The sequence below is a fragment of the Bidens hawaiensis genome, unplaced genomic scaffold (genome assembly GCF_021521415.1).
Source record: "Bidens hawaiensis isolate Kalapana, Puna unplaced genomic scaffold, B.hawaiensis_p1.1 tig00017565_1, whole genome shotgun sequence".
Taxonomy (NCBI): domain Eukaryota; kingdom Viridiplantae; phylum Streptophyta; class Magnoliopsida; order Asterales; family Asteraceae; genus Bidens; species Bidens hawaiensis.
The window spans coordinates 127093-199181 of NW_027492654.1; the positions used below are offsets into that span (position 1 = coordinate 127093).

The 72089-nt window shown below is 36.2% G+C and overlaps 3 protein-coding genes, 1 non-coding gene and 2 pseudogenes across 6 annotated transcripts in view; 3 read left to right on the forward strand and 3 right to left on the reverse strand.

Annotated features, from left to right (window-relative positions):
* The first annotated feature begins 10695 nt into the window (after positions 1-10695).
* On the forward strand, positions 10696-11690 carry LOC143554181 (uncharacterized). Its single transcript, XM_077044011.1, has one exon. It carries the CDS (start codon positions 10727-10729, stop codon positions 11510-11512), a length of 786 nt encoding a protein of 261 aa, XP_076900126.1. The 5' UTR covers positions 10696-10726; the 3' UTR covers positions 11513-11690.
* Positions 11691-19576: 7886 nt separating this feature from the next.
* Positions 19577-19656, reverse strand: TRNAL-UAG (transfer RNA leucine (anticodon UAG)). Its single transcript has one exon. It is a non-coding gene; the product is annotated as a tRNA-Leu (tRNA).
* A 2989-nt stretch (positions 19657-22645) lies between these two features.
* On the reverse strand, positions 22646-29396 carry LOC143554205 (E3 ubiquitin-protein ligase SIS3-like; annotated as a pseudogene). The gene is made up of 10 exons (XR_013138958.1): positions 29205-29396; positions 29084-29122; positions 28841-28907; positions 27844-27917; positions 27622-27760; positions 27439-27531; positions 25543-25617; positions 25349-25462; positions 24411-24524; positions 22646-23612 (listed from the first exon to the last, which is right to left on the reverse strand). The product of XR_013138958.1 is annotated as an E3 ubiquitin-protein ligase SIS3-like (transcript).
* Positions 29397-33959: 4563 nt separating this feature from the next.
* LOC143554182 (serine/threonine-protein kinase 52-like) lies at positions 33960-38087 on the forward strand. Its single transcript, XM_077044012.1, has 6 exons — positions 33960-34429; positions 35018-35139; positions 35244-35440; positions 36394-36568; positions 36653-36787; positions 37552-38087. The coding sequence occupies exons 1-6, from the start codon at positions 34126-34128 to the stop codon at positions 37756-37758; spliced, it is 1140 nt and encodes a 379-aa protein (XP_076900127.1). The 5' UTR covers positions 33960-34125; the 3' UTR covers positions 37759-38087.
* A 28768-nt stretch (positions 38088-66855) lies between these two features.
* On the forward strand, positions 66856-69177 carry LOC143554183 (UDP-glycosyltransferase 90A1-like). The gene is made up of 2 exons (XM_077044013.1): positions 66856-67687; positions 68391-69177. Exons 1-2 carry the CDS (start codon positions 66905-66907, stop codon positions 69030-69032), a joined length of 1425 nt encoding a protein of 474 aa, XP_076900128.1. The 5' UTR covers positions 66856-66904; the 3' UTR covers positions 69033-69177.
* A 1909-nt stretch (positions 69178-71086) lies between these two features.
* The window catches only part of LOC143554198 (putative cyclic nucleotide-gated ion channel 16), a 5189-nt pseudogene continuing 4186 nt past the window's right edge, over positions 71087-72089 (reverse strand). The window contains exon 7 of the transcript XR_013138952.1: positions 71087-71497. The product of XR_013138952.1 is annotated as a putative cyclic nucleotide-gated ion channel 16 (transcript). The remainder of the gene's footprint in view (positions 71498-72089) is intronic.

The window sequence follows — 72089 nt, forward strand, 5'->3', positions numbered from 1 at the left end:
ACGATCCAAAGTAGACTCATTTCCACAAAACAAGTGTTTCACAAAATAATTTGATATATGCACGATAAATGCATTATATATGGCGAAAACTAAGTGTTTAAGTGTTATAAAACGTGCCAAGAAATGCAACTAACATTCACTAATCATAATTCCATAAAAAAATAATAGTTTTTACTTCTTTTATTATAATTTTTTTTTCAACTAATTAAATTATTAAAACAACTATATTTTTAAACACTAAACTTGGGCAAGTGTCGGTTTTACATATTTTATTTTTGGTTAAACGGTTTTCTTAAACTTTGCTTTCATATTTTTTATAGTTCGTCTTTACAATGACCGAAAAATTTTTCATGATTTAAAAATACCTCATCGTCGCATGGTTTATATCCGCGTTTCAACGTTTGATACCTAGCTCGCCTTTAAAATATTTTTTTGGATTACTAATTTATGTTTACGAATTTGTGTTGGTACCGCTGATATGAACCGAATTTGTGTTGGTTCGCAAAAGTAACATGCCGGTGTTTTTGTTTCCACAAATTAAAATTTGTTGTATTTTGGTATTGATGGGTTGATTTCTTTTGTTTAGTTTCGATGCCGTAACTTCATACAGACTGACTTCGCATTGACTTGCAACGAGTTTATGATTTAACGTTTTTTACTTATGTTTTCTGTTCGATTTAACGTTCCTGTCGCAAAGCGCGGGGTCCTAAATCCTAGTTATTATTATTTCAGAGCATAACTAAACTCATTATACTAAAATGCATTCCTGATAGCCCATGCTGACCCAATTATGTCATTGGGGCCTTTTGGGTCTAAATGACCACAAGTATAATGACCCAAGTAATTGCCAAAGAGATTTTATCCATACTTTTTAATTGAGAGGTCTTCCACCGACCACCGAATTCAAACCATTGACTAGGAGGCACCCCATTAGTCTTATTGGAGATTTAGTATCAATATTGGTATTTTCGACAAGGGTACCAAGCTCATCCATATTTTCTTTTCATAAAACAATGACATAAAGACAGTTAATTCAAAACGAATATAAGTTTTCTCTAGAGTTTCTAGGTCTTTCATATGCACAAAAGTTGTGGCAAACCACCCTTTAGGGATTTCGATTTCGACCTTATGTTCTTAAAAAAGATATCCTATTTATTATATCATTTTCTATTTTCTTATTTTGAAATTTGAGCTTTAAAGTGTCCCTTTGTTCATACTAAACTATACATTAGTTAATAAATTAAAAAAATCTCTCAAAAGGAGGAAGAAATTAAAAGGTGTGGCTAGTTGTGGAAATTAAGGAGTCTATAACTACACAAATTAGAAAGCTTTAAGAATTCATTTCGTTGATACTTGATAGTGAAGGAGTTGAGTTGGTAGTGTGAATGTGTGATGGATCACTTTGCTTCAACTAATCCGATATTGCTCAAATAGTTCAAACAATATGTTTTGAATCGGTAGATGTAATGTAAAAATAAAAGCTTTCAATTAGTGAGCCTTTAAACTGTATTCATATAGTTATAACCATCTTGGGGTTGGTAACCTAATAGCATAGACAAAGTCAAGTCTCTTAAACATCCAAGTGTGAGTGTAAAACGTTGAACTTATATGTCTGAAAACCGTGATTAACTTATGGTTTCACTTTACCAAAAGTTATAAATCATAATAGACTTTATTCGGACTTATAAGCATTCATATTGAATTCAAATCAATCAATAGTCAATGATTCAAACACTAGTGTTTGTACGCTTGAGGTTTAAAGTGTTTTTTCACTGTTCTATTGTTAGCTATAAGTCTATAGCATAAACCCTAATCAGTTAATAAGTGTTCACTATGATATGCAAAACAACCCTTAACCGAAATCAAAGACACAAGAATCAAGGAATAAGCTTTAAATTCATACAAACTGGATTTTAGAATTAAACAAAACTGACCATCACTATATTGAGAGTTGGATGTCTTATATGAACTCTTAAAATTTGTTACCCATGAATACAGTGGTAGTGAAACCGCTTGTCTTTATCTAGTTGCTTCAAATATGAGTCTTAATTCTTTGATCGGTCCATATCAAATCTCATGAATAGTGGTTTACATGTTTTGGAAGTTTTCTTAAATCCTATGAAACGACTGTGGTCTAATTTTTCACTGTCATATTTTACAATGTTTCTAGGAGAGGTATGCTTTCTCCCTATCAACATAAAAAGATTTTATGGTTTAGGGTTTACGGTATATATGAATTGCTCCTATGAAGAGATAATTCTTTTATCTTCTAAAACTTGGTATAATAATATTCCCACCAAAATAATTATAATATAAAATACACCTCATTTTCAAAACACGTTTTGGGTACTTCCATATACATGTTGGGTCTGGTTCACTTGGGAACTTTTTTGGTTCGTTTTTTATTTGCCACAAAAAGGTTACAATATAAAATACACCTCATTTTCAAAACATGTTTTTACTACGTCTAGACACATGTCGGGTCGGGTTGCCCTAAAAAAATTGTGTTTATTTTTTACCAAAAAATATGTTGTTACAATAATAATCGATTTTTTTTATAATTAAATGGTTTAGGAGCCTAAAAAGTTTAAAGATTTACTTTTGGTGGCCTACTGACCTTCAACTTCTTTTTTTTCATTTTTTTACCCATTTAACTAGTTTCCATCTGAATCATAACCCAAATCTGCACATTGATTGCCACTTCAGAACTTGGCTTCATTTTTAACTACCATTGGCTGTTAGTCAGTCATATATTCTAACCTAAACCAACCCATTCATAATCTAATGCCTTTTTGCACTTGGGTGATAAGCCGGGCTTTTGGAGAGCAATGGCATCCAATTTGTTACATCATAGTCATTTTGTTAGACATCATAGTTATTTTCGTGGTAATATTAAAACTAGAATTACCAATTAACCGATCTTCGTGTTCTTTAGGTATCATTGGACAACATCATTCTCTTCTCAATCATGACAATTATGTCTTTTTTTCTTGTTTACTCGTGTTGCATTAATGACAATCAGATACAGGCTTGTTATTTCTATTAGGGGTTGAACCAGGCGGCCGGGTCATTACTTAGTAGGGATTGAACCGAATTGGGCTGGGCCATGATGGGTTTAGCAGAAACCTTTTTATCTAAAACATTAGTAAATTTCTTGACAAAAAGTGGACACGAACCGAACAAACAGAATGATCCTTTTGACCCTAACAACTAACAAGGGTTGGTTACACGTATTGCTGGGGTGTTTTTGTACTCACAGGTAAAACACATTAAGCCCAAAACTACATGAAGTTGTTCTAACTTCTAACACGCGTTTATATAAAGTCTAACCGTTGTTTAAGTTTATTTGAACGTTATTTTAGCCATTTAACAGTTTTTGTATTAGACTTATATATATTCAACAATTCTGTTTTAAATAGCACACTCGGACACTCAGGTCTTAATTTTCCGAGACAAGATGGAGCACCTCATTCGGCTTGCTAAAATATATAATAGTTGATGTCTAATAATCGGTTTATATAATATTAAATAATTTTTTAACAATGTTTTAATTTAGTGACTCAAATGAAAACTAGACTAAATTATGCATAAGGTTCATGTGGTATATATGGTTCATGTTGTATGTCTATATTATAGACTGGATCATATTTATGAAATATTACGGATTTGATTTCAGTTGTTTGACATGTTATAACATGTTTGGTCTAACGTTAAAAAAAAATTGTTTTATTTCATGATTTTCACAAATTTTTACTTCAACTCTAAAATAAACGTCGCCATCACCACCATAAACTCCTGGTCGGTAGTGCTTTCCGGCAACTAAATTTTACCAAGGGTGATAATATACGATGACAATTTCGAATGGACAATTCTCTTGTGACTAAGGTGTGTTTCTAGTCTCTAGAGAATGACAAGTCTCACGAAATCTGGATGTTGGCACCGATCTATTGGTCACCCGGACCCGAGAGGAGGTGATTTGTGTAATGTATATTACCAATCTTGTCTACGGTTCGGGTGACCCGTCATTATTAAAGTATTACTGTATTAGCAAGTCTGACATTTGGTTTAGTGTAGTGGTGTGATGATCCTGGTGCGTTGTTCCTTCAGGACTAAACTAATATCAGTATTATACTGTGATTTAATTGCAAGTCGGCTATTTGGTCTAGTGGTATGATTCTCGCTTTGGGTGCGAGATGTCTCGAGTTCGATTCTCGGAATGCACCTTTTTGTCTAATATTGTTACAAAACTGTGGTCACTTTAATAAAAAACAAGCTTTTTAAAGTAAATCAGCATGCTATTTATGAAAAACAAGCTTTTGTTTATTAAATATATTTTGGATAAACATAACTTGACTTTTTCTAACACGTACAAAAAGTTACTCGTTTTATTCAGTAACTTATATATAAGCATAATAACTAGAATTAGAAACGAATTGCATAGTTGGTAATATTAGTGAGCCAGCTACTCGTAGTTGATCATCACATACATCATAAATAAAACAAATTATAACAAACTAGAGTAGATATTTATTATAAATAGATTAAATCAAAAGACTTGGGGTTAGAAATTCGTGTTTAACATATATCACTTGAAACATATTATGGGTCACTTCTAAGAGAACACATGTCTTCTATAGTACAATAACCGAAACAACGAAACCGTATGTACTCTTGAAGATAGAGTAACAATTGGTCAGGTATGAGATATATTGAACTAACCTTAAAAACCAAACAGAGATAGAAGCGAGTAGAGCTCGAGGTCAAGTTCAGTGCAAGTTAAACGAGCCGAGCTCGAGCTCAAGCTTTGTGTAAGTTAAACCAGTTGAGCTCGGGCTCAGGCTCGGCTCGGCTCGTTTACACCCCTAGTTGGAGAAGAAAAATAAACTTGGTTTATAATGAACATAAGGTTTTTTTACCCCATCAACTTGAAGAAATGAATATTTGCCCCAAATTAAACCGTGTTAGTCTATGTTAGAAAAATACTCGGTGGAGGTCAATACGATGAAAGTTAGAATTAATATAAAGAATTTCTTAATTTAGGATTAATGATGGTAAAAAAGTCAAAGTTATTAAAATTCACTCTCTTTTGTAATAAAAATGTTTTTTAGGATCTTTTAACACATGAAAATTATGATAACACACAATTTTTGTATATGATTTTTCTTAGAGGTATATATATGATATTAAAAAGGCACACAATCACACATCTAATGTATAAGTAGTGTTTGGTCGATATCACTATACCAAATGACCTTTTTTAATTTATATTTATCTATAACTAAAAAACTGGAGGTCCAAGACATCAATTTACTGTTTTACAATCAGGTAGTCTCTCATACATGAATTAAATAGAAAAATGACCACTTTTGTTTTATAACCTTTTTTTACTAAAATAGTTAAGTATTTTATTTAAATTCATTTCCTTTAAAAGGGAAAATATATAAAACTTATAGTACAAATTTTTTTTTCAATTTTTTTCTCTTTAAAGGTATACTATCAGTTTTTAATCACTCTCATTATTTTTAAACTTTCTATTATACAGATTTTATTTTTCTTAACAGTGTTTGGAACTTCCAATACTCGAAGGAGTTTTCTTAAGATGGGAACCTGAGTTTTCTTAAGACGGCATGTCAACCCCCAATACTCGAGTGAATCCTCTTGAGATAAGATGTTAACCGTCAATACTATTTTTGACAATCCAGGCCGGACTCACATAAGCCATCATCATGAGAAAACCCTCTTGAGTCAATTTTCAAATCTAATACCTTCAAATCTCAATCGTGATCGAATCATTAGCTCATGTCATTGCTATATTCTCATGATGGAAACTGTATCATAAAAAGTAACATGATAGAAAAATATTCTCATGAAATAAAAATATTCTAGAAACGTTAAATCCATTGTAACCCCAAAAAGAGGAGCCAGCTATTGCTATATCAAATACTAAAATAGAGTGAACTTTATTAAAAGTTCGTAAATATATTCGACCACATTCAACATAAATTCTATTTAATCACAAATTTGAGAAGAAATGATTTTAAATTCAATTTTAACTACCCACATGCAATGACATCATCCAAGTAAATGGACAAAACGTTACAAACCGCTTCAAGCCTTCAAATGGCCAATAGGCTTGAGAGTTGAGAGTAGGATGAGCAAGAGTTACTACTATTTATTCAGTATCGAATCAATACCGGTGTTGGTATCGAATCGGTATCGATCTGGTATTGTCAGGTAGCGAATCGGTATAAATGTCCAAGTTTTCGGTACCGGTATCAGGATGTGCCAGGTACTGGCATTTTCTGAATTTTTCCTTTAATACCGGTTACGTATCATACCAAATTGAACTTTCAATACTAATACCAGTACCGATACCAAAATTTGAAAAAACAATACCGGTAGCCGCTCATTTTTAGTTGAGAGTATACGTTTTCTATTACCCATTTTAATTGTTTCAAGTTATTTAATATTCTATGTTTGATATTGATTTTTTTAATGACAATCACATGCTATCTAATTTTACTATTAAACTATATATATTTTTTTACCGTTAGGGGACCTGAACCATCTCTCATAACGATAAAATTTATTAAACACTTTGATACCGCTATGACAAATGACATTTTGTAATTTTGATATTAAGCTATACTATATTATAAGATACATATGAGAAGGAAAAAATTAAAATTTACATTAAATTTAAGAGCTTAAGTAATTAGAAGTGTTAACATATATATATGTGTGTATGTATATATATATATGACTTGTATGATTCTAAAAACAATAACTAACTAAATAATAATAAAATTTCTCAAATATTTCATTTTATAATATGACAGTCAGATACATAACTGAATCTCCCTTTTAAAATATGAAAAACAAAGACATGACTAAATGTTGATGATGTTTCCCACTTCGTCTCGTGTAGTTGTTGAAATTACATTTTTGTTTCACATTGATGAAGAAACAAAATGATGGGATCACCAATACCTCATAAAAGGAAGGTAAGTAATATTCAAGAATTAATAAATTGTGTAACTTAATAATACATTAATAGAAAATTAATAAACTTGTTTGTGTGTTTATTAAAATTTTAGTCATCGGTTATTAAAATGACCGTTCAAAAAAAATTAAGGATGTAATCTAAGTTAGAGGCAAGTTCATCTAAGCAAAAAACTTGACTCGTACAGTTTGACAAATTTTGAGGTCGGCATGTGAAAAATACTTAAAACCTTAGCTATGACTCCTCTTATTTTTTACTTAATTATTACATTATTTATATACGTATCTTATTAATTTTAAATATATCTGTGAACATAATTTTATATATTAAACATAATATATATATATATACATCTAGTTATTTTATTTTGGCATGTGAAATATCATGTTGTGGCTTAAACCTCATTCAGTATATAAATGTAGTCGTTTTAAAAAAATATAACCATGTATTAATTATGTTTATATAAATAATATGCTCGTTTAAATTTATGAGTGTAGTTGTGTTTAACTTATGAAAGTCGGGCCAGAGCTCATATAGTAACAACATATGTTTAATCTTATTTTCGGGCTTGAGAAACTTGGCTTTATTTATATAAAATACCGCATTTTCAAAAAAAAAACTTGGCTTTATTTAAACCTTTAATAAACTGGTCCGAGTAGATAAAAAAATAATTTGCTCATTTTCAACATTACTTAAGTTCTAACTAAAAAAAAGGGTGAATACAACGGCGGGCAAAACAAAATTTTTTTTTTCTGAAAGGCGGTGAACAAAAGAAATTAACAAAAACAATAAATATCTATTATAGTATCTACTGTACTTTTAGTAACGGAAAGAACCAAACAAGAAGGACAATTAGTTGGTTTCGATAATTACTTTAATTCTATCTTAAAAGGAATTAGCTGTTTTAAAAATATATGTCATTATTTTAATATAATAGAGATAATTCAATTACATCAAGTAAGCTGGAATTTGTGGAGTATATAGCAAACACCACATCTGGTATTCCGGCGTGTCATTTCCTATCTTCTAGAAGCACCAGCCTGTATTTTTCTTTATAATTTCTTACTTGAGAAATCTGTATTTTGTCTCCCTGGTTTATATCGTCGCGAGATGGGTTAGCCCCTGAAAAAGATTTTGCGAACTTTACGCCACTATGTTTCTCCGGCGGGTTCTTCTGACTCCTGCCGTCAGTTGACTGTTGGTATTTTAGTAATAATACCAACATATTAAGGGCATTTTAGTAATCTTCTTTTAATAAATAATAAATATAATAATAATAATAATATAAGCCGTAGCACAGCAACAGCAGGACCTTGTTTATTATTATTATTATTAATAACATATACTATTTATTATATTATCATTATCATACAATATCATAATCTTCACAACAACAGTAGCAACATATTAACAACAACATCAGCAGTGCATCCTCATCATCTATTCTTCATCATCATCAGCCTCAAATCCTCAAATCCATCACCAAGCAATCCCTCTTAATATCATCATATTCATCATCATTTTCATAACAAGTAATCAAATCTCTCAAATCCTCAAACCCTATATTTTATCACTCAAACCCTCAAATCTCTCAAATCTCACCACCAATCGCTTCAATAATTCAACCACCGCACCCATAAACCATTCCGATCAAAATCCCTAACCTCCGGCACCACGCCGCCTCCACGGCAACTGCCACCGCCATGGACTCCAGCCATCAAGCTTTTCCGATCATCTCGTTTTTCCGGCCATCACGCCGCGGCCATGGATTCCGGCCGTCACGTTTTTCCGATCATCCCGTTTTTCCGAACATATCCAATATATTCATTGAGTTTAAACCTTTATATTATTGTTAGTATAATCAATGATGTTCGATTCAGCCTTAATTTTAACATATGATGTGGCTGTAGTGGTTGTATGCTTTGATTTTTTGGGTTAGATAATTGGTGAAGATAGGTTGGTTTGGATGAATTGGTGAAGATAAAAATGAAGATGAAGATGGATGAATTATGGGTTAGATTTTAGGGTTCTTCATCTCATAAATGCGATGATGAAGATGAAGATGGATGGGTAAACGGGTCACGGATAAAACATTAGGAACCCTGATTATAATTGGGGAAGATGAAGTGATAAAAGTGATAATTTAACGAATCTATGAGAATTAGAAAAACATGATTAACAGTAGCTATCATGGGCTGATCTGTGGATTGCTTAACTATTCATAATTCATTTGTAATGTTAACTTATACACATTCTAAATTAACTTTTAACTTTTTAATTCACCACTTCTAAACCTATATAAAAGAACATAATTTAAGTAAAACCAATTTTAATTGAGGTAATTATCTTTTTGTGCAGTAAAATTAAAAACCACATTATCAATATATAATTAATTACTTGTTCAAAAAGAAACGCATATAATAAGTTTGGCAATTTTGAGGTTACAATCACCTAACTTTCATTTCACATTAATCATATAACTTCAAATGCCAATTAGTATATTCACATTTTTTTCATTTCTCCTATTCTTATTACAATAAATTATTATATAACCATCCAGTTAACATGCATGTAAGTAGGATTGTCCAAACTGTTTGTCATTTGTTCGTTGCTCGCTCGAAAAATGCTCGTTTGATTTCGGCTCGGTCCAGTTTAAAAACAAACCAAGCACGAGCGAAGCCTCGTTCGGTTCGGTTCGTTTTTGCTTGAATTATATTTTATTATTTATATATATATTTTATGTGTGTGTATATATATAAAAATAAAATAGTTTTTAAAGTTTTTGAAAATTTACTCTTTTGTATTGGCTTTAAAGTTCAATTTTAAACTCCATCTGCTTATTTTATATACCATTGTTTTGTTAACTTTGAGTGTTAAACATTTTAGGGTTAGAAGTCTAGACGATTTTAAGTTGAAAGTGTCGAATTAATTATATTTTTTTTTACTTTTAGAAATTTAAAATTAAAAACTTTGTAGCAAACCAAGCCAAACCAAGGCGCTCGGTTTCAAACCAAAGCAAGTTCCAGCATAAAAACATTGCTCGTTTATTAAAATTCAATCCACTCGGTTCGGTTCGGTTTCAAATAAAACCAAGTATGAGCAAGCCCACGTTCAGTTCGGCTCGATTCGTGAACATCCATACATTTAAGTCGTGTTGTAATTCAGCTTGAGAAAACATATGAATTGAGTTCGAGCTAAATACAACTTGTGTGTTAACACGCTTGAATATATTTTTTAACATGCAACTAGTTTGAATTGGCGGATACAATATTTTCTTATAGTGGTCTTAACTTTTTCAGTTGATTAAAGCTATATTTTCATAAAGATCAGTCAGTTTTTATACTATAACAAGTACTTAAAAAAAGGGTACTAAAAGTTTTTTCACATGAAACGGCTGATCCGTACAAGGCACGTCGGCCCGTTTAATTTAAAAGTAATGATAATCTTGTATCTACTTGTAGTGGCGTCACACTGTCACTCAAGGTTACATCTTTTCTTTTTTTTTTTCTTTTTCTAGAATAATGATAACCTTTTTTATAACCAACTTTAAAATCAGTTTCTAGAAGAAACCGACGTGTTACAGGTTACAAGTTACAATCCACTTTAAAACCACCACCATATATATATATATATATATATATATTCACAATCGTTAATCACTACACCCGCAAATTGCAACTTCAACAAATAAACCAAAACCCTAAAACTAATCGGAATTTAATCATGGCGTCATGTACTTCAACAATCTACACATGTCCAAGTTTCAACACGCATTCTTCTAACAACATAGCAGATATCGCCGATCGAGTCGTCCACGAGCTTCTTTCAGAGAACAGACTCCACAACGGCGATGACTTCACCTTCATCGAGCCGGAAACAGAGGATCACGAGTTCGAGTTTCCGGTTGTTTGTACGGACTCCAATTCGTGTCAAATAGTAACGAAATCACTCTCCGACGAGAAGATCTCGCCGCGATATCCGCTTTTCGACCGGAGTTTATTAACCGACGGCGATTCTAAACCTAAACCGTCTCCGGCACCGGCGACACGGCCGTCGCTAATGAAGCTATTTAGCGAAGATCGTGATACTGTAACCACATCGGTTTCGAATTCGACGTCGGAATCGGACGAGTTGGACGGAATATCGCCGGAAACGTACTGCGTGTGGACGCCGAAAGCGGATCAGCATCCGCCACGTGGCAAGCATAAGAAGAGCAATTCGATTTCTATTGGCAATACGTCGAACAGGTGGAAGGTTCGAGATCTACTGAAACGGAGTTATAGTGACGATAATTATACCGTCGGAAAGGATTCGCCGGTGTTTCTTTTTGTGCCTCCGGTTTCGCCGGAAAAGGTGAATAATAATAATAATAAGAATGAAAAGAAGAAAGTTCCGGCGTATAAATCGAAGGTTGGCAATATTCATCTTCCGCCGTTTCTTCCGTACCGGCAAGATCAGCTTAATTTCAACGGATTGAATAAAAATAGGGAAAATATGTACCGCTACTAAAGTTATGATTATGCATTATTTTCAATTTTTCATTTGAATGTATCAAATTTTGAGTGTAAAATTGTTATTTAGGTTATGTTGTTTAATTAAAGCACCTGAAGTTCTTTAACACGGTGAAATCAGTGACCGTGTTTAACTAAGTGATACAACCCACGTGGTGAGGGTTCAGGAGTGTTTTACGTCATTGTGTAGATAGTTTCTGGTTCGGTCTGGTTTCATGTAATAATTACCAAATTATCATTGTTGTTAGGGTTATTTGGATACTTATCGTTTTTGTACAATGTATCATATAGTGCCGATGAGGATATGTACTTCTAGAAAACGTTCTACTTAACTTGTAAACAAGTGTTTAGCTCTAACTCATGCTCGCTACATACCATGAGTGTTTATTTATTGTAGTGTAAGAAAGATGTGCTTGTATTTTTAAAATTGAGGTAATAAGCTCGACGTTATGAAGATATTTCTATACCTACTTGTTGTGAGCTCTTGTATCTTTTGGCTCAAGGTTTTAACAAATACTATCAAAACTGATATTGTGTTTTTATTATTGTTTTTTAGCTCTGTCCCGCTATTCCATCTGTGTCCACTTCACAGGCATCCTTATCATTTAATAATAGGTCGATTTAGTTGTTGTTAAAGAAATGGATGGATAAGATTATATGGCTCAAAAACCTTAATCACATGTCCGGCTACTTAAATGCAAAATATGATACTGGTCGATGTTAATTAACTATAGCTTGAGACAAAGTTTATGATATAATGAAACAATAGTGTTTGGTCGTTAGGTTTTGTACATGTTAACAATGTCAAAATCGTGTATTTTTATATTCTAGTTTAATGCTAAATATCCATTTAAATTAATGCTATTTCATGTCACATAGTTGTTGAAGATATATTACATCAATTCTCATAATCTTCATGATGCGAGAAGTTTAGTTATGCTAATTAATTGCATAAAGATATTGTTTTAGATCTTTCGTGTTCTTATTCAGGATATAGAACGAAGTCTCTAATGTTGTGTATTGTACGATATATTTTGGGGCGATATTATCATTTTCTAAAAATGACATAATTAAATAATTACTGACTTTAGGAAAAAATGAAAACCGACAGATTATAAAGTAAGTCGATTATTTGTTCTTTTACTTGGTTTTAATGAATTATACTTTGTCACTCTGGCCAATAAAAGATTACTTACGTAGGTATCTTTAAAATAACAAAATATTTATTTATTTCACATTTTTATTATATTATTATAAATAAGACCGGCCGGTTTGTGTAATTGTGGCATTAGACGACGTACTAAAGTTAAACCATTTTTTTTCTTTCTTTGAATATTATATGTCAACCAGTATTTTTCATTTTAGTTATTCGGAGTTTAATGGTCTATTTGGTATGAGGTAATAAATTGATGAATAAATGGAATGAGCGTGGTAATGAAATGGATAAAATAATTGAATGGTTTATTAGAGCATCCGCAACAAGGGATTCTTGAGGTGTTTTTGAGGAAAAAGTGATTATGTTGATGAGTAAGAATATGATGTCGAGAAGAGAGGGTAATGTAACATTCTACTTTTGGTTATAATAATAAAATAAATTTCGTCTATTTTATAGTGGGTCGTTATCGGTTTAGATAAATAGAAAATGAGTTGGGCTAGCGTTGGGTAAATGGGTATGAGTTATGGACTTGGGTTATGAAAGAAAGAAGTAGAGTCCATGGGCTTGAGCCCATGACCCCTAAATATATAAATCTTTAATCACCCATTAATCATTCATTTCACATATTCCATACACCATCCAAAACACATACTTAACCTTTCTCTCTAGTTCTTCCTTTTCTCTAGCCGAAACTAAGAAAGAATCCGAGCACCGACCCGAGGTAATGATAGTATAATATTGTATGAGCTTAACCCGTTAGATATAGCCACGAAACGACGAGCTGACACCGTTAAACCGTTTAAGTCACGATATCCTGGTGGAATCGGGTATAACTCGAACCTATGATGAGCTTAGGGGTCACCCTAGCTCAGATCTGGATCGAACGGGACGAAAAAAGGTGAAAAACGAGTTAAAACTCGTTTTTCCGACGAGTTCGCGGTTTTCCGGCGGCTTTCCGGCCATGGCGGCGCCGGAAAAGTTAATACGAGGTTAGGGGTGTCAGGGAATGTTCTGACATTCCCTGACCTAACCCTAGTTCGCTAAGGGGTAACTAATGAATTAGAAGTAATTCGCTAGCTGATTCGTCTAAGGGATTATAACGAACTAGCTTCAGTTCGTTAAGGAGAAAAGATAGCGAACTACCCTTGATTCGCTATAGTTAAAAGACAACGAATTGGAAGGTCCAATTCGTTGCATAGACTGGTTCGCTATGGACTGATTCGTTAAGGGTCCAGTTCGTTAGAGGGTTCAATTCGTTACAAAGAACCAGTTCGTCATGACAAGTCAATTCGTTAAGGATAAGTAACGAACTGGAAGTTTAACAGAATTACAGAATGGTCCCTGGACTTATAAAAGAATGGTTTAATTACAAATAAGCCCTTGAACTTTTAAGTTAACAAATTTAATAATGATTCAAAATTCTAATGGAAAATGTGTTAAGACGGTTAATGGAAATAAAATTTTTCCAAGCTGACCTGGCAGCTCGACCCCAGCCAGGGGCTCTGCCCCTTGGACCCTGCTAGGGGCTGCCGCCCCTAGACCCCGCTGCCAGGGGCGCTGCCCCCGGACCCCCGTTCGTTGTGGGTTATAAAAAGATAGAAATACGATATGAGATAGAATAGTTAATTGATGCATGTAAATATTATACAGTTAGCCGTGCACAACTCAAGAAAGGAATTACCATTAACGGTGAACGTAACCGACTTCAGGTGAGTTTCTAGCCCCATTCCTTGTTATGTTTTCGGGGCTGTGTGCATACTCGATGTGATTAGTTAATACACTTATCCTAAGTGATAAGTGTATGCCATATATGTATTATGTGAAATGTATGAATGGTTTCTTGCCGGTACATGAACGATCTTCGGAATTGCATGTACTGTCAGGAAATGGTGTTATATGTATGTTGTAAGATGAAGAGTGAATGAGGTATGTATGTGCGAAACTTACGATTATGTATATAGAAAGTATGTTAATGAGGCATGGAAGAAAGGGTACCGGACCCTAATAATATCCGATGATGAAGGGTGACCGGACCCTAATAATATCCGAGGATGAAGGGTGACCGGACCCTAATAATATCCGAGGATGGAGGGTACCGGACCCTAATAATATCCGAGGTATGTAGGGCGAATGCTCTTTATAACGTAAGGCTAGTTATGAATGTATATGAAAGAACGATGGACAGGTTAAGTATGTAATGCGTACCTACGGGCACGCATATGTGTATGTAAAGTAAGTTATGTGATTAACTAGAACTCACTCAGCGTAGCTGACTTTTAGTATGCACGCAGGCAAATAGGTTGAGGCAGCTCGCGTGATTGAAGATACATGGCATGGAATCGAAGATACTGGCATCTCGAAAAAACGTTGTGATGTTTTAAAGACTATGTTTTGTTTTAAATGACTATGAATGTTTTATAAGACAAGATTTGAAGGTTATGTATTATATTATGGTTGAAGTTTTATATTCCGCGTAAAGTTTTAATTAACTCTGATTTGTAGAACTGTGTTCATAAGTAAATTCAACACCAAGTAGGACTGCCTGTAACGGGGCCTTACAGGTAACGTAAGATTCTTTGTGAAGAATGCATTAAGAATGCATATGTGAGGTAAGTGGGATGAGAGATGGGAGAGAATAGAGGATAAATGAGATATTTCGTGGGGCCTACTGTCATTTGGCACTCAAATACACCATCTATTGGAGATTGTCTTACTGTTTCAATAAGATATTTGGTTATCATATTGGAATGGAATAAATCATTACTTTTCGTGAGCGATAGTGGTTGTGGAAAGTAATTGGTGGTCATAACGAATAACTAGGTATAATTAAAAAACCGAGCCAACTGAAAAATCAATGGTTTTGTTATGATTAAATTAAATACCGGTTTTTATGTTTGGGTTATGGTTATATGCATACATGTTAGTTAATATGAGTAGATTAGGATTAGAAGCCGATCGATTAAAAAAATGTGATATATATATATGTGTGTGTGTGTGTGTGAAGAAACATGAAATCTCACCCCTCCTGGGTCAGATGGATGTTCTCTTCGGTTTAGGACACTAACGAACCTGCATATAAGTTTACTCTATGTCTCTACTCTCTATACCTTGATATCCTTAATATCGGTAAAGCTACAAGCCTTTGATTGATAATTTCACTTATCTGTTAAAGATCACCTACGGAGATTTTAAGTTCCCCAAGCTATAACAAAACTTTAAGATAAATGATAAGATAATAGAAGTTTCTAATAGACTTCCATGCTTGTGTTGATAATTTACGTCCCAGTCTACCTTCTGGAGCACCATTTGTGTCCCATAGGCTTGAAAATCAACAATGAACTATTAGCACATCAAATCATCCTTTCTTTCTTTGAACATGCAACAAAAAAATCTTCTAAGAATATTAACTCTAAAATTTTTATGTTAACTTATCAATTTATATAATACTTTAATCTTACTGAATATGCTTATATAAAGAGTAAATTGCACTTCCGTTCATTAAATTTGTAGCATTGTTTATTAATCGTTCTTAAACTAAAAATAATATCAAGAAACACTATTTATGTTTTAAAAACTTCACACGATTCATCCTTTTTCATTAACGAGTAAATTTATGTAAACGAAAACATAAGCTATTTAAAATAGAAACTTGCAAATTCATCAAAGAAAAATAAAATTTCAGAAGCTATTTATAACCAAAACTTACAAATTTATAATTTAGTATTTTTTTATATGACAATAATTATTTAGCAATATTATACTCAGGATTAAAGTTTGATGTCTAACCAAATTACGAGGCATAAATCCTCTTTTGGGTCTATGTTGCGTCCGGCTGGAGTAGCCCAATTTATTTATTAGTGGATACAAATTCACTAATACAATGCGAAAATCTAAAATCTAGTATCATAAAGTTTGACGAGACGGTTTCAATGACGCTAGTTTGAATTCAATCTAAGTCCATTTAACACCCTTCCTATAACTTCCTATTTGTCGAAAACTTTGTATTTAACCACTACAAATCTTTTATATTATTTAACTATCTACAATACTGATGTAGCATGGTGATAAAATTGGAAGTCAAACACGTTGATTCTAAGAATACCCGTGAAGAACTTCCAAAAACTCTCAAAAAAGACGTAAATCGTAAATAAGATAAATAATTGAACCTGTTGATTCACACGAATACCATGATCAATTCTTCCAACTATCGTTGATTCACAAAGAATGCCGATAATTAGGTCATTCACACACTAACACACACTGTGATAGAGAGGAAATGATTTTTTTTATATATTTCAAACCTGATTTATTTACATTACAAAATCTCAAGTATTTAAAAGAAACAGAAAACAATTGGGCTTCTAATAATTAAACCAAAAGACATATAATATTAATTATAAACTCTTGTAATTTCATAACTCATGTCGTCATTATTTGGTAAACGTTTGATCTCCCCACATCATTCTCTCCACCTTTGAAAAAACTCGCCCTCGAGTTTTGTCTTTGCACGGTAGCCACCTGGGTCAAAGGGACCATCAATCCGATTCATGTTAAATACTATCACAACCCACATAATCAGTTGACTAAAGCTACCTGAATTAATGAAAACCTCCATTATCGGTTTGACCAGCTTAAAATGATCAGCTCCAACTAGACATAAATCAAGTTGCAAACCACTCATGTCATTGCGTTTTCTAATATTAAATAACAAAAGCTTTTCTTTATCTTGAGTACTTTGAGGTGAATAACGTACCAACTTGCATAATATTTCTTTCGGTGATGCTGGAGGAGTTTTGTATACCTTAAAAGCAAGTGGTATGGAACAACACTGTTTAAGGGCTTTAGATGTCGAACCAAAATTATTTTCTTGAATGGATTCCATAGACCCATTAATTAGTAGATTATCATTCAAATCAAATTGGCCATCAAACTTCATGATTCTCACATGAACGGAAGCATTTGATTCAACTAATATCACCACACCTTCACTTTTAGGAGTTACGTGTATGGGCCCATCACAAGTAATTACCACATCATGCAATTCTTTTATATTCATGTAATCATCATTCACTTTGGGGCCCACCATATCAAGCTCAAACATAAAATATTTTTCTTTGACCTTCTAATGTGGTAAATAGTTGATAATTACGGTAGACAATTTCTTAAAATTTGCATCTTCATTTAACTTATTAATATGAAGTTTCAAAATAGTGGGAGATACCATGTATATGGAAGACAAATTCGAATCACCATTAACCACAATATCACCACCATTTTCTACCGTACCATCCCTTAAAATTTCATCAAAAATACCTGAATAAATTGTAGACCACTCATGTCTTCTTTTTAAACTTTCAAGAACATCACCGATTGCCCAAATATACCATTCCTCGTCCTCGTATTCATCAAACACGGATCAGGAATCATAGATATTGTCCCCCTCACAAGCCATATTGAGCCATAAATTTGGCTTTGATACCACCTGATGTAGCGTGATGATAAAATTGGATGTCAAACACGTTGATTCTAAGAATATCCGTGAAGAACTTCCCAAAACTCTAAAAAAGACATAGATCATAAATAAAATAAATAATTGAACCTGTTGATTCACACGAATACCATGATCAATTCTTTCAACTATCATTGATTCACAAAGAATACCGATAATTAGGTTCTTCACACACTAACACACACTGTGATAGAGAGGAAATGTTTTTTTTATATATTCCAAACCTGATTTCTTTACATTAAAAAATCTCAAGTATTTAAAAGAAACAGAAAATAATTGGGCTTCTAATGATTAAACCAAAAGAAATAAAATATTAATTATAAACTTTTGTAATTCCATAACTCATGTCATCATTATTTGGTAAACGTTTGATCTCCCCCCATCAAATACCTTATTCTTTTAATGTTTATTTCTAACATCTTACTATCTAACAATAAAATACTGAATAGAAACTAATTATAATAGTAATAATTATTATTATTGTTATCATTATCATTATCGTTATTGTTATTGATGCTATGACAATTGTTGTTATTAAGGCTAGCGCAAGTTATACATGAGATTAATCTATCAATTGAAAAAAAATACGGTACAATAGATTATTAAACTTAAACAATTGTATATTTCCTCAAAACATGGTTGAAGAGCATTATACATTATGCATTAAAAACTATTATTATGAGAAAATATGCTAACTGTTTAAGCTTATAGGGGGGTATATGCAATTGTTCTTTACAATGCATGAATAGGGTATCATATAAAATGTGTCAAAATTAATTACACGTATGACGTAACTCATGACATTTATAAAAGGCCTAGAATTCTTTGTAAATGCATAAATTGTGCGAACATGTACCAGCTTTTTCTTGAGTGACGAATCTACATTCATGTTTTGAAGTGAAATGTGTAATGACATAAGACACGCTATTAGACAATTATTGTCACATATAATACACATTTTTTTGTGTGTAATTATGGCTTTTGATTTGATTGGCTTGCCTTCTTGTAACACTTAAAAGGTTTTTCTTTTTGTTTCTTTTTTTTCAAAAGCATGGATGGTATGGTATTCGGGTATGTATAAGGTTAGTTTTGAAAATTTAATGAGTGTGGGACAGGTAGGGTATTAAGTGATACCTGACCTGATTATCTAAAACAAGCATACCGTTAAGCTGAACCATACACGTAAACATCTTTCTTAACATCTTTCTTTTTGTCCATTGGTAGTAAAATAATCTATCAATTCACTAATTGTTATGTGTTAGATAGGGTTTAAGACATCAGTTACTATTAACTTTTTAGTGAAAAAGGATGGACTTGTAATTTCCGGTAAGTCTATTTGTTTAACTTAAACTTTAACACGAACTTATTTGTTAAGTGAATAGAAAATTAAAAATTGATGACAGCTGTGGGATTTGAACCCACGCCCTTTCGGACCAGAGCCTAAATCTGGCGCCTTAGACCACTCGGCCAAACTGTCCTTCTTGTTTATTAGGTCCAAGTTATATTAATTTTCCGAATCTGTTAGTTTGTTTTCGATACAAACATGTGAGGCTGGCAAGGTTTAATATAAAGAATATAAATCCTTGTTTTGTAATAATGATCTATACGGGTTTGAGACAACTGGATAGCAGGGTTTGAACCCATAAATGAATTATCGTGTTTTCTCAACTTCTTCATTGCGATAATATGCATGCATATATAGATTGGATTGTTTTAGTTTGTAGATTAAATAAACGTGTATGCCCAAAACGAACCACTATAAATAGTTGTTAAAAGAACCATTATCTAACCAATTTAGATGAGTCAATAATTTGGTTTGATTTATTTTTGATCAAATAGGTTATCATTCGGTTATTTGATTTTTCTATCCATCCTTGATAAAATACACGTATATACTCGTTAATGCATTCCAAAGCCACCATTGACGTTGGAAATAGGTTGTCGAATGCTAACACCAATACACCATTAACATCACTCGCCATTCTCCTCTCCCTCTCTGAGTCTCTTCTATTTAAAAGCAGAAATGAAGTTTAAAATTTATATATATTCACTAAGTTTCCTATAGTCTATAATAATAAGGATGTGACTTGGTGTTTCTATGATTGTATCAACAAAATACCAACCTTATATATATAAAGAAAACTGCAATGTATAAATTAAAAGCATTTGGTAAGAAAATGAATGGAAACTACTGTTTTTTCTACATCTATTTAATAAGTTTACACAAAGTAATCCGACTTTTAAACCTATCTGATATGGTCTAGTAAGATATTAAGGTAGGCGGTTTTGTTAAGTAAACTTTGCTTCTTTTTAAATTGCATTAATTACTTAACTAAAATCTAATTCTTTTTTTTTTTTTATCGAAATAGAAGGTAAACAAACGTTTGCTTCTTAGCTAAAAAGTAGCTAACCTTTTGCTTTGTGAATTGTGAGTAATGACTTAGACATGGTGTTATATTTTATTTTATAATTATGTATAATGAAGGTGAAAATATTCAAGCCATCCCCTCATATTCAAGAAAATGTTTTTTAAATTTTATTTTTAAAAAGTTTTAGAGTATTTGTCAAATTGGTACCATTTTAAATGTTAAGGGCTCCACATATTTTCTTTATAAACACCTAACTCTCTTTGCCCATAGTATCTATCTACCTGCAAGTGTGGTGAGCAAAAGCAAGATAAAAAATGTTGCAACGTGTGAATATGATGGTGATGATGGCATGGATGAAGTTCCAAAGCTCTCCATCTTCATGGCCTCTGAAAGTTTCTCAGCAAATTTGGGTGCGATTTGTCCTCATGCTTCTCAAGTATGAGATGGAAACAATTGATCCAACCTATGTTATTCCCTTTGAGTATTACAAGGTTCAATCCTTGATTTGATATGTTGTAAACTATAAATCAATCGTTCTCTCTATTTATATTTGCTTGCTTTAATTCGTTACTCCATATTTTGTATAAACTAATAATTTGTAACACACACACATATACATGTATGAGATCTGGTAAAAATAAAAATAATTAAACGTACAATAACTAGAGTAATTTTTATTACTTCACAGTTTTGAACTTTAGAAATATTTATTACGCTAATTCAAATTATTCTAACGTTAGCATAATGCATTCTAGTTTTTTTTTGTACGTATTATGTGTGTACCCGGTATATATATATATATATATATATATATATATATATATATATATATATATTATGTAGTCAGCAGGCAAGTATGTTGACCAATTAAGAATGTGTTGCAAAAGACGTTCATGGTGATTTGTTGTTCATGGTAAACTATTACTTGAACTTTTTTCAAGCTATTTGCTTTTCCCTAAACTTTAATTCATTTTCATGAAAACTTCTTGACAAATTTAATAAAAGGTAGCCTAAAGCGTGTTGTACAAATCAAAGAGCCATCATGTCCAAAATAAAAGGAAGCGTTTGAAAAGTTATATAAATTTATGTATACTTTATATGCATGCTTTGATATTATATTTTTATGATTTTTTTTCCTGTTTTTCTTTTAATGTGAGCTAAATATTTAAGAGTACTATAACTACCAAGAAAAACGTGTGTACCATAAAAAACCGTTTATTTCACCTATTTCATGCAATACAATAATTGAGTACGACAACAAAACCTTTGGCACCTTCTCCGGTTGAAAACTACCCCGTACCATACATATTTTAGAAATTATAACTGTTTTATACGCATAGAGACTGGTCCCCCTCTATGTTTTCGGCTAAGCTTCGATACTGACTACGTCATATCTTAACTATTGGTTTGATCTACGACCCAAATTGCTTTCTATACTTTTCATGAATTTCAAACTTGATAGAGCGCCTTCAAAAATTATTTTAAATAGAAAATCACGAGAACTGCATAAAGATTTGTACGTGACACCAGCCAATATACACTAGGAGATAGAAAGAAAGTGGTTGAACATAACCACCACATGTATTAAAGTTAAACACAACACATGCAAGTACTATGTTGTTCTATATATGGTTATCAGCGGACAGCGGCATTCTCAAATGGTTAAATAGTGCGAGAAAACTTTGTTTAGGGACAATATAGAGGAGACCACAGTCTGCCCCTTTAACATATTTGTTCAATGCCCTGTTGGCTGTATGTAATGTTAAGAATTAGCAAAATGGGCAACGAGTCAAAACATGTCACTTTTAGCAAAGGTTGGAACAAACTACATGACCCATTCACCTTTTAGCTTATTTCATGATTTTACCCGTTTGAGATGAAACATAACCATGAGTCCGTGATCAACTCATTCATAAATTAATGGGTTGAAATTGTAAGCTCGATTATATTTGTAAAAGTTCAGCGTAAACCCATTTTGGATTTTTGAAACCAAATTCTGCAGTCCAGTCATCACATTTGTAACCAGCAACATTACAAAACATGTCATAAACAAGATAATATGATATCATTCTGTTTTACCTATTTATTTTAGGTAACCCATTTTAACTCTTTAGAAATAAGACATACTGTGAGTTGGCCCCTTAATAAGTAGATAGGTTGAAGTTGTGATCTAAAACCACTTGAATATACCCATCGGACCAATGCATCCAAAATGCTTGTTAACGATCATATGTTATTAGTAGTTTGAAGATACTCCAAACTTAACCCAAAAACCATTCACGTTACATCATTGAACGAAATGATTTAACAACATTTAAATATAGGAGCACGACAAAACTCGAGCACATTCCAAAACCCATGAAACTCGAGCATATTCCAAGTCTTTTAAGCTCGACTTATCATATTTCAACCTATAAAAACAAAACAAGTAACACATCTACAACTTTAAGGCCGGGATGACTACCAAAAACGGTCATTGTACACGCTCTCCACTTGTGTGTTGACCATGACTCTCTGCCGGTTGACCTCCATGCTCTCCACTTGTATGTTGACCATGACTCTCTAATGGTTGACCTCCATGCTCTCCACTCGTATTTTGGCCATGACTCTCGGATGGTTGACCTCCATGCTCTCCACTCGTATTTTGGCCATGACTCTCGGATGGTTGACTTCCATGATCTACACTCGTGTGTTGACCATGGCTCTCGAATGGTTGACCTCCATTTTCAGCCATTTCCAAAGTCACATCTGAATCATTATTATTATTATTCGTAGAGTTTGAGTCAGGGTTGGAGTTGGAACTGGAATCAGAATTGGAATTAGAAGATGCAACATTTCCTGTGCGAAGTGGCATGAGAAAACTTTGCATTCTCGAGAGGTAGCTTTGACTTTGGGCAGGATGAGATGCTGATGAAAGGTTGGGATCGGGTGGGATATTAGGTAGATCGTTTAACTCAAGGCTAGGAAATACAGAACATCGACATCAAGGGCATTTTATGTTTAATCTAAGCCATTTATCGATGCAAGCCAAGTGGAAGTTATGAGCACATGGAAGGCCACGAACCTGAAATTTCATTTTAGAGTTGAAGGTGAATTTTAATACGGGTCAAGACATATTGGACCGGGTCAGGCCAGTTTATACACATTTTTGCCTTTCTATTTTCTCGAACTTTATTTTTATGTGTAAATGTGATTTAAAAAAACTATCTTGCCAGGGTTGTGCATGAAACCAAAATAAACGACTCACAACTGAAATAATCGAACCCAACCAAAACCAATGGCTTGGTTTTATGTTTACTCAAAAATCAAATTCTGGTTTGATTTCAGTTTGACATGTACCAAAAAGTAAACCGAATTTTATAATCCCATAAAAACCAAAAAACCCAACTTTTGTTATTAAAATTATGAATTTTATTTTTTCTTTTTGGATGTTAATGTGTAGCCCCAAAATCTAAGGCCCAAACGTGATTTAATCACTAATTAACATAAAAAAACTTTAGAAGCAATGTTTCAGGCCCAAAATTATTTTTTTGAGCCATTTTTTTCGGCCCAAGAATTTCCAACCCAAATGACAACCCTGACCGATCCTATCGTGCAAACCTAAAATGAATGGTTTTCAAAAACCCAAAAACCAAATTCTTGGGTTTTTGGTTCGGTTTGAACGAAACCAACCCAAATCGACCCATGCACACTCTTATTCAACCATTTGAGGTTTTAAAATTTTCAATAACTTTGTTTTTGACCCATTCGACCCGTTCCCATTTGGTTTAATTTTGCAAGTTATATCCATTTAGCTGGATATAACCCGTTTTGCCTTTTGTTTTCTTGATATTTATAAAAAAAATGTTGTCTTAAATGTTACCTCGTCACCAACATGAAACTCCTCCAAACAAATTGGACAATCACTACAGTCGCTTGGAACGGCTTTCAGTGAAAACAATGGAAGTTCATGAATTAATGCCTCCACTGCTTGCCTCTACATTCCAAAATTAGAAACTACTCATCAAGAGATATAGAGTTAATAAGATATGACAATTTTGACCCGTTTAAAGGTAAACGGATGGATTTGGATTATAATACTTTGCCTTACAGCTGAAATGGAAATTGGGTAAATAGGTCAGTGGTTGAAAGTTACCCAACACTATCGATGAAAACCTCCTAAACAAGCTCAAGTAGGCCCGCGAAGGCGCAAAGTTAAACAAACGCAAGCCCGAAGGCTTTTCAATAAACGAGCCCAAGCACGAGCTTCACTTAATGAGCCAGTTATATATATATATATACATACATATATAATTTTCGTTTCATATTTCGTGGTATTAAAGAACTATATATTAAAAACCATGTTGAATATAAAAAAGATATAAATGTATATAAAAAATTATCAATGTATATAAAAATTAATAAAAGAAGTAATTAATAATAAATGAGTAAAGCCGCGCCGAGCTCAAGCATGAATAACAACTCATGAGCTGAGCTCGAGCTTTAGAAATAAAGCTGGAAACTAGCCTAGCTCAAGCTTGAGCCCTAATAACTTTAAACGAGCCAGTGTCGAGCTTAAGCTGGCTCAAGCTCGCTCGGCTCGTTTACACTCCTAGCCAGGACCGACTGGTTAGGCCCATACCAAAAATTGCCCATTCGGACCTGAATGCATTCCACATGTCCATTTATTCACCTCTATTATAATAAATAAATAAATGAGACCCTTCAGAAGACAAAACAAATGCAAATTTTGTACATATACCTAGCTCGAACTTATAACTTATTTGCCAAATAACTGCAGGCAAAACAAGATGTTAATACCTGATTTTCAGATAAGTAAAGTCCCGGATGATGTGTCACTGCATCATGTTCCATGACTCTCATCTCTTCAGCAGCAAATACCCGATCTGGCAGACGGATCATGTCAACCAACACCTGCAACATCTTTAATCGTGTTAAATATATGGATAACACGTAGAAACAAAAATTAATAAATAAAACAAAGTAGAGGTTACCCGGTATTCTGAAACCCTGGACACAGTGATCCCCAATTGAGCCCGTTCCAGATGAACTTTCCTTCTTGTTAACCACTACATTAGAGGTACATCAATTTAAGAAATTGTAAAAACTTACATTTTAATCTTGGTTTTAAAAGGAGGTTGATATATAAAAACAACCAAAGGGATGAAGAATTTAGAAAGGTTTACTTGATAAAAAGACTGATATGTAAAAGAGATGAGAGTGTAAAGGACCCATGAGAGCTACTCGAGATTGACTCGCTAAAGACTCAAAACGAGACAAGCTTAAAAGATCTGGAGCCTAAAACAAGCTTGTTTAATAAACTGGCTTGATCTTCACTTATCGGGCTCTAGCTGGCTCGCAAGACTAAACTAGCCTATTATTTATATAACTTTTATTTAACATATTAAATATATATTTATATAATAACAAGTACTGTATATAAACCTATGATGAAAAAAGCTAAATAGTATAATGTTAAGAAGTATATTTTTATATATGCATAACAATTATAAATGTATATAAATTAATTAATTAATTAATAATAAATGAGCCGAGCCTTAACCAAGCTCGAGCTTGAAAAACTACTCATGAGCGAGCTTGAGCTTTAGAAATAGAACGCGAAACAAACAGAGCTCAATGTCACGGACCAAATATTTGAAGATCGAGATGCTTAATTTGTGTTGTAACGCTTGGGTTTGTTGGCTCGTCCCGGACTTCATCGGGCACGGCCTCAGCGGGAAAGAAGGCGTACATGCCTAGTCGTACTTGCACGACGAACGCATCGCTGGTTGCGAGCTGTTGCCGCTCGCCTGATGAGTCCAAGGCAGGACGAAACCAGCAAGCCCTGATCATGAGCGGACCGATTGGCTGGCCTTCGGGCGCCACACGAAGTCAAAGGGATAGCTCCGTGACAAGTGGTATCAGAGCAGGTCGAACCTCGGATACGTTGGAACGTGCACACTCAACCAAAAAGAGCTTAAAAATGTCGAGGATGAGTTATGCAATGGTGGTGGGAGAAGATCGAATGGTCTTTGTAAACCGCGAGTATGAGATCGTGAGCTCCGCCCTAGTCTAGTGAAGTGAAGGCCACCGTGCTCGTGTTAAAAGTTTTACGGTGTGGCAGAGCCGTAATCTGGGTTGAAGTCTGCTAACTTGGCGAATGTCGGCGTCATATAATCCGGCGACACAATTAACCGACACGGCTAACTCACATTTTGGCTGAACTATCGGGCGTCCCATTTATCATAGTGGATCATTCTCAAAACGCATGGCTTCGGCTTGTGAGCTGGTATGGGACAGCGAACTTGCCCTTCAGACATGCATGGCATAGGGGAAGACCAACGTCTAAGTCTTGCACATCGGTATGGGACGACAAGTGCATGCACGAGGACGTGCATCGTTATGGTAGTGGGAGAGTGTCACGGACCAAATATTTGAAGATCGAGATGCTTAATTTGTGTTGTAACGCTTGGGTTTGTTGGCTCGTCCCGGACTTCATCGGGCACGGCCTCAGCGGGAAAGAAGGCGTACATGCCTAGTCGTACTTGCACGACGAACGCATCGCTGGTTGCGAGCTGTTGCCGCTCGCCTGATGAGTCCAAGGCAGGACGAAACCATCAAGCCCTGATCATGAGCGGACCGATTGGCTGGCCTTTGGGCGCCACACGGAGTCAAAGGGATAGCTCCGTGACATCAAGCTCTCGTAAGTTACACGAGCCGATCGCGGGCTCGACTCAGCTCGTTTACAACCCTTTTGGTTGTAAATAAGTTATTTGATTGTTCTCGGCTTTTGGGGCCTAAATGCATCAGAGCACCTCACATTTTTTAAGCCAAGATTTCAATGAAAGCAACATAAACAAAAAGTATGAGATGATACTACAATATCCCACCTTATTTACTAAATATATGGCAAGGCATATGAGTCCACCATAGCTGAATATCAGCCATACAAGAAATCCCCACTTCTGATTCTTTTCAGGCAACTGCAGCAACTTAAACACAATCATTAAACATCAATTAACAACAAAACAGTTCTATTAATTAATCACAAGTAACCAAACTAGCACACATACACAAGTGTGTGCACTGGTGAACCATATTGATCCTGTAATACTCCATGCCCATAAAAACGGGTAGAGAACGACATAAAGAATTGATAGAACCACCAATCTCCCAAGAAAATAAGCATCTCTTTGCTGCCGACCATAATCCCTATCACGTGTTTGAATAAAATACAATGTAATTAGTTTTTAATTATGAGATGATGGTATCTGATTAAGGCAATGAGAACGTACAATCCCAATTTATCTGCAAGACCACTGTCTACAAACATCAAGATCCGGAAAACAAAGACAACAGCATAATCAATCTAATAAAAGAACATGCAAAAATCAAGATCTAGAAATGCAGTAAAACAAGTGAACATATGTAGGATTTAACATAATAATTAGGCTTGCAAACAAACTGAATTTTTAGGGAACAGTGGGAAGCTCGTTTATTTAATAAACGAACGAATATGAAAAAAAGTTTTTTTTCATTTAGCTAAACGAACAAACATTAACACATGTCTTGTTCGTTAATTTATGTTCAGTTTATGTTCATCTATGTTTGTTTAACTTCATTTATTTATATATCCATTCAAATTTTTTAGGGCCATTACAACTTAGTCTAGTTTTATGATATTAAAACATCACTGGTTACAGTCTAGGCTAGTTTTATTAGCTTTTCCTGTCCAGTAGATTAATTTTCATGTTTACTAATCTCGTGAAAATAACATTAAAAGTGGCGGAAGGTTAATCAGGCATCGTGTGGTGGCGTTGATAGCCGAAAGACAAGGGTACATGCACCAATCAGTCGGTGTCCAGCTGATTGAGTGCTATGTGCCTTATGTCCAAGGCTTGATGCAAAACTACTATTGAGCCGGGGGTCTCACCGGAAGCAGCATCTCTATCCCTATGAGGTAGAGGTAAGGCTACCCTCCTCAGACCCTACCATAGATGATGATGATGATGACTTTTAATCGATATTCACATAGTTATGCAGCTTATGCTTGTATATGTACAGTTACATTCGTTTGTTTATGTTCCTTTGTGTTTGTTTACGTACGTGAACACTTTGCTTATACTACTAACGAACGAACACGAACAACTAAACAGTGTTCGTGTTCGATCGTTTGTTTGTTTAAAGTGAAACAAACGAACACGAACATGCCTTATATATGCTCATTCAGTTCGTTTACATGCCTACGAATAAGAATAACAAAAACAATATCAAGTATAGTAGTATACTGACCACTATCCACATATGCAATGGGAATTTACAAACATTGTAACGCTTCCAGCTCAAAAGAACCATAACTCTGTATTTACAATCTCAAAGAAAACAAAATAATAATAACAATAATAAACTCTTTGAAAATTTTAAACAATAATCAATAACTTTAACCTACATCACTACAGTAATTGAATCAATTTTGTAAATTACTGCTTCAAAACAATAATAATGGAAAACCTAATATGGAATTGAAAAGGATACATACTAAAGGCAAGCATTGAAAGGAAAAATCCATCGTACCTGAAACAGATTGAAAAAAGAAATCAAACATATTGTTGATATCGTGTAATTAGATTTAGATGAGATGAAGAAACAAGCCTACTACTTGAAGTGTACGCCTCTGATCGCCATGGATTGGAGGATGATAATAATAATAATTAATAACCTAGAGTGAAGAAGAAGTGAATAATCGATCGAAAATACTCATCAGTGAAGAAGAAGAATTGAATCTGAGATTAAAATGGAGCGTGAAAACAGATAATAGTCGCGACTGAAATTCCCAAGAGGTGAGATGAGGTGATGGTGATCAAAGCTTAGTAAGTGAGAGTATGCGGTTTTGTCCTTTTGGGTTACGTTTAAATGCAATACTTGTATTATGTTTTTGTTGGAAGCATCGCAAAGTAGTACTCGCGGATTGCCCAAAGCTCGAATGTAAAAATACCGGTTCAAAAAAAATCTTGAATCTAAACGTGTGGCTCGGATTGATTTCTAAACAAGCCGAGCTCGACCAAGATTTGACTCGCTTTGTGGCTCGGTCTTCATTCGGCTCGTTGTCTCGTTTAGATTAAACCCTAAATTTTAATACACACATGTCATACGAAATAAGAAATAATTTAAAAAAGTACATGTATTATGCCACTTCGACCTTTAAAAGTTTATAAAAACAAAAATAAAACATATAATATTATAAATTCTCTAGTTATAAATTTATAAAAAAAAATATATGTTAAAAATTATATATTTTTTTCCTTTATATATCAATATATGTAAAAAAATTAAAAATAATAAATATAAATTTATAATATATTAACGAACTCGGCTCAAGCTTTAAACGAGCTGAGCTCAAGATTGATTTTTTAGCTTGGTAAAGTAAATGAGCCGAGTTTGAGCCAACTCGTTTAAGTTCGAGCTCGAGCCCAAGCTCGGCTCAATTACAGCCCTATCACAAACACTAATGTACATGTAGCTTCAAAAATGTAAAAAAAAAAAAAATTTGTCTATTTCCCTCTCTACTGTATACTTGACTAAAAAAAGTTAAAAAAATATGATGTCCATATAAAAATATGATCTCCATATAGTGAAACCTAATATATATCCAGGCAAAATATTAGAAATATGACACTAAAAAGTAAATCATAAAACACATTGAGAATCTACATGCATTATAGTAATTTATATGATAAATGGTTCTTTCAGTTTTTTATCATATAGTTGGTTCTGTTCAGTTTTAATGATGTATAAAATAATATGTAAAATGTGTAAGTGGATTAGTTTGTATAGGAAAATTTTATGTTTTCTTACCCGTAATGCTCGTACAACAAGTGGTAATATTGAATCTTGAAACCCCGGTGTTGCGTAGAGATTTTTGGAAACTTAAAGATCAAATAATGGATTCACCTTTTTTGGATCACAAATTAAACTATGATACATGGAGAAGTTGTATGGGACACATAAAAGCTTTAGAGTGCTTATCCTACTTATATCAAATGGAATCATACTGATAGAATGGTGAAATTGTAGATCTAAAGTATCATTATCAAACTCGTGATTTGTTGATGTTATTGTGAAAAACTTGGTAACATAAATAATGAAATGGCTCACATGTTAATTTGATCAAATGTAAGGAATTATATTATTCAAAATTCGCCACCTTTGGTAAAACTTGGTAGCATAAAAACAAAGAAGATCATTGGAAGAGACGTCAAGGATATTTACATTGTTGACCAGTAAAAAGACAAATAAGGGTAAATGATGGTAAGTACCAAATACGTGTAAAAATGCAAAACATCTAACTATACTAATAAAAGAAAATAATGAAGATGATGTGGCAATCCCACATTCATTCTTGGCCTAATCTCTCTTCTCATTCATTTGACTTATCCATGGGTTATTGAGCAAAACCATATTGGTAAATGGGTTATAATTTCCTTTCTAATTCTCTAATATCTCATTTAATTCTACCTAACAATCCATGGATCATTGGTTAAGATAATTTTGGCAAATGGGTTATAATTTCATTTATAATTATCTAATTCCTCATCTTATTTATTCTAACAATCCATAGGTCATGGGGCAAAACAATTTTGAGAAATGAGTTATAATTTTCATACTAATTTTCTAATTTTTCATTCCATTCATCATAGCTATCCACGGGTAAATGGTCAAAACAATTTATGCAAATATTGTATATAAAAAATCGATTTTGTAAATTTGAGATTCTAGACTTCTTATTGTTTATATATTTTATTTTTACCTTTAATTTTGTTCATTTCTTTCAAATAATGAATATTTATTTTTATTATTTGACAAATCCGTGTAATACACGGGTTAAAAGCTAGTGAACTAAAATATCATAATGTTTTGTCGGTGCTAATTGACACAAAGGAGAAAAATAATAATAATTAGTGTAATGTAACCATCATTCCTATTATAGCATTATGGTCAGTCGTTCAAACTTGCTTTTACCATGAACGATATGGGGTCCGTTTCTCAATCACAAGCATAAATAAATATATACTGATTGATATATACATTGAATACAACATAATGACTAATTATTTGAATAACCCTGTAATCAATTACCAGGATAAAACCCGCATATTATATTAAACGGGATAGAATTTATAAGTTAGATATAATATAAATGAAAAATTGTAAACAAAAATCAATATATATACATACACGCATATTAATTATAGTATTACGTTATTATAAATGAACAAACGCTAAAGAGTATTATATTCTTATATACTATTAAATGACAATTATGACACTAGGCAAATAAAGTTCGTAACACTCAAAGCTAACCTTATTACATTTGTTGACAAAGAGTAAATAATAATACATTATTTGAATTCTGACAAATAAAGGATTATCGTCCTTGAATGGTTAAAAAATCAATCATCTCTTGCTCTACAAAATCACCTAACATGTGACCTATAGAATGGACGTAAATGATTTTGTGCTCACTCTATTCCAACTGTTTTGTTCCACATATCATACACCGATAATATTGAGTTACAATATAAACATTTAATCCCACACCATTTTTGTGTAACAAACTCGCACATCCAAAACACGTGATCCAAATGCTCCCAATCTTATAGCACACGAACCACACATCACAGTTTATGTTCTAATCCCTATAGATAACATATTACACCTTAACAAAATTCGATATTGATTTAAACACAACATAAGATACGCTACCTTTAATGGAATCACCATGGCGTAAAGGACATCATAACCCTCCATGATATGGCTTTATTCCACCAACACTGATATTTTTTTTGTTTCACAAGCAATCCTTTGATGTTATATGTGTACTATAGTCTCTATAGAAGACAGTTGATAGAAATCTTCTTGTGCCAACAATATAAACTAAGTAATTAATATTATAAATTAAATAGTAATCGACTTAGCTTAACAGTGTTATTTGATAGCCATGTCCCTGGTTTAAAGGGTATACTTATAAAATGGAAAACCTTAATCATAATCGATCGGTGAATGATGATATGAATTGATGGCCGGGAATGCCCGACTTATCAATGATATTAATTTTTAAAGAATGACTATGGTTATCAAATATTATGTCAAATATCACTTTAACACTTTTAAGACTTGTCCATCTCAACATTCGCTTCTTGTTTTTTTTGTTTTTTTTTGTTTTTAAATATTATTATGTTTAGAACTTGATCATTTAAGTTTTTATATGGGTTATAGTTTTCATTTATCGACATGAGTTTTGTAATTAATTTGTATTTTTATTTTATACACCATTCTACTTGATAATTTGTGTTTCTTATGTATCTAAATTGAAACACAATAAAGAAAAAAAAATAAAACACATGTTAAAATCTAATCAAAACCCATAAAAATTGCAAAGAATTAATAAAATATCTTATTCAGTAATCAAATCAAAATCAATGATTAATAAAATATATCTATAACTAGTAAAAACACTTAAATCATCTACATATAGTTTGGCCATAGCGAGGCAACGCGACTTTTCAATTTAGAAATTACAGTAATCTAAACACATGAAAGTTATCGTTAAAAAAAAACTACATAATTATTAAAATTGACCAGTCTTTAATACATTAATACTCACCCGAATTTGTCATTACTAACCAGAACAAATTCTACTTTCTAGATAGGGGGACTCGCTAATTCACTTACCAAAATAAACTAGTAAATAGTTCAAGCTATTGTTTTTTCTTTAACGGCAAAGTCGAACGACTGATGTCACACCACTATAACGAAGCGATATAAACAAACCGAAGCTCGTACATCAGTGCAATGACCACCACTGCGTCACCTAGTTTCTAAAGGGCCCACACAAATGTGGTAAAACCCCTAGAGTCAGGACTAACACGGGTTCGAGTTGAATTAATCGTGTTTCGGATATCTCATAAAACAAAGCATAAAGGAAAAAAACACACACTAAAGCCACATGTTTTTCTTTCCTCATTACGTAAATAACTAAATTACAAATATAACCCGGTAAAGCAACATATTCTTTGATTATGGTTGTTATTAGTCATAAATAGAAAAGATATATAAACAATAAATAGTCGATCAACCATAATACGCTGATTAGAAACAAGTGGAATGTGTAGAGTGTGTTTCGTATACGGTGTGGTGTACATACCTAATAATAATAACAAATGTCCAAACAAATAGTTTATTCGAGTTTTTCGGATTGTCTCGAAACCTAGAAATCAGAACCAAGAACCAACCCGAATTACTTCAGTTCGGGTTAGCCTTTTCTCGGGTCATGTTAGTTTGAGTTCAGGTTTTCTCGGGTCGGGTTTCAGGTAAAAGTGATCGTCCTATGCATATATAAAGAATTCCAACAAACAAAATGCAACTTTACTCATAGTCAAAGGACCATTTATACAACTTCACTTAAACACAATAACTTATAGCAAACCTTTGACCACATTTCTCCTTTCAGTGTTAACCGTTGGTATAAAAACGGGGGGAAACTAATCACCGGAAAACCAACCGACTCACTGGAAAACATGAACGACAACAAAAACAACGACGGATTTGTACGAGCAGATCAGATTGATCTCAAAAGCTTAGACGAACAGCTTGAACGCCATCTCAGCCGAGCATTGACAATGGAAAAGAACAAAAAAAAACAGCCGGAATTCGAAGACTCCGCCACCGCCACTGCCGCCGCCGCCGTGACACTGCCGAAGTCGAGTAGAGAGCGGCAGGAGTGGGAGATCGATCCGTCTAAGCTCTTAATCAAAGGTATTCTCGCACGTGGCACATTTGGCTCCGTCCACCGTGGCGTCTACGACGGCATTGACGTCGCCGGTGAGTTCACTGTAACCCTAGTTTATCAATTTGTTAATTATTATTAATATTATTATTTAATTTTTTATTAGATAAATATATTAAATACCGAACAAAAGAATTCATTATTATTACAATAGAGAGGCAGCTAAGCTAAGCCGCATTGGTGGTGGCCGACCCAATATTAGTAATCCAAGAAAATAAAGTTTTCGCGGACGAATATTTACTTTTTAAATTTCTATTTTAATTTTCTCGTTAGTTCATATTTTTGCGAGAGGCGGGTAACGACGGTGGTGGTGGTTGATGGTTGTGTAATTGTACTAATTGCATAATTGCAAAAGTGAAAATGTAGAACATGTAATCCGTGACTGATAAGATTTCATGTGATCCAAAATGTTTTTATATTTGTATAAATTCACGCCTATAAATTAGGATCTCACCCTAACTTTATTAATTTTATAATATTTAATTAATAAACATATCTATCACTTTCTTGTATCCTTTTATTGTCTGTACTTTTTAGCTTTATTAGGATCATTTTAAAAGTGTAATTTTGAATATTTATAATCAAGTGAACTAACTGTTTAAGTGATTTCTTGTAATTATTAGTGAAGCTACTCGATTGGGGCGAAGAGGGTCACCGAACTGAAGCTGAAATACAATCGTTAAGGGCTGCGTTTACACAAGAAGTTGCGGTTTGGCATAAGCTTGATCATCCTAATGTCACAAAGGTCAAGTTTTTGATATTTATTGTCCGTTTAATGAAAGTAACGATTTTGAAGTTTGCGTTTTTGAATTTAACTAAATTGTTTGTTACTATAATATTGTAATGCAGTTTATAGGTGCAACGACGGGCTCTTCGGAGTTAAATATACAAACCGAAAATGGTCAAATTGGGATGCCGAGTAACGTTTGTTGTGTCGTTGTGGAATATCTTCCCGGTGGCGCGTTAAAGAATTATTTAATAAAGAATAGAAGAAAGAAATTGGCTTTCAAAGTGGTTGTTCAAATGGCACTTGATCTAGCAAGAGGGTACACTTTGATTTTGACTTTGACAATAGTTGACTTTATGGTCAAATTAACTAGATTCAAATCAAATTTAGAATTTGAAACAATCTTAACAATGGTTTTTTTTAAATATTATTTTGTTTTTATTTATCTGTGAGGCAGGCTTGTAAACAAATGCAAACGAACACGAACGTCGTGTTCATTCGTTAACTTTAACCGAATAAACGATCGAACGCAAACAATTAAAGAATGGAATTTCTTGTTCGTGTTTGTTTGTTGAAAAATGAGCATGTTTGTGTTCATGTTCGTTCGTCAATAGTGTTTTAGATATGAAAATTTTCAGCTTATTTCAAACTTTTTATCGGCTCAAGTAGCTCAAGTAGCTTAGATAAAGATCCATGAAATTTGTATAAAAAACCAACATAACTGAATATGAACTTAGATGAACGAATGTAACAGCGAAAACACTACTTAAAAGCAAACAGGCACATCAAGATGTTGGACCTAAAAAATAATAAAAGTAGACTAAATTGTAATGGTCCCAAAATATTTTAATGAACATGTAAACAAAAGAACATGAACTTAAACGAACAAACATAAACGAACGCTCACAAACATAGTTGAACGAATGAGGCATGTGCTCATATTCGTTTTTTTAACTAAATGAAAAAAAAGTTTTTCACGTTTGTTTGCTTATTAAACATTCAAGAATCTCTAAGCAGGTCGCTAAATATTCGGTTTGTTTATAGGACTAAATTTAGGAAACACTAGTATTATGATGATTTTGGTTGATTATATATAAAGTTTACTGTGTTCATATAAGCTTTTAAAAATTATATATTAATATTAATATTTGTTTCAATTTTGAGGTTGAAAATATCTCTGTTTGACTTCGACTTCAAGAAGTTAATGTGCATTTCTTTCTTTATTTTACTTCTTAATGCTTACTATTTTCTTTTGATAAATGAACTTATTAGATTAAGCTACTTGCACTCTCAAAAGATTGTACACAGAGATGTGAAAACTGAAAACATGTTATTGGACAAAAGTAGAACTATCAAAATAGCTGATTTTGGAGTCGCACGTGTTGAAGCATCGAACCCTAACGATATGACGGGTGAAACCGGGACTCTTGGATATATGGCACCTGAGGTATGTTCTTATTTGTTATTTTGTTAGATCTGAGTAAGTTTGTTGTTTGTTTTTCTTTTTCCTGAAAATGGAATAATTGTGCAGGTTCTTAATGGCAACCCGTATAATAGGAAATGTGACGTTTATAGTTTTGGCATATGTTTGTGGGAAATATATTGTTGTGATATGCCGTATCCTGACCTCAGTTTCTCAGAAGTCACGTCGGCTGTTGTTCGCCAGGTATGACAACATAATTCAAGATTCATAATTACTTATATGTTCATTTCATCATTAAAGTGTGACTATATAAGGGTGTGTGTGAACGCAACCCATATGTTTATTAGCGTTGAAAACATTAACCCTAACCCTGGTCAGGACACACTTATAGGCATGTAACTGGACCACGACCTGTTTAACTCTGTAATCTAAGCGTGTCAAATGGGTTGACGCGTATTAATCAATGTAAACGTGTTAACTGGGCTTGTTGTGAATGGGTTAAACTGGTTAATGTGTCGACCTATTTTGTTAAATGGGCCAAACATGTTAACTTAAACACAATCCGTTTAATTAAACAGGTCAACCCGAACACAACCTGTTTATGGAGCATGTTTGTTATGACAACTTAAAACCTAATTATTTTCATGTCGTTTTGGAAATTGCCACCCAGATCGTACTGAATAGTCTTTAGTCTTTACAAGTTACAACATTCTCTGGTTTTAGTTCACAAGTGTATTTTAGACATTTGATCAGTATTCAGTATCAACAAAGCTTGACTAGTCATTCGGATTGGTGGGTTGTATTAAATGAGTTAAGCAGATTGATGTCAAGTGTTTCCATTATCGGCATCATCAAGGCTTGATTACTGATTGGTCCTGGAAAATATTCTTATATTTGTGGTAATCAAATTTTAGTCATTAACAACTAGCCAAGCTTTTTCAGCCAGTATAGCCGAAACTTGTTACAAAAGGGTATTTTAGACATTTTACTGGTATAATAACATGCAGAATCTAAGGCCCGAAATACCAAGATGTTGCCCAAGCTCTCTTGCAAATGTAATGAAACGATGCTGGGATGCAAACCCTGACAAACGGCCTGAGATGGACGAGGTTGTTACAATGTTGGAGGCCATTGACACATCAAAAGGCGGAGGGATGATCCCGGGTGATCAAACTCAAGGTTGTCTTTGTTTCCGTAAGCGTCGAGGTCCATAAAACTTTTAGAATTCTACTCGGTTTTAGAATATTAAGACAATTGAACTAGAAACTAGGAGTTACTATACTATATATTAGGTGTGCCAGTGAGGTTATATTACATGTTTCTCTATTTGGATAATGTGAAGGTTTTCCTTTTAGTTTTTAAATGGTAGTTTACATCTTATCTAACCGGTATTATTACGACGTTCATGTATAAGGTATGTAGTTCTAAATCTAGATGTGTATTTTATCTCTGTCACACATTCATTGATTTTACTAGTATAATATTATAACGCAAACTTTATTAAATAGTACAGCTTTACTTTGCATGTGGGATACGTTATACGTATAAAGGGTTTACATCTTATTTAAATTGTTAAAACCAAACCGTATTAAGTCTCAAATATGTCGAACTTGCCAACTTGTTTCGATTTAAATGGTTCGTGACTTCGTTCTATTTCAAAGGTTTATAATCGTCTTTATATAAATGTATAGAAATGTTAAGTTCATCCTTAAAAGTGATTTAGAAAACTAGTTATATATATATATATTGTCAGAAATGAGTTTTTAATCGAACCTAAAAAAAATAATTTAAGAAAAGTCATAATGAAAACTAAAAATAATTGAAATGTATTGCAAAAAAGTAAATAAATAGTAATAATAATAATTTTAAACATCAAATCAGTCTACACAAATTGAATAAAATTTTCTCTGTAATAAAATTTAATTAATTTGTTTTATATCTTTTGGAATTATTAATACTATTTGTTAATTTTAGAAATATATTCTTTTAATCTATCAAAAAGGTTCTTCTATTAAAATGAAAATTACAGGAAAAAAAAGTGATATATACAAAAAAATTAGATTTTAATAATTCAAACTTGAATCTAATTTTCGACATTCAAAGAAATGTATGAGGACAATCCACATCACAACCCGCCCTCTCGTTTCAACCAACAACCGCTTAAGGGTGAGCAATTTTACCGTCATAACCGTTAATCAAACCATGATCGACTTAACCGATAACTGACATAACCAGTTGGTAGGTTTAATGAATTTTCTAAAACTGTTAAATGCGGGTTTGTCTTGGTTAAAGAAAATTCCAAACCCGCCATAACCGTACTGACCCGTTTATTAAACTGACAATATGTTTGAGATTAATTTTCACTAAACATTACGATTATACCATTTGATGTTTTTGGCTTGACGTTAGTTGTCGAACTAACTTGAATTTCATTATTAGATTTTATAATGCCCTTTTTTTTTAATATCTTTTAGTAATTTTATGGATTATATATTTTGTTGGATTATGTTATGTCATTTTTTAAAATAAAAATTCTTATCAAACTTTTAGGCCCAATTACATGTATGTATAACACTAAAAAGAAAAAAAACAATACCTAAGGTGTAACAAATCGGATTTTTATATTATTATTTTAATAAATAGTTACCCGACCCGTATATATGTTTGGTAAATTTTTATCAATAGAATTACCGCATTTATCGAGTAAACTAATCATTATAATATTATTTTATATACTTATGTAAGATATATATATTTATACCTTTCAAGATATGGCATAAACTACCCTAAACTAAGCTTCAATCTCATTTTTGTATCAATGCATAAAATTCAGAGACTAATATGTAATTAACCAAAAGAATATTATATTCCCATTCAAATCACAGCAGCCTAGACCCGTTTTTGAACCAACCCGCAACCCAAATCGATGTCTTGATCAATAATCTTCGTTGTATATTAGGAATTAATTTGTTTAGATCGTTTATACGCGTGAAATGAACCCCACCGACGTAAATAATTAGGAAACTATGACCAATGTGATTCGAATTTACTTATTTACGAAATCGGGTTTAACACGTAAACCATAAACATTTTAAACATCAATGTTTCTTCAATTAATCCTCCCTACACCCTCCTTAAGCCGTCGCGAGCCTAACCCCTCTATTCATCTGTGCTATCGTGGCCTGCAATGATCTCTACAGTCGTTGTTTGAGCCGCGGCTATGTAGTCATCGTTCACCATCAATCCATCACTATTTCTGGTAATTGTTATATGTTTCTTGATCGTTTTTACTCGTTAATCAAAAGCCCTAACATAATACTATCAAACACTAAACCGATTGATCGATTGATAAAGTTAGGGTTTGGTTTGAATTGAGATGAACAGCTTAATCAGATTTTAAATTATGGTTTTCAATTCGTAAGCAAGAGAGCCACCTGCCCTAGTGGCTGGCGCAACTTTGGTTGAGACTTGACAACCGGCTCTCGCGCGGGATCGAATCTCGTAAGGCTTTGTTTTGGTTTTTATTTTTTTAAAATCATGTTTTAAGCATTTTAAATAGTAATAACTATTTCTTTTATGTAACCGACACATCTGGCTGGACGTTTTTGTCATTTGATTATATTTGTAAACTTCATACATATATATATATAAATAAAATGTATAATGAAAATGATTTTAATAAATATATGAGATATATTGGTTAAACTAAACTCGTCAAAGGTTCATAAATAAACCTTTATTTAAACATTGTTATTACATATTACAGTTATTTACTTAGGCATTCAGATATTTGTATTATAATTGACATTATTATTATTATTATTATTATTAGTAGTAGTAGTAGTAGTAGTAGTAGTAGTAGTGTATTCATATTATGGTAATTTTATAAAGAATTATTAATGATAATTCTATAAACTAATGATATCAATAATATTGATTTTTCAATAAAAATAACGATAGAAATTACAATCAATAATCATTCTAATCCCAACCATAACTCAAATCATATCGAAACTTTAAGTCATTATACGTGTTGACTCATTATTAATTAATCTATTATATTAATTTTATTTAATTAGGAATCCTTGTCGATGTATCCCGAATGATTTGTCTTTCTCACATCATCCTTTGTCTTTCGTTCATCCGATCAGGTGAGTAATCACTCCCCTATTTTACTTGTTTTCAAATATTTTGGGGACACTTGCGTACCACTTATCATATTATTTATCTTATTATTTCTCAAACGCAAACTGTGATCTTTGTGTTGTGTATCAATTAAATGACTGTTTGTTACTTGCTATATGCTTACTTGCTTACTTGAATCGCATTCGGAGAGGTCCAACATAATCTCATTATAGTATGATCATACGACCGTCGTAGTGGCCGGAGCCCGGTCGCATTGACAATGGTTTCACCGACACTCATTACTTGTTTAACACTTTCATTGTTTATACTCACAGATAACAGTTTTGCTTATTTTTACTCTATTATTTATATCATTATATATTATCATTTTGTTTGTGTCAAAACTGGTGAATCTACTCATTCAACATGTGTTGTTGACAAATATATATATATTTTGTACGCATTTGCAGGTTTTAGACTAGATTGCTTATCGAATTGAAGCTCACGCAGAGATGACCTTAGGATGTTAAACATAAACAAGAATAGTTGGTTTTGTATTGTAATTTTCTCTATTTTTGTTGTACTTAAATGTTCGTTGACAATTAATAAATTAATTAGATATTGTCGTTTTACAATTGCATGATAGTACCTTGCGAGCTGTGGCAATCAGCTCACGTCCCGACATTTCCGCCTTAGGTTGGGGTGTGACAGATTGGTATCAGAGCCGAAGGTTTAAAATAGGTCGTTAGTGGTGCCTTAGTAACATGCTTAGGAACCTCAACATGCTTATTTATTTACCTAATGTGTTCTATTTGATTGTTTACAGCTTACATAATTACTTGGTAGATTAAATACTTATTTAACTGCTTAATTAATTGTTTACTTTATTGTCATGCACACACAACTACGAAGCTATGCTTCACTCTCAAAATATTTTATTGCTCCGAGACTATGTCTCATTCTCAAAATATATTTTATAACTCTGAGGCTGCCTCAACCTCAGAATTTTTCTATTTAAATTTATTAAATTGACTTTTATTGTTGGAAACTTTCTTGAGAATTTCTTAGCTTTGTATTTGCTCTTTTTTTGTTTAGAACTAGGGAGTGTGACAAGATTCCCCGCCATTGTGGGAATTGTCAGGCGACCGACACTTTAAGCGTTTAACGTAACCGGCTAAACGGTTACACCCTTTTATTGTGTTTTATTATTTTTAAAATGTCTAGTCGGGTGTAAAACCCATGGGACGCCATGGACACGCCGACTGTGCATTTGCACAATTTGTTATATTTGCGATATTTTGTTTGAACATTATCATCCATGGTGATACACTAGATGGTTCAACTACTTATGCTTGAGTTCGTTTATTCGTTATTTAGTTTGGTCGGTCAAATCGCCATGTAACGCTCATGGGCCGACAAACTTAATTGATTCGTTAATGCGTTAACTGAGTTGGGTCATTCAAATTGTCATGTAACGCTCATGGGAGGCCAACTCACTCATTTGTTTTGGTTTTGGTATGCTAATAAGTTGGGGAAACAAAATGCCATGGAAAGCTCATGGAAAACCCAACACCCCGAAGAACATTTGTTAATTGTTTTATTTGTTTAATTTTATACGAAACAATTTATGATTTGATTTAACTATTCAATTATCATATTATTCTATTATTAAATTATTCAATTCCTTATTTACTAAATCATTTTTGAATCAAGATTTATTGATTCGATCTATCCATACACTCAACACATTTTTATTCCCTGATCGGATACAAATTCTTTGTTTACCTGGATTCGGTTATCACGAGCCAAACAAAACAATTTACACTCATTGAAATCGGTTTCACCTATTGATCATCTTATCACATTATTATAATATCAATACCTCAATTAATTTATATATTATCGCACAATTTAAGAATCAAATGGCTTTCTTATACTTATGGTATCACATGTATAACTTATTAAACATATTTCAAGCATTCAACCTCAAATTCTAATTTGTTAAAAACATATTAAACTTTGATAAAACTTATTCACTCATCAATTAACTCATTGATTTTCAAATTGTATTCTAACTTATCCTTAAGTTATGAGTAAACATCAGCATAACACATTTAAGTTTCGTTTTACGCAATAACTCATCTGAAATCTACACTACTATCCAATCCTTCCATTAAATCACATCTTTATTAATCATAGATTGTTTTCTCAACATCAAACAAACATCTCATATCAAATCACCTCATTGATTATATCATCTGCTTAACAAATTATCGTATAGATGATCTCATTTAAATTCTGACTTATCCTTAAGTCATGATTAACGCTAGCACAATTTATGTCAAATATCACTATTTCCTTAATAATTAACAAGAAATTTACACAACTTATTATTTATACTCATTTAATCTCAATTTACATAATTATAGAAGGATTTCTACATCAAACAATATAGACCATATATTCTCTACACCCGCTTTATGACCACAAGTACTGTCAAAGAGATAGCTCCTAAAATCTCTAGGGTATAAATTCTAACTCAAAACGCCAATGCAATCAATTTAATCTTGTTCACTAATTTCTTTAAGAGAAATTTCTATTCATTTACCCTTACTCACCCTTATAACGATGCATTGTTCTTTACTAATTCACGCCGAATTCAAATTATACCGGCACCGTACCGTACTACCCATGCTCATTTAGCTTAAACCTATCAACTCTATGCCTTTCAGGCTTTCTTCATGTAACAAGGTCGTTTTCGCTTATTCGATTATAGACCCGTAAGACTTAATTTCATCAAGCTTTACCTTAGTCAAACCTCGTTTTCACAAACCTATTCGAGGTACCCCAAATCATTCGATCTCAATTATTTAAATTTTTATAAGCTCAATTAACAAAGGTGTTTTGAATTAAACCAATCGTAGTTATGTTTTCACAAAGAAGATTTTTATCGTCTTCATCATTTTCGTCTAAACGTATTTTGTATTCAATTATACCTTAAGCGATTATTTGTCTAAATTAGTTATTTTGGAACAAACCCAACTTGGAAAATCCATCATTTTAAGTATCTTTTTCGCATACAATAAAATTTTTCTTATCTTTCCAAAGATCAATATCATTGGTTGCCGTACTTATCTATACGTTTGGTTTTACTTAATCAAAAATGATAGGATTTGGTTCATTAACATTTCGTCAACTGATCAAAATATTTAGATCCTCATAAATCGAAACAATTTTTTTTTCTCAATTATAAAAGGCACAATTTCGACAGTCAATTATTTTCTCATTTACCTTGTTTGCTTATTAAATTATTGACAACGTGTCAATTTCTACTCTCAATTTTGATTTTTAACATTTTTGTACGTCGTGTATTTATTGATCTCATGCATTACAATTTACCTTTCATCTTATAAATTTTTATCGTTGAAATTGAATTGTTATAGTCCTATTATTAATCGAACTTGTCATTATTTAAACAAAATTATTTCCACTATAGAATTTTATTTTCCATTCTTTAAGTTAATTTTCACTATAAAAAAATGAATTTCATTGAATTCCCATGGTGATTTAATTGGAATTTTATTTTCACTATTATCTAATGGCATTTGCGTGATTGTTGTCGAAAACCTGCGGTGGTTCGTGGGTACCTCAATAATCCATTTTCATTCTTGTTAGATTTCGTTATTTAGTTGGAATCACGCGTTGGTTCGTAGATATTTCAGCTCCTTCAATTTTTAATACATCTTTGGTATTTAAAATGTTTCGATGATTTCTTTAGTTGTTGTTGGAATAGTCATGATGGTTCATGCATTTCCAACTCCGCGTTTTCTTCTATTTAAATAAATTATTTCTCAACTCGGCTCTGTTTTCCATTATTACTTTAATATTCATTATTTATTTAATCTTTCATGATAAACTATGAATATTTCAGCTTCTTTATTTTAATTTTAACGATGTTATGGAGATAGGAAAATCCCTTGTAAATTGGGGATATTCTAATGACCCACTTTATACTATATCTTATTTAAAGATTTAATTGGAATAGGACTATCTCGGTGATTCGTGAATATCCGCTTCCCAATTTCATCTATTTACAGTTTGTTTGTATACATAAATATTGCATTAATATTTTTGCATTCTCAATTACTACTACCAGTATTTTAATATTATAATTTACCTCACCTTAAATACACAATTGCGATATTTCAATGTTGTATAAAGTTCTCTTTAAATTTCATGAGTTTCTCATTTAACTAAACCAAATCCCTCAAAGTCTTCGTTTAATCTTGTTCAAATTTGTACTCACGGTCTTATGAATTCTACCTTGAATGTTGCAATATTTAAAAATTTCACAGGTTATTATTCGCCTACAATTATCAATTAATTCCTTCATAAACTTTTGTTGATGTTATCCTTGCAATCATAGAATTTTTGGTAAGTTCACGTAAATTTGTTAGTTGGCTCGTATCCCCACTCTCTTTCTTCACAATCAAACTTGTCGACGCATCATATATCCAAACTTCAATGTTTCCGTTTCTCTTAACTTTTAAGTTACTTTAAAATTTTCACTAATTTCATTAATCAAACTTGAAAGTTCACCTAAATTGCGTTACTAGAAATATTTTATAAAATCTTCTGATTTTACACATATAATAAATCAACTCCCAATGGTCTTATAATATGTTAACACTTTCCTCATATTTATAATAAATTAATAACTTTTCTCACAAAATCATGCCTTTGGAATATTTTGTAAACCACACGATGGGACGAGTTATGTGGACCATCCGACGACCAAAGTAATTATGGAGGCCTACATAATTATCGAAGTCCTCGCATGGAAATCATAATGCGTGCAATTGTGTGTCATAATATAGAATCGAAAGTATTTGAGATAACGGTACAAATGTAAAGATGATAAGGACATGGTGGACACGCCGCTGGTACATCCTATATATAAGTGTCCTTATCGGATTTTCATTTGGAGCGTTATTTTACCTATTCAAGTTCTGTGTTATGATAAATTTTTAAATTTTCTTTTAAAATTTTCTTTTCCTCAAAATTTAATGGTGTTGTTATGGTATTCTTTAATTTCGGGACGAAATTTCCTAAAGTAGGGGAGATTGTAACAAATCGGATTTTTATATTATTATTTTAATAAATCGTTACCCGACCCGTATATATGTTCGGTAATTATGTGCTGCCACGTGTCACCACGTGGCAACACTGCTGACACGTGTCTCCACGTGGCGCAACGGCTGCCACGTGTCGCCACGTGGCAGATCTACTATATGACTCAGCTGACCTATATCGCGGTACGCGATAGGTCAGCCCAGGGACCCATCGCGTACCGCGATGGGAGCCCAGATTTCGTCTATAAATGGCAACCATGGGGTGTTCATTTTACACATCCCAAATCAGCTCTCTAACCTCTCTCTACAAGTATCACTCTCTCTCTAAAAATCCTCGTAAAACGTGCCACGACAAACATCGATAAGCGTGCCCCGATTCCTTGTATTCCGTGTCAAACGTTTCCTCGAAGTGCGTGCCACCCTCCACCCACATACAACCAAGATGGTGTTTGTTCTCGAAGTTTGTGCCATCGAGTGTTGAAGATTTGGCGTACCTCGATTTGCGTGTCGAGAAAAGTAAAGCGGCGTCGGAGTGCTGCTCGAGTCCCTAGGGTTTCTATACGCCACTAAGGTTAGGCGTAATAATGAATTCAATATAATTTAATATTATATTCAAGGCTTAAGCCTTAAGTCGAGGTTATACTCGATACCTCGATAAAAGAAAAGAAAAGAAAAGAAAAGAAAACATAACAAAGAAACGAATGAAAGTTTGATTATTGAATATTGTGATACATATATGTGTATAAGTATATATGATTATATTTTTTGTTATGAAAATATTATTTAATGAATAAAGAGTATTCTTAAATAATAAAAGAAAAGGTTACGTTTCTTAGAGAAGAAGAAACGTCGGGTTTTTATTATAAACTAAAGGTTTATAATTTACTTTTAAGCTAAAGGTTTTCAAGTAAATAAGAATTGAACTAAAGGTTCAATCGAGGATTGAGATATAAGACTAAAGGTCTTAAGCCGGATCGTATATCCGACTAACAAATATTTATACTCGTACTATAGGTGCGAGATAAAGAAAGGGAAAGACCCTTGGACGGTGAGTGAAGCCGATCCTAAAGAGATAAGGTGAATACGCCCCCAAACTTTTATAAACTTGTTTTCAAACGAGTCAAACTTGTTATATGAAATGTTTACAAGGAACTATGTGTTCCTAAAACCGTTATAACTATGGGTATGAACCTAGCATTCAGGCTGTGGTATACATATGTCTGAATCCTTACATAGGTGGTACTATGCGATGTATGGGCATGATCGCACCACCCTTGGTCGTAGGATGCTCTCCTGCAGGGAGTACGACCGTTGTGTATATTTACGGGTACTTAACTAAGTCGAACACTGCAGTGTTTGTGAGGTGACCTAGTGTAGAGGCTCTAGTTTATAATGTGTTATTTGACTTTGTTATTCCTAAGCCACGTTGGGCCGAGGCAGGCGTAGTCCCGAGGGGTAATAAAGTAAAAGAAAGTATTTTTGCGTCAGCGTGTTCACCAGCATTCGTTGCTGACGTATTTTCTTACATTTTACAGGTGAAAAAGTTTAGCACTTGGAGTATCGAAGTGCTATTTATATAAATCCGATGGCTCGGATTTCTTTTGTAAAACTTAACATATTATGGTGGTTTGTAATTATAAACAATTAAATGTTTTGTTAACTCAACGGGTATTTTATAATCCCGTCATTTATGTAAATATTATATTTCAATCCTTAAAGTTTTATAAGTCTTCCGCAAATTAACGTAACTCTGATTTATTTACAATTATAATACCAACTGTTGGGTCACGCTTCTAGGCCTTAGATGGGGGTGTGACAATATTGTACTTATTAAATAATAGGTAGCGGAAGAGATATCAAACACCGATTGATTTAGCGATAGCCCTACAACTTTTCTTATGGGAGGTCTCTGTGAGTGGGTTGGATCATCACATTCTGTTCTTCGGGCATAACGGTGAAATTAAAATAACGGAAGACATATTTAATGTACATGGTGAAATTAAGACACAAGTTAAGAAAAAAAGACTAAAGGGAAAACGTATTTAATGGAAGACATATTTGCATTATTTGACTAAACAACAGTGTCTTATGAAGGACTAGAACTTATAACCACTTGATTGGAGAATACACTTCTGTTTGGACTAATAATGCAAATTTGTTTGGTCTTTTCAAGTAAATGCAAAACTAATAAAGTTGAGGACTAAAGTTTTTGGTCTTTTCTAACTATTTAGAGAATGCATAATGTTCTCTTGAGGACTAAGACAATGTGTAGTGGGCGACAATGGAGGTGATAAAGGGGCGACATAGCGAGGAACACCGCCTCCAAGCGATAAAAGGGGCGACAGGGGTGGGGATGAATACGTCGCCGGTGATGTTTGAACATATTTTTATTTAAATCATTTGGACCGTTGAACGATCAAAAATTAAAAAAAAAACTAAAAACAATATATATACACATATACCCTCTTCTTTTCCAACATTTTCAATCTCTCATACAAAAATATCATCTTTTCTACAAAAAAAACATACTGGAAACAACCTGAACCATCCATTCCCTCCTTTCGGGCAATACCATGCTCCGAAAAAATATTTAAAAACAATATATATACCATTCCCCCTTAAGGGGGTGTTTGGGATTCCTTATTTTTATTCATTATAACTTTTTGAGAAAAGTTACAAGTCAAAATATTTTAACTTATAAACTTTTCAACTCACACAATAAGTAAATCCAAAACATTTTTTTTTTTTACTTTTAAAAAGTTAAGTAGTCTAAAACAAGCAATCCCAAACACCTCCTAAATTAAAATTGAAGATACGTGAATCGGTGAATGGTGAAATTGTTTTCAAGTAGAAGTTGAGGGTGTGTCTAGTACTCCAAAACTGTTTGGTTTTTTTGGTGTAACTTAAATCTTGGAAATAGCCTTAGCAGCGTGTAGCATGTGCTATGTACTTTGGTAGTTTGGTTCTAGTAATTTGCTAGACTCATCTTATATTGAATTATTGATTATATAATATCTCCGTCATTAAAGAAAAATGAGGATTTGCATTTATCCTTGTATACTCATACAAAAAATATTAAACCACAAATGTGCATTATATCAACTTAATATTGGATAATGGAGATTTAAAACCGAGGAAGTTGGCCTCTAGAAAAAAGTTATAGTTTCTATTCATAATAAAATTAATGACCGGGACATGTTTCTGGTCAAGAAACAAAATACAGGCGTTTGGCTGAATATAGTCAAGGTGGTAAACAAGTTGAGTTTGAAGCGTAGCAAGATGAAAATTTTAATTAAAGGAATGCTTGGTGACGGTCATTAGCTGAATTTTTGGGTTGATAATTGGGGGGAAGTTCAAGACTTTGGAGGCTTGTCGTAACTTGTACAAGCTTGAAAAAAATAAATTATGCAAGACTTGGGAGGATTAGAGGTAGGGTAAGTTGGGTTTGGACTACGACTAGGTCTAGGACTCCATCTTAAGTTCAAGAGAAAGCTAATGGGAAAAATGTTTTCACCTTATGAATTCGGCGAGTTGGAAGGAGGGTTCGGACTATTGGGAGTGGCTAGGAGGAAAACAAGGTGAATTTTAGGTGAGTTTGGTTAAGAAGTTGATTGTTAAAAACAAAGATATGAAAAAGAATTACTTGGCCAAGAGCGCAAAAGAGCTTTATTTATAATTAGAGTAAGGGCACGCCATTTGCAATGCCTTTTCTTGCTTTCGACAGGACCCCCTTCCGACAGGAGAAAAAAGATTACGTCAATGCCAATTAATTGCCAATGATATAGAGTTTCTAGCGATTACGACTATAAAGGGCAGGAGATGAATGAAAGACTCGTACTGCAACTGCTGAAGAGAGATCAGAGCTAGTACTAGAGGAAGCGATAGCGGACAAAAGAGCTCAGAGAGCAGTGCAGCTAAGCAGGAAGATCTGTGATCTTTTTGAAAGAGCATATCGCAAAGACCGGTATATTGCATATACTGATTGATTGTATAGATTGAGTCTCATTTAGAGAGTTATGCTATATCTATAGTACCCCCATGAGACTTTCCAGCTCGAGGCTAGAAGCTACCAACACTTTAATACAAACAAAAACAGAAATCGGAATTCGTGGGGCCCGAGGCCTTACAGAAAAAGATCGATGAACGATTAAGCGAGACTTTGCCTTAGAGACCAATGAAATGAGACCAAAGAGGTGGAGCGCAAGTAGGATCCAACGAAGAGTCGAAGACATAAATGAATAAGATTCCTACCCGAGGTGCGCTATAAAGAAGAAATATTGTGCTTTATTTTTTGAATTTGGAAAGGAGCGGTTGATCACATATTTACGGGCTGCTTGGTCGCAATGGTAGTGTGGGATCACATAAGCTATTGGTGTAAAGTTCCTCCCATTTCTGGGTTCTCGGTTAGTCATAAGTCCATCAAGCTCGGAGAGGTCGAGAAAAAGGTGTTTCATGGTATTGTTATCGTTACGTGTTAGAGTATTTGGAAAGCAAGAAACGGAAAAATATTCGAGGTTAAGGAGGTGAAAGTTGAAGGGATAACAAGAGATATTAAATCTTTTTTTTCTTTTTCTTCTTTTTTTTAAAGGACAAAGTGATAGAGATAATATTTGTGAATCCTTGCCTTCCCATTCTCATTAAACGATTATATATACAATACAAGGAGATCTCTATAATAAGAGATAATATTATGTACAATCACCCTCATAATATCATACAATCTATACTATATATATATATATATAAGTCTATTACACCCCCGCAGTCGAAGCGTTAGGTGACCGGATGTTGAGACTGGATCGGAAATCTTCAAACAAAGCGCGAGGTAAACCCTTGGTGAAGATATCTGCTTTTTGATAAGGAGAAGGCACATGATGAATACGCACTTGACCACGTTGAACCTGTTCACGGACAAAATGGATGTCAAGCTCAATGTGTTTTGTCCGTTGATGATTGACAGGGTTCCCGGAGAGGTATATGGCACTCACATTATCACAATACACCAGTGTGGCACGCGTTAGGGGACGATGAAGTTCCAAAAGTAAGTTGCGAAGCCAACAAATTTCAGCCACCATGTTGGCAACCCCTCTGTATTCTGCTTCAGCACTTGATCGTGATACAGTCGGCTGTCGTTTAGACGACCAAGAGATAAGATTAGACCAAACACAATAACCTGATGTAGATCGACGAGTGTCCGGACAACCTGCCCAGTCCGCATCCGTATAAGCAAGCAAAGAGGGACAATCGGATTTTCCAAGAGTAAGACCAAAGGTAACCGTTCCCTGAATGTAACGTAAGATGCGTTTGAGAGCTTCCCAATGGGTGGACCGTGGAGCGTGCATGTGCATGCAAACCTGCTGAACCGCATAACTAATGTAACACCCGTAAATTTAAGTTATTCAAAATATGATATATTAATGTTTATATAATAATAATAATAAAATAATGGAACAAACTTATAAAAGATAAAGCAGGAGGTTTAAAATCAATTTAATATATTATCTCATATGTTCATTTGAATTTCCAAAATCTCAGCTAGTCATCTACGCAATTCACTCAACTTTGCCAATTATTTTGGAAAAAACTCCGAAGCCTCCTGACCACTCATTATAAAATCCAAATCCCTTGAACCCTAGGAGAACTCCTCACAACCATATTATCTGCTCACTCTCCTCGCCTATATCTCCGTGTGATCCGGCACTGCTCCTGCTACAAGTGGCCGCCGGCGACTCCATTGCCGACGAACCGTTACGAACCGACAACTTAGCAATCTAGTTTCTTCCTGTTCACGACACTAGGTAAATAAACAAACCATATTCTAAGTCAATTGGTTCATACATCTTAGTTTTAATGTAAATTCTTGCTATACTCAGTTTCAAACTCGGACGACGTACGCCACCACCGCCGCGCATAGTAACTGTTACCGCTGTTTCTGTTTCACCTCTCCGATTCGTTCCTGCTCGTCCATTGAGGTAAGGATCTTCATTCCGCGTTTACAACTCTTGAATATTTAGCTTCGGTACGACTGATAGGTTCCGGCGACTAAGACGAAATCTGAAAAATTAACTTCGAAGAAAACTTATAAAAGCTTGTGTGTTCTTTTTCTCTTGATGCATGATCCACACGTCATTAAATGACAAAGAGTCATGCAAGATATTATTATTATTATTATTATTATTATTATATCTTTGACAGTTTGGCCCATCAAACAATTGAATTTAAGGACTTTGAATTGGTATTTATTTCTTTCATTGAAGTATACTAAATTATATATAAGTGAACTCAATAATTAATAACCCTGAATAAGATTTGTTTATGGTAAAGACTCATGCTTCCGATTGTAAATTCGTTGAGGATAATTAATAACCTTTCCTTCCAGATTATTAAAATAGGTGTACCATATTAAACGCCATGAGTCATTCGTTGCCGGAACAATCACTAAACTTTAAACTGCGTAACACAATTTAAGTAACTTAATTCGGTGTATAATCAAAATGTAGGCTCTCAACTTGTTGAAGTTATCTTAATCATCTTTGCTTTCCTAGGCTAAGGTACGGATTCTGTTTTTGTTTCCTTTTAGTATTATTTCTATTCCGTTACTTTGTAGTACGGATTTCGCTACGCGTCGGTTATATTTTGAGTTCAGTTATTTTATATAATATATTTTAGTTATACGACTTTAGTTCAGTACTCTGTTACCCGAGCATTTCTGACTTGTCGTTGGGGCGTCAACGACATGGCACTTATCGTGACAGTGCGTAATCAAAGTTCACGGCGTCTCTGAAAGTACTCATGTAGTACCTTGGCCACTTAGAGGCGTATAGATCGATCTTAGCTCCGACTCCTGACTCCTGACTCCTGACATGGCACTTATCATGACAGTGCGTAATAAAAGTTCATGGCGTCTCTAGCTTGTGCTCGTGTAGCACTTTGGCCCCTAGAGGCGGATAGATCGATCTTAGCTCTGACTCCTGACTCCTGACTCCTGACTTCTGTTTGAGATGGAACAATGTGTGCACGCCACCCACACCGTCTCTTTGGTGCATGGACTAGCTAGCTGTGTACCCCTCTGTTTAGGCTCTGGGTGCTTCCGTATTACACGACCTATTTATTTTAACATCATCGTCGTGTATTTTAGTAATTATATATTGTTTCGCTATATTTCTGGTCCGTTTCGATATGTGTATATGCTTTGGGTTAAATTTGAGTATATTCAGATTACGTTCCGATAGTGTATCGGATTATGTTTCGCATCTAATTATAGTTCGGTCTAAAACGTGGTTTTATATCCGAAATAGTTTCAGTTTTACTTCAGTATGTGTTTTGTCTTATGTGTGCCTTTACCTATACTATTGTTCTTTCCGTTACTGGGCAATTTTTGGCTCAGCCGTATTTTCTTGTTTGTGTCTGTCTTATTTGCTAACAGGTAATTCGGGAAATCGGGGAGATCAGTGATGAGAGTAAAATGAAGCTCAAGAATAAGGACTTGATTTAATTTTCTTTAAGCATTTAATAAACTGGACTTAGAATTTCTTTCAGTGTTTTTAACACTTTTGGTTGCTGTGGGATTCTTTTCATTTCTTTTAAATGGTTTTTGTTTGGTCTATGATATCTGTAATAGTAACACGTCAGCCTGCTCCGGGTTGGGGTGTTACAACTAATATCAGGTTGAGTGAATGTGAGGTACTGTAAAGCACCCGCCATGCTATGATATAGGGTTGGATCCTCAAATGGAACACCCGAATCAGCACCAAGTTTACCATTTGTGTCGACAGGGGTAGGCGCTGGTTTGCATGTTTGCATTCCAGCACGTTTAATAATGTCATGGGCATAAGAAGTTTGTGATAAGAGCATGCTATCCCCTGTTCGAGTGACCGTTATTCCGAGAAAAAAAACTTAGTTGGTCGAGATCTTTCATGGCAAATTCAGTTGCCAAACTAGACATTAGTTGTTGCCGAAGAACCTTTGAGGAAGAAGTAAGAAGAATATCATCAACACAAAGTAGCAAATACGCCGTATGATTCCCGGAGTGCAAAATGAACAAACTGTTATCACATTGACTTTGTCGGAACCCCAAGTGTAAGACATAATCAGTAAACCGTTGATACCATGCCCGTGATGCCTGCTTAAGTCCATAAAGAGATTTTTTAAGTCGACACACATGATCTGGATGAGTCTTGCTACAAAACCCCATAGGCTGATACATGTAGACTGTTTCATTAAGTGTGCCATGTAAAAATGCTATTGTGACATCTAATTGATGCACCTGCCAAGAGCGTGACAAAGCGATAGACAAAACTGTTCGAATTGTTGCGGGTTTTACCACCGGACTAAAAGTCTCCCCACAATCTATACCAACCTGTTGTGACCTTCCATCACAAACTAATCGTGCTTTATACCGCTCAAGAGTCCCATTAGAATGGAACTTATGTTTAAACAACCACATACTCCGTATTACATTCATTTGTGGATGACGATGGACAAGTTCCCATGTCTCATTTTTAACAAGTGCGCTATACTCATCATTCATGGCACTATACCATTCCGGTGTGGACAAGGCATGGGATGGGTTTTTAGGAATAGGAACAATGGTAGTGGTGGAAAGGTTAAGAAATTTCTTAGGTTTAGTTATACCGTCCATACCACGTGTGCGCATGGTACGTTTCGGAGGGGGTGGCGGTGGGGAATGAGGTGAGGGAACTGTTGGAGATTGAGGTGTGGTAGAGGAGTTGGCTGTAATTATGGATTGGGCAGTGGGTGAGATTGGATCAGTAGGAGATGGGGTGGGTGGTGTAAAGAGAGGGTTGTTGGTGTCTTGGGTCTGTGAATATTGGGTTGGGTTTGGAGGTGGTGGTGGTGTAGTTTGTTGAGACCCCAAATGTAGATGCGGTGGAGTGTTAAGGAATTCACGGGTTTCATTTAATGAAAGTAAAGGTTGAGCCGGGTTAGTGGCGAAAGGGAAAATTGTCTCATCAAAAACCACATGTCGGGAGATAATTATTTGATGTGTCTTCAAATCAAGGCATTTATATCCTCGATGATTTTGGGGGTAGCCGAGGAAAACGCATGGGTGTGAGCGATTGGCAAGTTTGTGGGTGAGGGTAGACGAATGTAGAGGATAACATAAGGAACCAAAAACGCGAAGATGATCATATGATGGGTGTCGGTTATATAAAAGTTCGGTGGGGGTTTTGAAGGTGTGATTTTTACTTGGAAGGATGTTGAGTATGTATGTGGCCATGTCTAGAGCATGATGCCAAAAGGTAGAGGGAAGAGAAGCATGAGCAAGAAGAGTGCGGATGATATTATTAATGGAGCGGATTTTGCGTTCCGCTTTCCCATTTTGAGAGGATGTGTGAGGGCAAGATAGACGCAATATCATACCGTTGAGGTCACAATATTGTTTAAACGATGAGTTGACATATTCGGTGCCATTGTCGCATTGAAAACTTTTAATTTTTCGTTCAAATTGGGTTTCGATTTGTTTAGAAAAAGTGCAAAAAATGTTATAAACTTGGGACTTTTTGGCCAATGGATATGTCCATAAAAAATTTGTGTGATCGTCTAAGAATAGAATGTAATTGCGATGTCCGCCGGTGCTTACAACTGGAGATGTCCAGATGTCGCTATGAATGATATCAAATGGTAAATATGTACAAATAGATGAAGGCATAAAAGGTAATTTAATACTCTTCCCCATAACACAAGATTCACAAACAGTCTTACTTAACTTATTAAATGAAATAACATTGGAATGTCTCAAAAATTTCAATAAAGTTGGTCCGGGATGACCCAAATGTTGATGCCATAATTGGTTTGAAATAGCTGCAAAGCTAGATGGGGAAGTGTATTGAGTAGACTCAAGCGGAAGTAATGAGTATGAATCACCGCTGCTGTTGCACCGGAGGATAGGGATCCGGGTCTTGAAATCCTTCACAAGAAAACCAAAAGGATCAAATTCGATAGAAATCCAATTGTCAATTGTAAGACGACGGACAGAGATAAGGTTTTTAATTAATTTTGGGGCATATAAGACATTATTCAATTTGAAGAGGTAGGTCCCAGCAGAGCCCAGTTGGACCCGCAAGACTCACCTCAAAGAGGGACGTCTGCGCAGTTGAACCCGCAAGACTCACCTTCAAAAGGGACGTCTGCGCAAAGGCTAAACTCGCAAGACTCACCTTGAAGAGACGTCTGCGCAGAAACCAACTGGATCCGCAGGACCCACCATGCTCAGAGACGTGACGTCCTTACGCGCAGTACGCAAGCTGTTCCCGCAGGAAAAGCCTCCCAATGGTCGACGTACTCCGCCTGTTCCCGCAGCAACGGATACTAGCCATCAGGGAAAGCTACCCGCGCCGCAAGGCTACACGCACAAGGCACTTAACTCTTAAATAATTCAGTAATGTCACCTGAAGAAGGAGTGAGCAAGCCGGGAACACTCCCGCACAAAGCCGGGAACACTCCCGCACAAATGAGCAAGTCCGTACGATACTGGAGGATCTTTTGTACTGTACCTGACGAGGTATGGACAAAAGATCTGACCAAAGATACGACAGCTCACTGACAACAGTATGACGAGCAGCACGCTCTTGTACTGTATGTCACTATCAGCCGCTGCCTACTCACCAACCTGTCAGAGGACGTGCATAGCCTGCAGTTGGTGGAACAGGAATAGTACACAGCCGGCCTGGTCACTATCAGCCGCTGCCTACCCACCAACCACCAGCATGGCACGTGCGTAGCCCACAGTTGGCAGAACAGGAATACTATTCAGCCGGCTGTACCTTCTTGGAAACCTACATTCGGCTATAAATACTCCAACACCTTGGAATGGTATGGACACATTACATTACCTTATCACATCTTATCTTTTCTAGCAATCTCTTAATATACACTTATATTCAAGAGCAATCTAGTCTGATTCTCACGCCGGAGGGTGGTCACAAGGAGGTACCCCCCCCCTTCTCAGTGACGAACTCACGGTGTCTGTTTTGCAGGTCATCAGAAGAACCATCTTTGCCGGACCTAACCCCTCGTGGGAAACATCTATTTAACCCCCAGATTATCCGTAATCTGCCCGGGGTCAATTAGTGTTTCTTCATTGGCGCCATCCGTGCATAAAAGCTAGAACTAATTCTTAGTTTTTTCAAAACCTCCGAAAAGATGGTTAACGTTACTCAGGTCCCCAGGCCAGGGAGTAACCATGAAACCCCGGTAACCACAACCCCAGCTACTGGGGGAACACCGGCGAATACACACATTTTACGAACACTACCCCTGTTACCCAAGCCGGGGCAAGTGCAGTAAATTTTACGAACACTACCCCGGTTACCCGAGCCGGGGCAAGTGCAGTAAACAATCCTCCCCTGGGATTCATTGATAACCAGGTGGAAAGACAACAGACGAGGCCCCCCCGCCAAACACTTGAACAAGTTAAAGCGTGGGCGGAAAAACGTCAAAGGGAATTCCAAGCTGAGTTGGATGAACGCTTACGTTCACTCCAACGGGCTGACGAATTTGGAAGCACTCGACAACATCTCAACATGAGCAATGAGTGAGAGTACTTGGACGATGATTCGGAGGAATCCGAGACCGACGTAAACCCTCGCCATAGGGCGAAAGGGAAGCGTAAGGACACGGACTTCCAACCGAGAAGGAATTTGGGAGAAACTTTCAAACCAAAAAACGCGGGTAGAAACCCACGTGACTTCTCCAAAGCTTTTAGACCAACTGTTGCAAATGCGGGAACGTCCAAGTTTGCAAGGGACATTGCGGAAGCAATCGCCCCGAAGAGTGCCAAGTAGATGCCCAACATCGGCACTTATGATGGTATATCCGACCCAGACGATCATTTGAACAGATTCATAGCGGGGGCAACCGTCAGCAATTGGACGGAACCCACATGGTGTTATATGTTCCAGATGACGCTAGTTGGAGCGGCTAGAGCGTGGTTTGACCGTCTACCGGTCCACCACATCTATGATTGGGCAGACTTCCAACAGAAGTTTAGCCAACACTTCAGCCAACAAAGAAAGTATACCGAAGAGCAATGGACAATCCTCAATTGCATTCGAGAGGAAGATGAATCTTTGCTAGACTTCATCACTCGCTTCAACTCAAAGAAGCTAAGTCTGGGTAATATTAGCGAAGATCTTGTTCACGCTGCTTTCATCCAGGACACAAAAGACCCAGAGCTCATCCGCACCTTAACGGGTAAAGATGGCATGCCATCCACATGGGATGCCATCATGACAGCAGCTAAACGCTTCGCGGAAACGAAAAAGCAACTGGGTAGAGATCTTCCCCAGAGCACAAACCTCTACACCCAGAAAACAAGAGAAAACAATGTCCTTACTGCCCGACTAAACAAAAAGAGGAAGCTAGGCATTTGGCAGTCAAGGGTAAACTTTGACACCTCATCCGGCTCGCACCCTCGGTTAGGCGGAAAGGATAACATGCCGTCGTCAAACCGGAACTCCAGATGGACGCCACTCACCAAAAGCGTCACCGAGATATTCGACACCGAGAGACTCCCATGGCCAAAGGCTCCAATAATCCGAGAGCGTCACAACGCTGATCAGAGCAAATTCTGTGACTTCCACAGGACAAGAGGCCACAACACCGAGGAATGCGTAGACTTGAAGGACATCGTCGAAGCATTTGTCAGAGATGGGACGCTCACGCACCTCGTGGCGTAATGAACGCTGAGCAGGCTAATGCGTGTAGAACCCCAGTTGGGGAAAACACGAATAAAACTGCAGCTTCAATGTCGGAGACTACATACTGCGTAAACAACGAGATTCCGAAGCAAGTGCATATCGGCTCGAAAGGCTCGATGACACTCCCAAGAACATGGAAGGGAGCTCAATTACACAGTCTGCATGTAGATCAATTCCAAACTTGTAAAAGAAAAGGCCCAGAGCCACTTCTAATGGAAATGATTCTCCTTATCACATTGACGCTGATGGTCTTACATTTATACTTAATGAACTTTCCACACTGATATGCCGGTCTTCACCGCATACATAAGTGGGAAAACAAGTCGTTGCATGTGGAAGGCGGCAAAACCCGCATAAACACAGAACGACAAATTTCTAAAGAAAATATAAGGAAAGCCTTCACGCAGGTCAGTCATAGGTAAAGTTTGATCATCCTACTAAATGAAAGTGCCGGTCCTAACCGCACAAATCATGATAGAGGACACCGAACTAACCTATTGACAACCGCGCGTCGAACGATTAATTTATTCAAAACACTGATGCCGGTTTTCACCGCATAAATAAGTGTGAAGAAATCGTTGCGTGTGGAAAGCGGCAAAACCCGCATAAACACAAAAAACGGCAAACCTTCACGCAGGTCAGTCATAGGTGAAGTTCGGTCATCCCACTAAATGAAAGTGCCGGGCCTAATCGCACAAATCATGATAGAGGAAACTGAACTTTAACCTATTGACAACCGCGCGTCGAACGGTTAACTTATTCAGAACACTTAGAAAATATCTTCAAGGAAAAAATGAGGAAAACCTCCACGCAGGTCAGATATAGGTAAAGTTTAGCCATCCTACTAAGTGCAAGTGACGGTCTTACCCGCACAATCACGAAAGAGGAAGCAAAACTTTAACCTATTATCTGCCACGTTGATAGGTTAACTTATTCAAAGTACTTAAGAAATTGCTAAGTTAAACTAAAGTATGCACAAGCGAATCATATATTGTTTATGCGGCAAAACAAGTGCCAAATTAAACTATAATATGCATGAGCAAGTCGTATAACGTTTATAAAGCAAGAGTGACGGTCCTACCCGCACAAAGGATTTACATTCCATAAAAATTCAAGTATTACAAGAATGGCCGGGTATCTACCCGCCTACAAGAGTGTAAATCTATACAAAAACATAAACCTATCCTAACAGTGGAAAGGGATCTAAAGGTTCAAGCTTCAGGACCACTTCCTCCAAACCCACTTGTACCCGCACCATCACTTGGCTGTGGCGGTTCAAGTAAGGTCTTGAGAAGGGTTAACCCATCATCAGCAGCAGCAACTTCGTTCACCTTCTCCACCACTGGATGCGGGAAGGCAGCATACTGGTTCACTGCTTGGTCATAAGCAGCTTCAGTATCCACATCATATAAAGGGAAGTTGGAAGGCGGGATGCCCTTCTCAACGAACCCTAGACCAAGCAGGAAGCCAGCCTTTTCCCCATCCTCATGAGAAGCGTTGAGGGCTGCGCTCATGGCATCATCATATGATGTGTCCGTGAAGACCCGATGCACAACCTACAAAACAAAAATACAAGTATCAAAACCTTTTCTAAGTATAAAGAAAAGCGTGAAGACATTATGAAGCTAAGCTTACCTGCGACAACGCTTCTCGTAGAAGCCATTCCTTGGTAACCAGAGCCTCCTGGAGGGCAGCTTGAGCTTGGTTACGGGCGCGTTCGGCTTCACTTTTGTTAAGGTTGGCAAGCAACACTTCCTTAGCAGCAGCCTCTTCAACGCCCTTTAGCTTACGCTCAGTATGGTCAAGCATACCCCTCTGGTCAAAGATTTCTTGAAGCTTCTTGGCGTCTTCCATGGCCAAGGCGTCATGAGCCTGCTGGAGCCTCTCTAATTTGGCTTTGAGCTCCTAATTCTCGGTGCGTAGAGGCTCAGCAACAGCTTCAGCCCTGTTGACCCTCTCAGTTGCGTTCTGAGCGGTTTCCTTAGCCAACCGAAGCTGTTCGTTAACAGCTTGGGCAGCCTTGGAACGGGCCTCGAGACGGGCCTGAACTTCAACCTCAAGGGCCTTGAAGGCCTTCTCCTTCTCCGCAGCAACGGCGGAGAGCCTCCTGTTCTCCTCCCGGACAGCCCGCGCCTGAGCTACTTCTTGGATACGAGCTGCTTTTAACTTGTCGTTTTCACGACAAAGCAGCTCGACGCGCGGCTGCATCCGGGCAAGGAGAATTCGAAGCTCGTTTGTCAGCCTACCCTACTGGTAACTTGACATAGCTTCTCCCAGTGCACCACTGGGGGCGGCGTGGCGCGCCCACTCGACGCAGTCCACAGCCGTCCGAAGGGTGGTTCCCCGGCGGATGTTCCACCGTGGAACAAACACCTCATTCGAATCCGACACTGCAAAAACAAAACGCAGTTAGGAAAAGATGATAAAAAAAAAAACATAACAGGCCAAAATAACCCTACGCACCTGTAGGGTCGACGATAGGCCTGTAGCCGCCAAACCCATCACCCGAACCTAACGGATATCCATCCAAGAGGTCAGGCAGATGGGAAGGAGGCAGAGATTGGCTAGACGCCCCAACCCCAAACATACCTGCTGAACCGGCCGGGGGCGAGGTGGTCGCCGGTGCCGGAGGCGCGGTTGAAGCCGCCGTCGTAGGAACCAACGGAGGTGAACTCACCGGAGGTGAACTCACAACCGTGGTCGCCGCTGCGGAAGAGCCCGCAGAAAAACTCACCGCCGGCTCAGTGAAGGAATCAGTGAATATGGCACTGACAGCCGGCGGAGACGACGTCACAGTTGGAACAGTTGCCTCAACCGAGTGAGCAACTGAACCAACACTTGAAGCAGGCGCAGCCGCTTGGGTTATCGCCTCGGGTAGGTTGACCAAACCTACCGTCATGGGTCCAGAAGTGCTCCTCCCCGCTCCACCCTGGAATGCGGTTGCATCCACGCCTGCATGAAGACAACATATTTAAATATAATGGCGGAAAGATATGAAGTTAAAGTTAAAGTTTACACTTACGAGTCCTCTTGAGCTTGAATGTGCGAATAGGCGGGGACGAACCCGATGGAGCCGGCCTCTTCATGCCGGTCACCGTCGTTGTACTAGGCTGCCCGGAGGTGACAGCTGTCTCAACCTCCGGAACGGTGGTCTCATCACCACCAGGGTTCCCCGCCACCTCTTCACTCTCGGTCTCCGACTCTGACCGATTCCCCTGATCGGCAGTGGAGGCAACCTTCGCCTTGCCCTTCCCGCCGGTAGCCTTCTTCTTCCTCGCCAAGAATGGACCATCTGCGGATTCCTCATCAGAAGATGACAAAATTAGAGGAATTCCCGCAGAGGTTTGAGCATTGAGAGGGCGAGGGTCAAAAAGTTCTTTACCTGGCCGCCTGGCGCTCAGGATCTCGTGGCCTGGCGGGTAGACCTCCACGAACCGATCCGCCGTTTGCTCAAGGATGGGCAACTCGTTCTCATCTAGAGCACGAGTACCCATCCGAGCGGGACCATCACTCTCTCGCGGCTGCAGGAGAGACTGCAAGTCGTTTCCCTATGAAAACAAAAAGAAAAAACGGTTAGAACAAAAACCCTAAATTAACGGATAATATGAAGCATACCGTAAGGGACGGAGTTCAAACCGTATTCGAGGACGATAGGAATCTGTGACGCCTTCTTCCACACCCGGCTCATCCCGAGCATCACCATCCCGGACTCCGCAAAGCGGTAAACCGGAGACTAGATCCGGGAAACCTTGGAGAACCATTCCGCCTCCTGGTAGTTGGAGGCGTGAAGGTTCGGGAGAGCTCTCCCGTTCTTGAACGTCATCGCTATGGGGACGACGCGAGCGGAGATATAGAAGAACTCCCGCTTCCAAGATCAAAGACTGCACTCGGTAGCGCAGATCTTCAAACCCTTGATCCGATTGACCAAGGTATACCACCCCTGGATGCACCTCCAGGAATAGAAGGTCATCAGGCGGTCAACATGGGGCTCCACACCCAGAATGAGACACACCCACTCGAAATGGCGGATCTTGGCGATCGCCAATGGGTGTACCTCAGTCAGATGCACACCGTGTCTCTCCAGAACACGGTATACAAACTTCGTCAATGGGAACCTGAGATTCCCATAGACGAAGAATGCAGCGTACACCCCTATCTTGCCCTTGGGGGCATCATACACCGTCTGATGAGGTGCAGGAAACCCAGGCTCGAAAGGCTCGAGCATGAACTTCCTGACGACGTACTGATAGAGGTCGACCGGAAGAGCACACTGGCACTCGCCAGCAGTACTCTTGTCATCCTTGTCCGACGTGGACGACGGATTCTCGAGGTATACATCAGACTCCTCGACAGTAACCTCAGGATCATGAGAAGACATGTTTGGGATGTAAACAAGAACGATTTCAGGAGAATGCTCGACAGAAAAGTTAGAGTATTCGCCGGAAATCGTTTAGAAGAAGAAGAGGTGAAACTGTGAGTTGAGATGCAACCTCTCCTCCCTTTATATACTCATCGCAATAAATGCGATGAATTTAATGCGGAAGAGAGAGGAAAACGCTGGTGCAATGAAACTATGACACGTGGAAAAAGCAAGCTGGCAACAGCTGTTGACAGGACGCGTGCCGTAAACTTCGCGGCCACGCGCCCGAAAACTCGTGCCCACGCGCCTGAAAAAGCGTCTGGAATGACCATATACTGTCACGTCGTCATAACTTCCTGCACGTCCTGACACTGTCAGAAGAAACCGTCGGATGACGTTTCAACAGTTTGGACTGTTCTTATCCTTTCACCAACTCTTCGAATTTCAAAAAGATTTAAAAAGATTCAAAAGTAAGCGGGACTATACCCCTTACCTTGGCAACCAAGTAACTATAAGACAGGTGCGAGTACAGTGTTAAGGCAAAACCTTTCACATACTTAGCACCTGCAGGGAATTGAAGCCAAGAATACCTCGGCGACCAAGTAACTATAAGACGGGTGCGGGTACAGTGTCAAGGCAAAACCCTTCACATACTTAGCACCCGCAGGGAATTGAAGCCAGGAATTCATTGGAAGTAAAGTAACTATAAGACGAGTGCGGGTACAGTGTCAAGGCGAAACCCTTCACATACCTAGCACTCCGCAGGGAATTGAAACCAAGAAGGATCTTCAGGGCCATGCTTGCGGAAATGGGAATAACATCCCCGCATAGCGGGAACGTCGAGAACTAGATTGTTTGAAGCTCCAAGATGGAATTGGTTGTTTTAACATAATTGATCACTATGTTCAAAACTACCAAAACCTCATGGAGAATCTATACAAGTGGAACTCAACGCTCCTGACTTGCGAGGAGGTTACAGACCTACCCGCATCATACCCAAAGATCAAGCAAAAAAGTCGGGAATTTCTGCACGTGACATTAGGACTTCCGCGGGTAGAATACCCATGGAAAACCTTAAAACTAAACCCTTTTCAAAACCCTTTGCTTAAGCCCAATAGTTCACCTCACTTATTAACAATTCATGAGAAGAACATTGGACTGGGGGGACTTGAAGAGGTAGGTCCCAGCAGAGCCGAGTTGGACCCGCAAGACTCACCTCAAAGAGGGACGTCTGCGCAGTTGAACCCGCAAGACTCACCTTCAACAGGGACGTCTGCGCAAAGGCTAAACTCGCAAGACTCACCTTGAAGAGACGTCTGCGCAGAAACCAACTGGATCCGCAGGACCCACCATGCTCAGAGACGTGACGTCCTTACGCGCAGTACGCAAGCTGTTCCCGCAGGAAAAGCCTCCCAATGGTCGACGTACTCCGCCTGTTCCCGCAGCAACGGATACTAGCCATCAGGGAAGGCTACCCGCGCAGCAAGGCTACACGCACAAGGCACTTAACTCTTAAATAATTCAGTAATGTCACCTGAAGAAGGAGTGAGCAAGCCGGGAACACTCCCGCACAAAGCCGGGAACACTCCCGCACAAATGAGCAAGTCCGTACGATACTGGAGGATCTTTTGTACTGTACCTGACGAGGTATGGACAAAAGATCTGACCAAAGATACGACAGCTCACTGACAACAGTATGACGAGCAGCACGCTCTTGTACTGTATGTCACTATCAGCCGCTGCCTACTCACCAACCTGTCAGAGGACGTGCATAGCCTGCAGTTGGTGGAACAGGAATAGTACACAGCCGGCCTGGTCACTATCAGCCGCTGCCTACCCACCAACCACCAGCATGGCACGTGCGTAGCCCACAGTTGGCAGAACAGGAATACTATTCAGCCGGCTGTACCTTCTTGGAAACCTACATTCGGCTATAAATACTCCAACACCTTGGAATGGTATGGACACATTACATTACCTTATCACATCTTATCTTTTCTAGCAATCTCTTAATATACACTTATATTCAAGAGCAATCTAGTCTGATTCTCACGCCGGAGGGTGGTCACAAGGAGGTACCCCCCCTTCTCAGTGACGAGCTCACGGTGTCTGTTTTGCAGGTCATCAGAAGAACCATCTTTGCCGGACCTAACCCCTCGTGGGAAACATCTATTTAACCCCCAGATTATCCGTAATCTGCCCGGGGTCAATTAGTGTTTCTTGAGGGTGGTAAGTGTTTGTCTCCTTGTCCATTTACCGGAATGGTGGTGCCATCCCCGACAATGATATTATGTAAAACTCCATTTCTAAAAAGAGATTGAAAATTACCCGGATTATTTGTCATGTGAGATGTAGCCCCGGTGTCCATATGCCATTGATCGGGTAGATTGAGAGACATAGTGTATAAGGCTTGCTCAATGTTGGTAGGCGCATAAGCAGCCGTGAAAGCATTACTCTGGTTGGGCCGTGGACCAAGTATACATGTGTTATGATTTGGCCGAGCTTGTGTCGGATAGGGGCAGGGGGGATTGGTCCAAGAAGTTTGAGTGGACCGATTGGATGAGTTGGGATGTGGCATCCACGGAGTGTTTGAAGAATAATTATTTGGATAATTATTTTGTGGTAAGGAGGGTAGTAATGATTTTGACCATAGCTGATGGGGTTATGGTTGTTGTATCCAGATCCTCGACCTCGTCCCCAATTATTGCATCCACGACCACGAGATATTTGTGAATCCTTGCCTTCCCATTCTCATTAAACGATTATATATACAATACAAGGAGATCTCTATAATAAGAGATAATATTCTGTACAATCACCCTCATAATATCATACAATCTATACTATACATATATATATATAAAAGTCTATTATAAAGTATAGATAGATAGAATGATCAAATTTGTGTAATTATGCTTTTATCTAGTTTTATATTAAAGTATTAAACTCTCACCGGGTTGCAGAGGTCGCCACGGGTGTTTTAATTGTTGGTTCGGTGTTGATTATTTATAGAGATATAAAGTCATACAAATTAAACTAAAGAGCTACATGCCAAAAAGTCAAATAAACATAACAAATCAATTATCAACATTAAATACTCTTTACTGCACATTTACCAATAACGATAAAAGTTATATTAAAAATTTTTAACCTTATAGGGAAAACATCGACCATTCACGTGCCCATCACATGCTTTCCGGATCTCTAATTAGAGATGAGATCGGGACCGTACCAGTAACGACCGGTCCCGGTCCTGAATTCACGAATTTTTGTTACCAGTACCGGTACTGAAATATTCGGTTCGGTACCGGTACCGGTACGGGACCGGGATTGAAGGTAAAAATTTGGGAAATACCGGTCCCGTCACGTACCGTACCGGTACCGGTACCGAAAATTAAAACTTTGATACCGATTCGGTACCGGTACCAGTACCGATTTCGCTCATCCCTATCTCCCATACTCTTTCTACACCTCCCTTTATTATATCTTTCTTTTAAGACCGGACACCCATGATCACTATGACAAATCCGTCCGAAGAACAAAAACGTAATGATTAACCAACTCATCCATAAAAAAGATTTTAAAGTACGAAACTCGAACATACAACCTCCCGTAAAAAAAGACATGGGACTACCCCAGAACAATTAGAGCATTCACATTATGTCTTTCATAGTTATGTGAGTGAGTTCTCTATATTATATGAATAATTTTAAGTGGTTGTGAGTAAAAAGAAAATTTGCTATTTATAAATAAATTTTAAGAAACATTATAAATTTTCTATAATTTTTTAATATTTTTTAAAAATAATTATAAATGAAAGGAGAGAAAATAAGTATATTATAAATATAAAAAAATATTATTTAATTAAACATTAAAATATAATATTTCTTTAATGTGATTATAGAGTTTAAGATAAAAGAAAAAATAAAAATACTCTTAGCCTTTGGTCCTCTATATATATTCACACATATTCACTCTCTAACCACCCACCACCACCTCCGGCCGCCACCAGAACAAAAATATGACGATATCTCCACCGCCACATTTCGTTGTCTTCCCATTCATGGCACAAGGCCACACCACCCCACTCCTCTACCTCTCCCGCATCCTCTCCGACCGCCACATCACCGTCACCGTCATCACCACTCCCGCCAACTACTCGGCCGTCAAATCAACGTTAAAAAACGACTTCATCACCGTCATCGACATCCCATTCCCGAATAACATCCCGGGAGTCCCACCAGGCGTAGAAATCACCGACAAACTCCCATGCATGTCATCCTTCATTAACTTCGTCGAAGCCACCAAGCACCTCCAACCCGGGTTCGAAAACCTCATTCGGACACTCCCAAATGTCACATGCATAATATCCGATGGGTTCTTAATATGGACTCAAGATTCCGCAGATATGTTCAACATTCCGAGGCTAATATTTTATGGGACCAACATATTTGCAATGACTATGTGTAATATTATGGCGCAGTTTAAGCTGCATGCGGGTGTTGGTTCGGACGATGAGCCGTTTCCGGTACCCGGGTTTCCGAGGTTTAAGTTGACGGCTAATGATTTTGACCCGCCATTTAATGAGTTGGACCCGAAAGGTCCGGGGCTAGAGTTTTTGGTTAGGCAGCAGGAGGCGATGGCTAGGAGTTGTGGTATGGTGGTTAATAGTTTTTATGAGCTTGAACCGGAGTTTAATGAGTATTGGAACCGGAACTATGGACCGAAAGCTTGGTTGGTTGGACCGTTTTGTGTTGCTAAAGCGCCTGCACCGGTAGTTGGGTCTCAAGGAGTTCCGACCAAGGTAAATGAGTCGAGTTGAGTTAGGTTGGGCTTGGGATCGGGTTGCTTGAAGTTAATTAATGAGCCAGCTCGCGCGGTATGGCTTGGTTTGTTTATCTTAATGAACTGAAATGTAAAGCTCGAGCTTGGCTCATAATTAAAAGTTTAAGTTGGCTTGTTAAAAACTCGAGCCACCTTGATTTAATTCAGCTTGTTTATATTAAAAAGCTGGACTACAAGGCTCGAGCTTAATTCATAAAAAGCTTGAGCCAGCTCATGGATCGGTGATCCGGTTCTTTTATATTTTAATTTTGTGATATATAAAGACAAAAAGTAATAATATTTCTAATTATAATATAGTATCATATCATAATATAACATACTGTGATAATATAATATGGAAATTTAATAAATACAGCTTATAATTAAATTATATATATTAAAAACATAGCATTTAATTTTGAATTGTTTTTTTATTTGAATTAAAATTTAAGTTTTTAGCCCTGAGCTAGTGGTGTAGTATTTGTTTCTTTAAAAATGATGTAGCGGGTTCAAATCCTTGCAAAAGCAAGGTTAACGGGATTTTAAGTAGAAAATTTGTTGTTAAAAGATTGAAATTTGGGTTTTAATTAAAACAGCTTAAAAGAATTTGTCACACCAGTTAAAACACGTACATTAAAAGTTTATTAATTTTGTCCATTCACAAATTTCAAACCATGATACAGATGATTGAGAAGCCAACATGGATCCAATGGCTTGACATTAAGTTAACAAAGAACGAGCCAGTGTTATACGTGTCATTCGGGAGTCAGGCAGAGGCGTCCCCCGAGCAGCTACGTGAAGTCGCGGTCGGGTTGGAAAAGTCAAACAAAAGCTTCATTTGGGTAGTGAAACCGAAGCAGTTGCAATTAATCGGATCAGGGTTTGAAGAGCGGGTAAAGGGGCGTGGTAAGGTTGTGTCGGAATGGGTGGACCAGATGGAGATCTTGAAACATGAGGCCGTGATAGGGTTTTTGAGTCATTGTGGGTGGAACTCAGTGTTGGAGAGTATGTGCGTGGGCGTGCCTATACTGGCAATGCCGTTGATGGCAGAGCAACATTTGAATGCGAGGATGGTGGTGGAGGAGATTGGGATGGGGTTGCGGTTGTGGGCCAAAGGTATGGTGGCACGAGGCGTGGTTGGGGCGAATGAGGTGGCAAAGATGGTGGTTGAGTTGATGGATGGAGAAGGCGGGAGACGGGTGAGGAAGAGGGTAAAAGAGGTCGGGAAGAGGGCGTGTGGTGCGATGAAGGATGGTGGGTCGTCGTCTGTGACATTAGGCTCGCTTATTGATCATGTTTGTAGCAGTGTGCATTCGACGATATGAATAGGCCTGAAACGATAGTAACCGGTTTGGTTTTAGTTTTATATGTTTAAGGCCAATTAAGCATGTTTAAATATTTTTATATTATATATCTTGACAGTAATCGGTCCGGTTTTTAGCATGCTTTACGTGCACCTTTGAACTCTAATCATGATGCCGTGCAAATCAGCATCTCTCATATCATACAACATACATGAATACATGATGCAACACATTGTTTAGGAAAACTTAGTTTGGAAAAGTATTTATCGTATTAAGGGCGTGTGTAGTGGTTTTATTGGGCGTCAACCGACCTCACATCAACCAACATGGGTGTTAAAACTGTTAAACTTTTAGCTGGTGAATCAAGAACACAAACACGAGATTTGATTAACACACGATCGACTCTTTTATTAAGAAAACGACTAACGAGAAAAACTTAATAATTAACTAACACAATGAACCTAGGGTATATATAAACCCACGGTTCCAATCCTACACTAACTCAAATACGTAATTTGAATCCAAAACGAATAGGACTAAAGATAAGACTGACTTATCTATAATAGTAAACTAATTATTATTATATTAAATATACTTTAAGATTCTAGAAGCCTTCAATCTGATTTGGTGTTGAACACGTTTAACAAAAACCACCACGCAAGGAGGGGGTGCCAAACCCTCCTTTGCCTAGGCCTTATCAAGCACAAAGGGTCAGAGAAGGCGGGTGGTTGGGTGTGGGGTGGGGCCGTGGGGGGACTTTAACAAATCAAGTTAAAACCACTTCACAATTATTAAATTCAAAAACCGTTACAAATTATTTAGGTGACATTTTAAGTTATATTAATCTTTAATTTAAACCGCTACACGTAGTCTAATATTAATTATATGTTGCATCATGTATGAATTTTTAACTGTGAACACTGAACAACTGCCATTGCGTATGTTGGGTTGCAAAATGTATCAAACTATTTAAACTTTTTGATGCAGATATATAAGTTCCATCTTTTACCATATGTGTTACCAACTACATAATAGCCCACCACACATGAATATATTTTTGACAAAGGAATATATCCGTTTATTTAACCATGCATGAGTACTTGTTCATTTAGATAATATTTTTGTACTTTTTATTATTTTCTTATGATTAATATCATTCACATTTTATGTTCAAATTTACCTAGAGAGCAATAGACAAAAGTCTTCTAAAATATTTATTTACATTAACTTCTATATTGAAAACACCGATGGATGAAAATGCTTTAACAATATAGAAAATGCATTTCTCTATATTGTCGAATGTCGACCGGGTCTTCCTTTGAACCCATCTTTGCTTTTATTTCTAACTGGAATATCTTTGGGGGACCATTAACAAATGAAACGGTTTCTTGGTTAAAAAAAAAAAACAAAGGCGACGCTCTTTAAAGTTGACTTTGAGAAGACTTTCGACCTCGGGATTTCTTCAGTGGTGTTATGCTTCACATTAACTTTCCCTCAAGTTGGAGAGTTATGACTCGTGGGTGTCTCACATCAACTTGTAAATGGTACACCAACTAGGAATTTAATAGCAAGAAAAGAGTAAGACAAGGTGACCCAATCTCATCCTATATGTTTATCCTAGCAATGGAAGCTATTAATATCCTCATGAAAAAGCTTCTTGCTAGCTCAGCTATATATCATGGGATTGAGACCCTTCATGATGAGTCTTCTTTAACACACCTATCTTATACCGATGACGCCATCATTCTTGGTGACAGTCTAACTCAAAATATCTTGCGAGACTTCTACATTGTTTCTTCTTAGCATCTAGTTGCCATGGTGTGGACCCATACTCTTTGATCGAATAAATATAATCGGTGCGAGAAAATATGTATTTTGAATGAACTTAAATCAAACGACAATTAAGTAATATTAAATCAAAACATTTTGATTTTAGTTGTAAAAGAAAGAAAGAAATCAATAGTTCTCTTTTGTGTACTACAATCTTTGAAAGATATGGCCAAATCATTTTTTGAGAGTGTATATGTGAATTGTAATCAATAATTCATAAAATCAAACAAGATAAGTTATCTTATGTTCATTTCACAAAGTTTTAAGGCTAATCTCTTTCTATATGCCTTTTAAATAAACTAAAACAAAATCGAATATTGTATTAACGTTTCAACCCAAACCCGACCCATGTTGACTTTCGACTGACTTAAGAGAAATCGGGCTCATCTGGCTTAAACAATTTGGGCATGGAAGAAGTAGAAGAACCTACAACACCTTCCTTGTGGCTAATTCCTTTTCTGGTATTTGCAGCAAATCTTGAGGCCAAAATAGTAGCTCCCAAATGCTGGGCATTTTGGTCATTATCTTCGTCATTATAATCTTCGAACAAGCCTTCTTGTCTAGCTAATTCTTCAGCCAGTTTCTTCCTCTTATGTTTTCTCCAAGCAGCTTGTATTAAGCATGCTCCCCATGTCCTCCACTGGTGCGAGTAGTACCTGATTCCAATATCAGCCCGTTAAGTCCATTCGGGTTATGTGTTATTTCTTACGGGTTAAACTCAAATACATAAAACCACTTTGTTAAAGAAGTTCATATTAACTTTTTAATAATAGAGTTTTTATGATCAAATTCAATATATTACACCGACGGTCCATGTGCTTTGGCTCAAGTTTTGGATTTCGTCCTTATGGTTTAAAGCTTTCGTAAATGTCTTTGGATCCGGTAAGAATGTAAGATTACTATTTTGCACTTTACAAAATGTACACTTTAACCACTTTACTAGTTTACACTTTTAAAAATTATAGTTTAACCCTTTTTTTATTACTATAATCATTATAATAAATGTGAATGATGATAACAATAATTGTGAAAAATTAAATTACTTAATCAAACAAAACAAAAGTAAATAAATTGTAAAAAATATATATTTAGTAAACTAAGAAAGTTGATGGATAAAATAGTCAGTTTTAAAAAAATTAAATGATATCTAACTACTGTTGGTGGAAAGGATGTAATGTGTTACAACTTTTCAAATAAATGATGTTTTTAGTGATTAAGTGTTGAAGTTAGAGGAATAAATAATAAAGA

Coding starts and splice junctions, on each gene's coding strand:
- LOC143554181 (XM_077044011.1), top strand. CDS start 10,727: ATGGCGTCATGTACTTCAACAATCTACACATGTCCAAGTTTCAACACG.
- LOC143554182 (XM_077044012.1), top strand. CDS start 34,126: ATGAACGACAACAAAAACAACGACGGATTTGTACGAGCAGATCAGATT. Junction 34,430..35,017: donor CGACGGCATTGACGTCGCCG/GTGAGTTCACTG, acceptor TGTAATTATTAG/TGAAGCTACTCGATTGGGGC. Junction 35,140..35,243: donor ATCATCCTAATGTCACAAAG/GTCAAGTTTTTG, acceptor ATTGTAATGCAG/TTTATAGGTGCAACGACGGG.
- LOC143554183 (XM_077044013.1), top strand. CDS start 66,905: ATGACGATATCTCCACCGCCACATTTCGTTGTCTTCCCATTCATGGCA. Junction 67,688..68,390: donor CTCAAGGAGTTCCGACCAAG/GTAAATGAGTCG, acceptor ACCATGATACAG/ATGATTGAGAAGCCAACATG.